We start from the raw sequence: 71,672 nt of genomic DNA, 5'->3' as shown, positions 1-71,672 counted from the left end.
TAGACTCTCACAGCACAGACTCCCGCGTGGGGAGGGGATAGACTCTCACAGCACAGACTCCCACGTGGGGAGGGGAAGACTCTCACAGCACAGACTCCCGCGTGGGGAAGGGATAGACTCTCACAGCACAGACTCCTGGGTGGGGAGGGGAAGACTCTCACAGCACAGACTCCCGCGTGGGGAGGGGATAGACTCTCACAGCACAGACTCCCTCGGGGGGAGGGGATAGACTCTCACAGCACAGACTCCCTCGGGGGGAGGGATAGATTCTCACAGCACAGACTCTCCTGTGGGGAGGGGAAGACTCTCACAGCACAGACTCCTGCGTGGGGAGGGGAAGACTCTCACAGCACAGATTCCCACGTGGGGAGGGGAAGACTCTCACAGCACAGACTCCCAGGAGGGAGGGGGAAGACTCTCACAGCACAGACTCCCACGTGTGGAGGGGAAGACTCTCACAGCACAGACTCCCGCGTGGGGAGGGGAAGACTCTCACAGCACAGATTCCCACGTGGGGAGGGGAAGACTCTCACAGCACAGACTCCCAGGAGGGAGGGGGAAGACTCTCACAGCACAGACTCCCACGTGGGGAGGGGAAGACTCTCACAGCACAGACTCCCATGTGGGGAGGAGAAGACTTGCACAGCACAGACTCCCACGTGGGGAGGGGAAAGACTCTCACAGCACAGACTCCCACGTGGGTAGGGGGATAGACTCTCACAGCACAGACTCCTGCGTGGGGAGGGGAAGACTCTCACAGCACAGACTCCCGCGTGGGGAGGGGATAGACTCTCACAGCACAGACTCCCTCGGGGGGAGGGGATAGACTCTCACAGCACAGACTCCCTCGGGGGGAGGGATAGATTCTCACAGCACAGACTCTCCTGTGGGGAGGGGAAGACTCTCACAGCACAGACTCCTGCGTGGGGAGGGGAAGACTCTCACAGCACAGACTCCCGCGTGGGGAGGGGATAGACTCTCACAGCACAGACTCCCGCGTGGGGAGGGGATAGACTCTCACAGGAAAGACTCCCGCGTGGGGAGGGGAAGACTCTCACAGCACAGACTCCCCTGTGGGGAAGGGAAGACTCTCACAGCACAGACTCCCCTGTGGGGAGGGGAGACTCTCACAGCACAGATTCCCCTGTGGGGAGGGGAAGACTCTCACAGCACAGATTCCCCTGTGGGGAGGGGAAGACTCTCACAGCACAGACTCTTGCGTGGGGAGGGTTAGACTCTCACAGCACAGACTCCCGCGTGGGGAGGGGAAGACTCTCACAGCACAGACTACCACGTGGGGAGGGGATAGACTCTCACAGCACAGACTCCCGCCTGGGGAGGGGAAGACTCTGCAGCACAGACTGCCATGAGGGAGGGGAAGACTCTCACAGCACAGACTCCCATGAGGGAGGGGAAGACTCTCACAGCACAGACTCCCACGTGGGGAGGGGAAAGACTCTCCAGCACAAACTCCCACGTAGGGAGGAGAATACTCTTACAGCACAGACTCCCATGAGGGAGGGGGAAGACTCTCACAGCACAGACTCCCACGTGTGGAGGGGAAGACTCTCACAGCACAGACTCCCGCGTGGGGAGGGGAAGACTCTCACAGCACAGATTCCCACGTAGGGAGGGGAAGACTCTCACAGCACAGACTCCCAGGAGGGAGGGGGAAGACTCTCACAGCACAGACTCCCACGTGGGGAGGGGAAGACTCTCACAGCACAGACTCCCATGTGGGGAGGAGAAGACTTGCACAGCACAGACTCCCCCGTGGGGAGGGGAAAGACTCTCACAGCACAGACTCCCACGTGGGTAGGGGGATAGACTCTCACAGCACAGACTCCTGCGTGGGGAGGGGAAGACTCTCACAGCACAGACTCCCGCGTGGGGAGGGGATAGACTCTCACAGCACAGACTCCCGCGTGGGGAGGGATAGATTCTCACAACACAGACTCTCCTGTGGGGAGGGGAAGACTCTCACAGCACAGACTCCCCCGTGGGGAGGGGAAGACTCTCACAGCACCGACTCCCGCTTGGGGAGGGATAGACTCTCACAGCACAGACTCCCGCGTGGGGAGGGATAGATTCTCACAACACAGACTCTCCTGTGGGGAGGGGAAGACTCTCACAGCACAGACTCCCCCGTGGGGAGGGGAAGACTCTCACAGCACCGACTCCCGCTTGGGGAGGGGAAGACTCTCACAGCACAGACTCACAGGTGGGGAGGGATAGACTCTCACAGCACAGACTCCCACATGGGGAGGAGAAGAGTCTCACAGCACAGACTCCCATGAGGGAGGGGAAGACTCTCACAGCACAGACTCCCACGTGTGGAGGGGAAGACTCTCACAGCACAGACTCCCGCGTGGGGAGGGGAAGACTCTCACAGCACAGATTCCCACGTGGGGAGGGGAAGACTCTCACAGCACAGACTCCCAGGAGGGAGGGGGAAGACTCTCACAGCACAGACTCCCACGTGGGGAGGGGAAGACTCTCACAGCACAGACTCCCATGTGGGGAGGAGAAGACTTGCACAGCACAGACTCCCACGTGAGGAGGGGAAAGACTCTCACAGCACAGACTCTCGCGTGGGGTGGGGGATAGACTCTCACAGCACAGACTCCCGCGTGGGGAGGGGATAGACTCTCACAGCACAGACTCCCACGTGGGGAGGGGATAGACTCTCACAGGACAGACTCCCGCGTGGGGAGGGGAAGACTGTCACAGCACAGACTCCCGCGTGGGGAGGGGATAGACTCTCACAGCACAGACTCCCGCGTGGGGAGGGGATAGACTCTCACAGGACAGACTCCCGCGTGGGGAGGGGAAGACTCTCACAGCACAGACTCCCCTGTGGGGAGGGGAAGACTCTCACAGCACAGACTCCCCTGTGGGGAGGGGAAGACTCTCACAGCACAGACTCTCGCGTGGAGAGGGTTAGACTCTCACAGCACAGACTCCCGCGTGGGGAGGGGAAGACTCTCACAGCACAGACTACCACGTGGGGAGGGGATAGACTCTCACAGCACAGACTCCCGCGTGGGGAGGGGAAGACTCTGCAGCACAGACTCCCATGAGGGAGGGGAAGACTCTCACAGCACAGACTACCACGTGGGGAGGGGAAGACTCTCACAGCACAGACTCCCGTGTGGGGAGGGGAAGACTCTCACAGCACAGACTCCCCTGTGGGGAGGGAAAGACTCTCACAGCACAGACTCACAGGTGGGGAGGGATAGACTCTCACAGCACAGACTCCCACATGGGGAGGAGAAGAGTCTCACAGCACAGACTCCCATGAGGGAGGGGAAGACTCTCACAGCACAGACTCGCACAGACTCCCACGTGGGGAGGGGAAGACTCTCACAGCACAGACACCACATGGGGAGGGGATAGACTCTCACAGCACAGACTCCCATGAGGGAGGGGAAGACTCTCACAGCACAGACTCCCGCGGGGAGAGGGGAAGACTCCCACAGCACAGACTCCCCCGTGGGGAGGGGATAGACTCTCACAGCACAGACTCCCTCGGGGGGAGGGGAAGACTCTCACAGCACAGACTCCCGCGTGGGGAGGGGAAGACTCTCACAGCACAGACTCCCACGTGGGGAGGGGAAGACTCTCACAGCACAGACTCCCGTGTGGGGAGGGGAAGACTCTCACAGCACAGACTCCCCTGTGGGGAGGGAAAGACTCTCACAGCACAGACTCACACGTGGGGAGGGTTAGACTCTCACAGCACAGACTCCCACATGGGGAGGAGAAGAGTCTCACAGCACAGACTCCCATGAGGGAGGGGAAGACTCTCACAGCACAGACTCCCACGTGGGGTGGGGAAAGACTCTCACAGCACAGACTCCCACGTGGGGAGGGGATAGACTCTCACAGCACAGACTCCCGCGTGGGGAGGGAAAGACTCTCACAGCACAGACTCCCCTGTGGGGAGGGGATAGACTCTACAGCACAGACTCCCTTGTGGGGAGGGGAAGACTCTCACAGTACAGACTCCCACGTGTGGAGGAGAAGACTTGCACAGCACAGACTCCCACGTGGGGAGGGGAAGACTCTCACAGCACAGACACCACATGGGGAGGGGATAGACTCTCACAGCACAGACTCCCATGAGGGAGGGGAAGACTCTCACAGCACAGACTCCCGCGGGGAGAGGGGAAGACTCCCACAGCACAGACTCCCACGTGGGGAGGGGATAGACTCTCACAGCACAGACTCCCGCGTGGGGAGGGGATAGACTCTCACAGCACAGACTCCCGCGTGGGGAGGGGAAGACTCTCACAGCACAGACTCCCCTGTGGGGAGGGGAAGACTCTCACAGCACAGACTCCCCTGTGGGGAGGGAAAGACTCTCACATCACAGACTCACACGTGGGGAGGGATAGACTCTCACAGCACAGACTCCCACATGGGGAGGAGAAGAGTCTCACAGCACAGACTCCCATGAAGGAGGGGAAGACTCTCACAGCACAGACTCCCATGTGGGGAGGGGAAAGACTCTCACAGCACAAACTCCCACGTAGGGAGGAGAATACTCTTACAGCACAGACTCCCATGAGGGAGGGGGAAGATTCTCACAGCACAGACTCCCACGTGTGGAGGGGAAGACTCTCACAGCACAGACTCCCGCGTGGGGAGGGGAAGACTCTCACAGCACAGATTCCCACGTGGGGAGGGGAAGACTCTCACAGCACAGACTCCCAGGAGGGAGGGGGAAGACTCTCACAGCACAGACTCCCACGTGGGGAGGGGAAAGACTCTCACAGCACAAACTCCCACGTAGGGAGGAGAATACTCTTACAGCACAGACTCCCATGAGGGAGGGGGAAGACTCTCACAGCACAGACTCCCACGTGTGGAGGGGAAGACTCTCACAGCACAGACTCCCACGTGGGGAGGGGAAGACTCTCACAGCACAGATTCCCACGTGGGGAGGGGAAGACTCTCACAGCACAGACTCCCAGGAGGGAGGGGGAAGACTCTCACAGCACAGACTCCCACGTGGGGAGGGGAAGACTCTCACAGCACAGACTCCCATGTGGGGAGGAGAAGACTTGCACAGCACAGACTCCCACGTGGGGAGGGGAAAGACTCTCACAGCACAGACTCTCGCGTGGGGAGGGGGATAGACTCTCACAGCACAGACTCCCACGTGGGGAGGTATAGATTCTCACAGCACAGACTCCCGGGTGGGGAGGGGATGATTCTCACAGCACAGACTCCCACATGGGGAGGAGAAGAGTCTCACAGCACTGACTCCCATGAGGGAGGGGAAGACTCTCACAGCACAGACTCCCACGTGGGGAGGGGAAAGACTCTCACAGCACAGACTCCAACGTGGGGAGGGGAAGACTCTCACAGCACAGACACCACATGGGGAGGGGATAGACTCTCACAGCACAGACTCCCATGAGGGAGGGGAAGACTCTCACAGCACAGACTCCCGCGGGGAGAGGGGAAGACTCCCACAGCACAGACTCCCACGTGGCGAGGGGATAGACTCTCACAGCACAGACTCCCACGTGTGGAGGGGAAGACTCTCACAGCACAGACTCCCGCGTTGGGAGGGGAAGACTCTCACAGCACAGATTCTCACGTGGGGAGGGGAAGACTCTCACAGCACAGACTCCCCTGTGGGGAGGGGAAGACTCTCACAGCACAGACTCCCCTGTGGGGAGGGAAAGACTCTCACATCACAGACTCACACGTGGGGAGGGATAGACTCTCACAGCACAGACTCCCACATGGGGAGGAGAAGAGTCTCACAGCATAGACTCCCATGAAGGAGGGGAAGACTCTCACAGCACAGACTCCCATGTGGGGAGGGGAAAGACTCTCACAGCACAAACTCCCACGTAGGGAGGAGAATACTCTTACAGCACAGACTCCCATGAGGGAGGGGGAAGACTCTCACAGCACAGACTCCCACGTGTGGAGGGGAAGACTCTCACAGCACAGACTCCCGCCTGGGGAGGGGAAGACTCTCACAGCACAGATTCCCACGTGGGGAGGGGAAGACTCTCACAGCACAGACTCCCAGGAGGGAGGGGGAAGACTCTCACAGCACAGACTCCCGCGTGGGGAGGGGAAGACTCTCACAGCACAGATTCCCATGTGGGGAGGGGAAGACTCTCACAGCACAGACTCCCAGGAGGGAGGGGGAAGACTCTCACAGCACAGACTCCCACGTGGGGAGGGGAAGACTCTCACAGCACAGACTCCCATGTGGGGAGGAGAAGACTTGCACAGCACAGACTCCCACGTGGGGAGGGGAAAGACTCTCACAGCACAGACTCTCGCGTGGGGAGGGGGATAGACTCTCACAGCACAGACTCCCACGTGGGGAGGGATAGATTCTCACAGCACAGACTCCCGGGTGGGGAGGGGATGATTCTCACAGCACAGACTCCCGCGTGGGGAGGAGAAGACTCTCACAGCACAGACTCCCGCGTGGGGAGGGGAAGACTCTCACAGCACAGACTCCCATGAGGAAGGGGAAGACTCTCACAGCACAGACTCCCACGTGGGGAGGGTAAAGACTCTCACAGCACAGACTCCTGGGTGGGGAGGGGAAGAATCTCACAGCACAGACTCCCCTGTGGGGAGGGGAGACTCTCACAGCACAGACTCCCGCCTGGGGAGGGGAAAGACTCTCACAGCACAGACTCTCGCATGGGGAGGGGAAAGCCTCTCACAGCACAGACTCCCGTGTGGGGAGGGGAAGACTCTCACAGCACAGACTCCCACGTGGGGAGGGGAAGACTCTCACAGCACATACTCCCGCGTGGGGAGGGGAAGACTCTCACAGCACAGACTCCCCTGTGGTGGAGGGGAAGAGTTCCACTGACCTCCTTTTCCCTGGGGCCTATAAAGGCTGCAGATCCTGGTGCTTTGATGCCCCCTCCCCCCCCCCACTGGTCACTATAGTAACTTCTGAGCTCAAAGGTCAAACCTCACAGGGGACACCTGAGGTCCTGCCCCCTCCTTCCTTATTGTTTTCCTATTCCCTCTGGACTTCCTTCTCCTCCTTCCGGAAGGGAGGCTTCCTTCTCTGTATTTTGTAAATATAGACCTTCCCGTTCCCAGCTCCTCATTCTATGGAAATGCCCCTGATGCAGCTTTTCAGCTCCCCATTCTATGGAAATTTACCTGCTGCTACTTTGCAGCTGTGTATTTTTGTTACTGTCCCCTTAACTTCTAAAAGTTCTGAAAGTTCCTAAACCTGTCTGTTTTAAGCCTAAAAATCGTCGTTTCAATATTTTCAATAGAGAAGAAAAAGCCCCATGGGATGGAGCCACAGAAACAGGAGTAAACGGGGGACGTGACCCGGGCATCTCCCTGCAGCCCGGCCCTGGCCACTAGTGCTGCACCCGGTCCGCCCGGCAGGTCCTCTCCCCATCACCGCAGTGCAGGCGGCCTCCCTAACCAGTTACAGGCCACCTTGAAACAAACCCGCTTGAACTGAGCAAGTCCACGTATACCCAGCTTTTTATACAATATCTTCTCTTCCTTATGATTCTCTTAACCCTTCGTACGCCATAAGCAGCGTCTACAGACGCAGTGGGGATGGTTTCCGTTTTGGATGCGTGGCAGTTACCTGGTTAATAACATGTTCTCTCTAACTCATTTTTTTAAAAATATATTTTATTAATTTTTTTTTGTTTTTTACAGAGAGGAAGGGAGAGGGATAGAGAGTTAGAAACATCAATGAGAGAGAAACATCGATCAGCTGCCTCCTGCACACCCCCTACTGGGGATGTGCCCGCAACCAAGGTACATGCCCTTGACCCGAATCCACCTGGGACCTTTCAGTCCGCAGGCCGACGCTCTATCCACTGAGCCAAACCGGTTACGACTCTAACTCACTTTATTGGAAGAGCACAGTCTGTAACACACAAATGCGTGCCAGTTGACTGTTTGTTATTGGTAAGGCTCCGGTCACCAGCAGGCGACTGGGAGTTGGCTTGGGGGAATCAGAAGTCAACGCAGGTGGTTGACTGCAAGGGGGTTGGTGCCCCTGACCTTGCGTTGTTTAAGGGTCAACTGTGTTTCTAAAACCTCACAAGGTCACTTCCTTCAGAGGTTCGAGAAGGCCCAGCGACCCTTCAAGACCCAGGGGAGTAATTCTTCAACAGCAAAGCCCAAGGGCGGGGGGGGGGGGCGGGGGGGGGGGCGTAGGGACATTCAGGAGAGAGGGGAGCAGGTCTCCCTCTTATCCCCCTCCCCCCACCTCTAGGGCCAAGTGCTAGGTCTCTTTCTATAACAGTCGCTAGTTAATTCTAAATGAATAAAACATGTCACTCATGCTCTTATAAAGTTAAGAAGCTGTGGCTAATAGCTTGAATTAGAGAAAAAGTCCAAAATAAGAGGAAAAATGTATTTTACTTTGAAGCATCCATTTTTCCCTCCAAGCGGTAGGCTGCTCCAGGTTATCAGGCAGATTCCCTAGAAGCAGAAACTGAGGTAAGGACTCCTGGCACCTCGATGACAGAGGCAGGAGGAAGCATGACCAAGGGCGGGAGGATCACACGGGAGTGTTGTTCAGGGAAACAGCTGGGTGCGGAGGTGGGGTGGGGGCAGGGGCCGCAGAGGCTGTTCTGCCTGGAGCCTGCGGCCCAGTGTGGGGAGCGATGGGGCCTATTTCACTCCCGGGCGGGCGCCCTGAGCAGAGGGGCAGGAGGCTGGGGGCTGAGCCTGAGCTGCGGCACCTGCAGCCGCTGGGCTGGGCCTGCATCCACCAGGAAGCACCCCCAGGGCTTGGGCCGCATCGCACCTGCCAAGACTAGGCGTTTCCAGAGAAACAAAAGGTAAGAAAAACCCGCCAACAGAGAAGGAAAAGTTCATGAGTAAACAGGAAAAGAAACGGGAGGGACGCTCCAAGCTGCCCGGGGCCTAATTCCACCCACAGCAAAGCTTGTGCAGGAGGTGGGCGCTCTGAGACAGGGGTCGGGTTGGGGGGTCAGGTTGGGGGGCAGACCAGCTTGGCGGCTCACGTGGTGTCGCCCGAGATCACAAAGGTGGACGCCCTCACCTTTCCACCATGCGCTGCCTGAACCCTGAGCTGACCGTGATCACCGCGGATTGCAGGAGGCCCTCTCACCTGCAGGAAACTGACCATTGTCCTCCTCCTCAGGTCTCCCACTCAGCCCTCCCTCCGCTCGGGAGAGTCACTCCCGTCTCCTGTGGACACAGCCCCCAGCGCAGTACCTGCACTCACTTCCCAGGACGCACAGCTCCACAGGGAGTTCACGGTCCACATGCGAGGAGCTGGTATCATATTATTGTGATTCAGTAAAAGTTCCAAAGGCACCATGTATAGCAACGGATCCCTACACCCAAAGGACGGCTAATGAGAAGTCCCCAGGGTTGGTCAGAACCCAGGCTGGGCCCAGGAGTCAAGGCAAAAAGAGAAATCGTTTTCACTAACTTTTGAACAAAGGAATTCCAGTCCATTGAGAGAAGTAAAGCTTTTAGGTTCATTTTTGTCTTGCTTTTTCCCCTAATTCTTTTATATTTTGGGAAATCCTCACCCAAGGATATTTTCTGCCCTTGATTTTTAGAGGGTGGAAGGCAGGTGAGAGACAGAGGGAAACACTGACGTGAGAGACACTTCGATTGGTTGCCTCCTGAACTTGCCCTGACCGGGCCGAGGATCGAGCCTGCAATGGAGGAAAGTGCTCTTGGCTGGAGCTGAACCCGAGACCCCTCGGCCTGCAGCCGATGCTCTAACCCCGAGTGAAACGGGAGGGGCCATGTCTGCCTGGTTTGTGTTGCTGTTGTCTGGGATGGAACTCTCAGAGGCCACACACAGGCACTAAGAGAACCTTCTTGCCCGTTTTCCGCCTTCTCACTAGTAGCTTTAGGGGCCATTCTCACAACAGACTGACAACTTCTTTCTGTATTTTTGCTTCAAAGCCCAGGAGAGAACCTGACCAGCCTCACCCAGCTGCTCTCTCTCCAGCCGTCTAGTGGGAGAGGTGCATAGTTCCAGGGCTGGGGAGAGGGGCAGAGAGGGTCCAGGCCCTTTCCCATGGCATCTGGGCCTGTCACCCCCCAGAACATCACGTGCTCACCACCCACTGAAGCTTCAGGGGCCAGAGCTTTCTTGGGGCCTTAGCCAGTCTCCCCTCCCTGCAGGGTGGGGATGGGCCTGAAAAAGTTCCCACCCTCTAGCCATGCGCTTCTTCCTGGTGTGGCCAGCCAGCTCCGCTGGGAGACTATCCCAGGGCCCCCTGGCCCCTCATTAGCATCCACCCAGGTGTGGTGGGGAGGGACTCCTCATGAATAAGCAAGGGCGCTCCAACCACAGGCACTTCCAAAGGTTAGGAGCTCTGTGCCAGGAAGAGAAACAGGAGCAGAGCGATGGCTGTTCTCTTGTATCACAGGACGACCGGGAAGTTGGCTGGTGACCAATCGCACTTAGCAGTTGAAGGGACAATGGAGAGGAACCGGCCTATGGAGAGCTGGTCAGCCAGGAGGAGGGGGCCCCCGAGGGAGGAGGAAAGCGGCTCCCCCAGGAGCCAGGCTGCTCCGGAAACGAGCCCACAGCCGCCTCTGGCGTGAGCCCCCAGAAGGAAGCAGGTGGGGCGAGTCCTAACGCAACCCCCCCCCCCTCACTCCCTTTGCTTTTGAAACAACCTGTTTTAAGAGCCGTGAAGAGACGGAACACTACACGCTCCAGCAGGAAGGAATCTCCTCTCATGAGCCAGTTTGTTTTATTCTTTAAACCCAGAGCGGAGCCTGTCGGTTTCTGGGCCGGGAGGGTCCCATCCGGGACCTCGTGGGTCACAGCCACAGGCCTGCCCTCCGGCCGCCAGGAAGTGGCTCGCTGCTGCCATCTGTCACCCCTGCACTCGGCGTAGACCTCCCAGGAGAGACAGCTAAAGCGCCTGCGCCTTATCCCATGAGCACAGGTGACACGTGAGAGCTGGCCCTGACCCTTGTTGCACTGATGCCGAGGGCAGGGCCAGCAGCACCCAGCGCTCGAATTGGCTAGGCCCGGGGTGTCGCTCCGGATCGGCGGGGCCCGGGGTGCCGCAGTCGGGGGAGGGCCCCAGCGCTCCGGATCCGCGGGGCCCGGTGTGCCGCAGTCGGGGGAGGGCCCCAGCGCTCCGGATCCGCGGGGCCCGGGGTGCCGCAGTCGGGGGAGGGCCCCAGCGCTCCAGATCGGCGGGGCCCAGGGTGCCGCAGTCGGGGGAGGGCCCCAGCGCTCGCATTGGCCGGGCCCGGGGTGCCGCAGTCGGGGGAGGGCCCCAGCGCTCGCATTGGCCGGGCCCGGGGTGCCGCAGTCGGGGGAGGGCCGAGGCCAGGAAGCGCCTGAGTGCGAAGTCCCAAACCACAGGCCGGGCTCGGGGCAGGGCCACCAGGTAGCGGCTTTTCCCTGCCCCGCGCAGGCTCCCAGGAGGCTGCGGTCAGAGGCTGCCTGTAGGGTGTCCGACCACAGCTCTGCGCTGACTGAGAGCCCGCAGTCTGTGGGAATAGCACTCGACTCCCGACACCAGTGGCCTTGAGCAGAATGGAGCTGAAATGGGATGGGACAGAGCGCATGACTGTGGACTATGTGAAGGGAATCCTGCAACCCACGCCCACCTGCGACAGCTGGGACCAGATCTGGGACTTCCAGGCCAGGCCCGAGGACCTGCTCATCTGCACCTACCCTGAAGCAGGTGGGGCGGGCAGGGAGCAGGGGAGGGGGCGGGAAATGCCTTAATAGTGAAATAAAGAGATGACCGGGTTTCAGAGAAGGCTGCTGGCTGGGCAGAGTGAGGCCACAGCAAATCGCCGTGGAAACTGAAACTAAAATGACCTACAAGTTTTAAGCGTTTAATTCTTCCAGCGACGCACATTTCGTTTTACTTCCTCAGAAGAGCGTGAATAAAACAGCAAAGAACAAAAGGGCTCTAGACTTGGTGACTGATTCGTTTCCCGCAGGCCTTCCTGTGGGCCTGGTACAAAGCCGCTCTGTGTGGGTGAGCAGGAAAGGGACCCAGGCTGATTTGGGGACGAGTAGGGGAGCTGTGGTTCTGCACTGCTGACCCGCTCAGCAGCCCTCAAATCTGCAGGTCAGGAGCGGAGAGCTGTTCTTCCTAAGTGTCCCAGTTATGCCCCAATTAATTAATGATCTGTCTAGATTTAGTGGGACATACGCAGGTGACCAGGGGTCAACAATAACGGCCTACCCCCTGGTACTTCAAACCTAGACAGTTGAGCCGAGCCGGAACACATGAGCACACAGACAGAATTAGTATGCAATCACACCTATTCCTAGTGGGTCCTAGGCTCCAGCAAATGCGCCTGGCGATGCGCACCGAAAGACGGACGATGAAGACAGAGACAGACGGGCGGCCGCAGTTGGGTCAGGCTCACACAGCACAGCAGTCAATCAGGGGCTCGTCTCACGGAGTGACGTGGAGTCCGCCTCTCATCAGGCAGGAGACGTCCACTGAAGAAAATCTGGTCTTATACAGCCAGTAGTAAACAACTTGTGTCTTATCCGTGTGGGCCAGACGGTGGTCCTTGTGCTAGGAGCAGGGTGTTTACACTTTAAGGGCTTAGGGCATTCACATCAAGATAGTGGGGCGTTCACCACATTTTGGAAGTTACAGAGTATTGGGGTCTTCACACAGCAAACATTTCACACAGTAATTATTTCCACACATTAGAGGGGTTTCCTTATGACCATAACATTATTATAACATTCCACCTGGTGGTCCCCGAGGGACATATGGGGAGGGGGACCACAGGGAGCCAAAAATTAATTTTATTTTTTCTGCAGCGTAGGAATCTAATGAAGAGGGAGAGGAGGTAGATAATGGCTAAGACAAATAAAATGGTTTTAGCTGTTTGCCAAGCAGAGGTGACAGAGTTCCATCCTTTTTGGATGTAATAGAGGGGGTTAAAGAGATTCCAGTGTGGGGTGCAAGGTACAGTCCTCCAGAGAGAAGCGATGGTGGTCCTGAAGTCGCAGTGTTTGTCAAGGTCGGCCAGGTCTGCAGCTGTGTTGAGGGTCATGCTGTTGGGTGTCAGGAGTAGGTGGTCGATGGCTTTCAATGTTGCTCCAAGTTTCTTGATGGTGTCATCAGAGTGTTTCTGGAGTTCTTTTAACTTAGAAATGGTGTTATTAATGGAAACGGGTTGGTGTAATGCTTCAGGGAGATAGAGAATTGGATAGGTACAGAGGGATGAAAATATAGGGAAGTTCTTTCAATAAAGGAGGAATATTGGGTGTCATTAAGATATGTAATATTCATAGGGTGAGAAAGAAGGGTGCAGTTATTAGAAGAATCAAGAGGAAGGTCAGATTAGAGGTATAATCATAATATGTAATATTCACAAAGCAGGTAAGGAAATAAAAATGGCCGAAGTTATATATAAGGGGTTCTGGGGTATGGGGGTTCATGGGGACTGAGAAGAGGGACAGTTGAAGTGGGTTGGCAGCAATGTAGATATTAGGTGTGAATTCAACAAGGGAGTTTCGGGGGGAGAAGTAAGGTTCAGCATAAAGTAGGTCAGAATCGGGTTTAGCCCAGGTACCGTCAGGTAAGAGTGCAGGGAGATTTAGGGCAGAATATCCGACCAGGTGTTCGCCACCTATTGTAGGAAGAATAGTTAGTTGGCAAGAGAATAAATCGCAGCCAACAGGTTTAGAGAAATCAACCATAGCGGTTGAATCACTCCAGGTTGGGTTGAAGCCATGTCCCAGAAGCATAGGGTATGAATGTCTTTAAGAGCACAGTGAGGAAGTTTTGGGTTTGTTGGCAGGAATAAAGTAGTTGGAAGTCTGAGAACCTGGTATTGAGATCCTGAAGGTCTATGTGAAGCTGGCGGATGTTGTCATCCATGGTTTTTGCTCCGGCTGAGAGTAGTTTCAGTTGCTGTTGGGTTTGGATTGCTAATTCATAGGCTGAGTGGAAATTTCTAGATATAAGGTGTAAGCGTTCATTATATCTAGAGTTTTGAAGTTTGGTGTATTTTTGTAGGTCTAAAGATATTTCAGCAATTTTGACAGTGTTAGCTAAAGAGACCGTGAGAGAAAGAGCTGCAACAGCGAGTCCAAGTTGAAGCAAGTGTCTGCGGTTGGTTTGTCCAATAGATGGCAGTGATGGAAGGTTAACTTGGAGTTTATTTCTGAGGGGTGCGCATTGGGGAATGATAGTAGTTACTAGAAAATCTTGTTTTGTAAAAATAATAGTTGTAGAGTGGATTATAGGTCTGTAGATAATTCTCATTGGGTTGTTTGTTTGGGTTATAATTGGTGGTGGTGGAGATGTAGAAGGTTGAGGGTTGGTGATGCCATAAGAGAATAGTGGTTGGTAGAGGTATGTTCTAAGGCATACTGTGCTGTTATAACATCCTCTATGAATAACGCAAGGTTGAAGAGGGTTTTTTGTAAAGCAATCCGCAAAAGAGAGTTGTGTGTAATACAGTGTGGTTTGTAATGGGTGAGTAAGAGTGTAGGTATAATTTGTTCCATGCACCATCCATATAGTGGAGCATGTATTGTTGGTATCTTTGTGATAGGGTTCCTGAAAGTCTGTGTGTGTTTGTTGGATTAATGTTTGCTCCAAAATTGTAGAACCATGCAATAGGTTTCAGACCATATGAGATGTTATATGTAAGGTTTACAAGGTCGTCCTGAATATTTAAACATGAATGGTGTCTTAGGTCAGGATTAGAGATGATATTAGGTCTGATTACAGTTTTAGGGTATTGATAAATGTATGTGGTGGAGTCGCTGGGTGAATTGGCGGTGTCTACGCTATTGCCAGTAGTGAATTTGAAAGGAATAGAAAAGTTAGTCCAGGAGGTAATAGGGAATGGGCCATAAGAATATGGATTTGTGTGAAGAGAATTGAAGGAAGAAGCATAGGTTTGATGTGTCTGGAGTAGGTAGGGTAGTTTGAATCCCACGAATTGGAGGTGAGAGACACAGCCACCTGTAAGGCTATACATGGGCGTAGTCCTTTTAAGTAGGAAGACTGGGAATTTGTAGTTTCCTTTCGACCATGAAACATTTGTCCATGTGTAAGGGTCTCCATCAAGGGTGTAGTAGAGAGTGTTTCTGAGGGTATTGTAGATATTGCTGTGTGTTATATTAGGAAGTTTCACAATGGGGAGTTTAGGGTATGTTGCATGAAAGTTGGGAGATAGGGGTATGTTAGTGAGATTTGCAAGAATGCATGCTCTGTGTCTGGTTGCTGTAGTGTTACAGAGGTGAGATCCATTAAAGGAGTAAACAGGTTTGTCTTCAAGTGATGTGTGTGTGTTGGATATGACTCCTGGGAAATGTGGTGTTGTGAAGTTTGTTTTCCAAAATCCCCAAAATTCGGGTTGGGATACTTTCCATTTAACGGATTCGTGTTGTCTGACAGTGTGTGCCTGGAGAAGCCATAAGACTTGAGGAGAGACTTTCTCCATGGCATTGAAGCAATTGAGAACCGTAAGAAGTTCAATGTATGCTCCAAGAACTAAATCAGAGTCATCATTTTTTTCTGTTTAAAGAAATTTTCTATGTTGGACTGGGTGTCATTCGGGATAAATGCAATGAAGCATATGCAAGCTATTTTACCAAGTTTAGGATTGTTATTAATTTGGAGTAAAGGATTGTTGAAATTTTTAAATACAAGTGGTGTAATGAGATCTGTAAGAACTTGTGGAATATGTATGGCCAGAAATTTTAGTCTGAGGTTAAAAATTCCTGAGGGGTTATGACGTCCTCTAGTGGTGTTGTAAGAGGTGATATAAGTGTTGGTGACATGAGTCAATGCAGAAGTTGCCGAAGATTGGAAAGTTAGGAAAGCCTATGAGGTAGTATTGATAATATGTAATACTGTTTTCTGTGATTATATGAGTCATATTAAAATGTTCCATTTCATTGAATCCTAGTGGGAGAGTTGGGTTTAGTAGGTGGTGAAAAGAATGGATGTCTGTTAAAGATAGGTATTCCTGTAGGTGTTGTTGTAGGTGTAGATGTTGTAATTGTGTCATTTGTGTATTCATCATAACCCAAATTCTCATAATCCTCAAAATTGTCTCCCTCTTCACCCATGTACCAGAAATGCATTAGTCTTTCCATAAAGGGAATGATATTGAGATTTGCTCTTTGTATACATGAGTAACAAAGGGATCTATGTTTTGGATGGGTTGAGAATAAGAGGATTTGTTAATGGTTTTATAAGTTGTAGTTGATGGTTCACAATGCTGTGTGTCTATGATTGATATTGATCTAGTGGTGAGTGCATCTTGAAACCATTGAAGTGGTGTGCAGTTTTTCAGTTGGGTGTAGTAATGAGCTCTAAGAGTCGTTTGCTCAGAATTTAGTGCAAGGGTTTGGCAAGAGTGTGCAGGAAGGTATGCAGGGCAGAGTTTATAGGTGCTATGGTAGTAGATCAAGGTATTAAAATCAAAGTGTCCTATAGAGTATGAGAATAAGGAAGTATTATTTGTCACTATGTGTACAGTTGGGTACACATAGTGTTTTCCCAATTTTTTTCAGTTTAGGTATATGGGTAGGATGTGTAAGAAAGATAAGTGAAGGGATTGTTGTTGTGGTAGTAGAGGGAGCAGTGGTAGGGTTCGAGATAGAAGTAGTGATTATAGAAGTATGGGTTGTGGCATTGGAGGTATCAATAGTAGTGGTAGCATTAGCAGAGGTGGCAGTAATAAGGGAGAGCATAAAGACTAGCGGTAACAGAAAATATCTAATTGCATGTCTCCCTGTTCTAAATCCTGAATGATGTCTTGTGCTAAAGTGCATGGTGATTTCTTCCTGAGTGATACTGGGTATGCATTCCCATATTGGCAGCGTGAGGGGAAATGGTGGGGATTGATAGTGGAGCATAAGAAGCAATGAAGGAGGTTGCTAATGAGAGTAGTTGGGATAGGATCTGGGTCTCTATTAGGAGAGTAGATGGCTGCCTCCACCAAACGAGTGTAGTGCTGTAAGAGGTGGAGGTAATTAATAGTAATTTGCTCTGGGAGATATTCAGCAAATGCTTGAATATCTGCCGAAACCAGTTTGGCTCAGTGGATAGAGCGTCGGCCTGCGGACTGAAAGGTCCCAGGTTCGATTCCGGTCAAGGGCATGTACCTGGGTTGTGGGCACATCCCCAGTAGGGGGTGTGCAGGAGGCAGCTGATCGATGTTTCTCTCTCATTGATGTTTCTAACTCTCTATCTCTCTCCCTTCCTCTCTGTAAAAAATCAATAAAATATATTTTAAAAAATGCTTGAATATCATCCAGCAGGTTATGGAGACTTTGTCTCACTGGGCCTGTGAGGCTAGTCTGTAGGTTTGCTGGGTTTTCAGAATAAGAGTTGGGTATCCAGCAGTACCAAGAATCATTACATATCAGGGGGTGAAGTCGTATGCGATAATTGTCAAGAGCAATACCAGGGTAAGGAGGAATTGTTGGGTATGGGGCTCGTTCTGAAGGAGGGTTAATTGGAAGTGGGGTAGAGAGAACAGTAGGGTAAGTGGGGGATTGGTTTGGTGTGGATTGTGGGGGTACTGGGACTGCTGAGATTTCTTCTAGAAATTCATCTAGTTGTTCCGGGTTTCCAGTGCCTGATCACTGAAAAAGAGAGGGGTACTATTTGTTTAGGATGCAGAGGGTATAGTTATAAAGAGCGGAGCAGGGGTTTTTTAAGGTCTCTAGGGTCGCGTGGACGGTGATGGCGGGCTCGGTGGTGGTGGTATTGTCACATGAACGATACGGACACCACATCCAATGGAGTGTCAGTGGGGTTGCTAAGAGTGCTATAAGGAGGAGGAATCCAAAGAGGGAGATGCAGACAGTCCTTAAGCACATCGTTAAGGAGGCATTTGAGGGTCAACACTAGAACTAGTGTGGGAAGGATTGAGAAGGGGAGTGAGAGGAGTGTGTAGAGATCAATATGGAAGTTTTTGGGTGAGCAGTTGGGTCATGCCAGAGGGTAGAGTTCTGTAGTTTGGTTTGTTGTAGGTGTCCTAGACTGTTTACAGTCCAGAAGAGCGATGATCCAGAGTGGGCGATTATTTCCTGTGGGGATAAGGAGCCAGGCTTAGCGGATTTGGTTAAGATTTTATAGGGTAATTTTTTGGTGATATTGAGGGGTGGTTCATGATCTGCAATGGAATTATTTACAACTAGAGGCCCGGTGCACAAAAATTTGTGCACTGGGGCGGGGGGTGTCCCTCAGCCCGGCCTGTGCCCTCTTGCGGTCTGGGACCCCTCAGGAGATAACGACCTGCTGGCTTAGGCCTGCTCCTGGGTGGTAGAGGGCAGGCCCAATCCCTAGGTGCAGCCCCTGGTCAGGCTCAGAGCAGGGCTGATTGGGGAGTTGGGGCGCCACCCCCTGTCATGCACAGAGCAGAGCGGATTGGGAGGTTGCGATGCCACCCTCAGTCACGCTCAGGGTGGGGCCGATTAGGGGGTTGGGGCAACACCCCCTGTCACACTCAAGGCAGGGTCGATGAGGAGGTTGCGGCGCCACCCCCTGTCACGCACAGAGCGGGACCAATCAGGGGGTTGGGGCGCCGCCACTGTCACACTCAGGGCAGGGCCGATGGGGAGGTTATGGCTCTACCCTGTCACACACAGAGCAGGGCAGATAGGGAGGTTGTGGCCCCGTCCCCTGTCACACACAGAGCTGCATGGCGATCAGGGGGTTTGGGCGCTGCCCTCTGTCACACTGATTCGGTGCCAGGAGGCCTCGAGGCTCCGCTGATCCCAGTGCTGGGAGGCATATTACCCTTTTACTATATAGGATAGAGGCCTGGAGGCCAGCTGGTTTGCCCTGAAGGGTGTCCTGGATCAGGGTGGGGGTCCCCACTGGGGTGCCTGGCCAGCCTGGATGAGGGGATGATGGCTATTTGCAGCTGGTCACACACCCTTCAGGGTGGGGGTCCCCACTGGGGTGCCTGGCCAGTCTGGGTGAGGGGCTGAGGGCTGCTTTCAGGATGGCAGTTGTTGACTGAAGCTCCCAACCGCTCCTTTTTTTTCTCTTTTTTTAAATTTTATTCTGGTCCAGATTTAGCTCTGGCTCTAGCTCTGAGGCTCCCTATCTGGTTTGTTTGCCGTTCTATAATCGAAACAATGTATAACTTCAGCTCTGAGATCCCGGCAGGCTGAAAGCTGGTTTCTGGGGTTTTGTTTAGCTTCTTATTTGCAACATAGTACATAGTTGCTTAGAGTTGCAACTCAGAGGCCGGCAAGTCAGGCGGGGAACGTTGGAGTCTGCAGTCACTGGAGCAAGCAAGCCTCATATTCGCTTCCAGCTGCCTGGCTGCCAGCCGCCATCTTGGCTGACAGTTAATTTGCATATACTCACTGATTAGCCAATGGGAAAGGTAGCGGTCGTACGCTAATTACCATGTTTCTCTTTTATTAGTGTAGATGTGTGGTTGGAGTAATTCTTCTATTGGGGAAAATCTATTTGCCTTAGGTGTGTTTAGTTGTAGACATGCTTTGTCTAGTAATTCTTGTAGTGTCTTGAATGACCTGTCCATGAGTAGTGTTTGCCATTTGTGTTTGAGGAGGCCATTGTGTCTATGTGTCCAGCTGCTTGTGGGTTATAAGGCAGGTGGAAATTCCAATCGATGGCTAAGTCTTGTGCTTCTTGTTGGACTGATGATGCTGTGAAGTGTGTGCCTTGGTCTGATTGAAAGATTTGCAGTGGTCCATAGAATGAGAACCATGTTGAGAGTGCTTGAATAGTGGTTTTTGCATTTGGATGTCTTGAGGCATAAGCATAAAGTATTCCAGTTGCTGTATCAACAATAGTGCATGCATATTTGTCTGCAAAGGGTACCTGAAGTGGTCCAATAAAATCAATTTGTAAGGCTTGATTAGGCAAGCCTAATCAAGTCTTAGGCACAAATGCATTAGTCAGTCTGGGTGTTATAAGAGATTTAAACGTGTGAGTGCCTTTGCATTGTTCACAGGAATTGATTGCTTGCTTGATGAGTTTAATGGGTGCCTTTAGGTTCCTCTTAGCAGGGGTCCTCAAACTACAGCCCACGGGCCACATGCAATACAAATACTGTATTTGTTCCCGTTTTGTTTTTTTACTTCAAAATAAGATATGTGCAGTGTGCATAGGAATTTGTTCATAGTTTTTTTTAAACTATAGTCCGGCCCTCCAACAATCTGAGGGACAGTGAACTGGACCCCTGTTTAAAAAGTTTGAGGACCCCTGCATCTTAAGGAACCAAGGGGCAAGAGAAGAATGTCTGAGGTATCCTAATGTTGTACGTATCTGTTGTATAGATTGTGATGCAAAGGTGAGTTCTGACGTAGATGGGAGCAATTTGTATTTGCCATTTTCTTTCCTAAATTTAAGTTTAGGAAGAAGGGTGATGGACTAGTCATTATTTTCATTTCTTACTAATTTTAGATTAATTGCTAATGATTTTGATTTGTCCACGATAGTGATGTTGTCTTCAGGTGTGATGCCTTCTGCTAATGTATCTGCTATTGGGTTGTGGAGCATGTGGATGTTTTGTCTGTGGCGTGAGCGTTGACATGTGTCATTGTATATTTTATTTTATTTTAAACTTAAAGAATGTTTATTGAAAGATACACAAAGGGAGTCAAAGACATTTGGAAGAAGATACATGCATCACATATAACAGGCAAAGGGCCACCCACCCAATGGGCAAAAACATGGCCAATAAACATGAAAATATGCTATGCTTTGCTAGTAATTGAACAAATGAACATGTAAACCCCATGAGAAAACATTTTATACCAACCAGACTGGCAATCAAAAACAATATTGTAATAGCAATGATTAGCAAAGGGTATAGAACACCAATGTATTTCTGGTGACAATGTAAACTGGTATAATTCTCTTTAGAAACCAAATTCAGTTTACCATTATTTAATAACTTTGAAGGTATATCCAATGAACCAGCAATTCCACACCAAGAAATACACCCTGGAAAAATTGTTGCATAGGTGTACTTAGGGAAATATACAAAAGAGCTCCTAGCAGCATTATTTCTAATAGCAAAATAAATAGAAATAACCCAGATGCTAATCAATAGCTAAATGGATTAATTAATACCAGTTACACAGAACCACACAAGTGAGTCTCAGAAATATAATGTTGAACAAAAAAAAGTGCCTTGTAAAAGAATGCATGAAAATGATTCCTTTTATATTATGAGAAAAAAAAACCATGCAAAATTGTTCAAGATGTTTTTGGGACAAAGCCTAGGTGATAAATCTATGAAGAAATACAAAGGAATAATAAACAAAAAGCTCTCAATGGGGGTTATCTCTGAGAGGGGTGGGGGGGAGGATTTAAGGGATAGTCCTGTTGCCCATCATAAATGTAAGGTCTGGGGCTGGGAAAATAGGGTCTTTCCTGATCCCACCAGCTGAGTTGAACAAAACAACCCAGAATTGCCAAGCCACATCCTGCTGGATAATAGCTGCCATCCTGGGACCCACCAGAGCATCCTGTTGTGCTGATGGCCAATAAATAACCACCGGAGACTTCTCAAGATGGCCAGGGTGCAGCTGTACAACTTTCCGCTCATCAATCACCCGCCACAAGCTACCTCAGATAAACCTGATTGGTCCAACAGCAGCATAAAAAATCTCTGCCAGGCATAGGGGGGTGTGACTCCCCCGGCCTGCACCCCCAGACCGTGGGACCTCACCCGAGAGCTTCCAATAAACGCGATATTTTGCTCTTACCCTGCTTGTCTTGGTCAATTTATTGGCTTTGGTCAGATTAAATCTTAAATCTCAGATTAAACCTTACATTAAACCTAACAATAAACTGGGAGGTGGGTTCATAGGTGTTCATTTTATCATAAGTCTTTATGCCTTAGATTCATTTTCCTTTTTCTTTTTTTTAAAATTAAATCTTTATTGTTCAGATTATTACAGTTGTTCCTCTTTTTTCCCCCCATAGCTCTCCTCCACCCAGGTCCCACCCCACCCTCTGCCCTTAACCCTCCCACTGTCCTCATCCATAGGTGTACGATTTTTGTCCAGTTTCTTCCTGCACTCCCACACCCCTTTTTCCCCAAGAATTATCAGTCCACTCCCTTTCCATGCCCCTGGTTCTATTATATTCACCAGTTTACTCTGTTCATCAGATTTTTTATTCACTTGATTTTTAGATTCACTTGTTGATAGATATGTATTTGCTGTACATAATTTTTATCTTTACCTTTTTCTTCTTCTTCCTCTTCTTAAAGGATACCTTTCAGCATTTCATATAATTCTGGTTTGGTGGTGATGAACTCCTTTAGCTTTTTCTTATCTGTGAAGCTCTTTATCTGACCTTCAATTCTGAATGATAGCTTTGCTGGATAAAGTAATCTTGGTTGTGGGTTCTTGCTATTCATCACTTTGAATATTTCTTGCCACTCTCTTCTGGCCTGCATAGTTTCTGTTGAGAAATCAGCTGACAGTCATATGGGTACTCCCTTGTGGGTAACTGACTTTCTTTCTCTTGCTGCTTTTAAGATTCTCCCTTTGTCTTTTGCTCTTGGCATTTTAATTATGATGTGTCTTGGTGTGGTCCTCTTTGGATTCCTTTTGTTTGGGGTTCTCTGCACTTCCTGGACCTGTAAGTCTATTTCTTTCACCAGGTATAGGAAGTTTTCTGTCATTATTTCTTCAAATAGGTTTTCAATATCTTGCCCTCTTTCTTCTTCTGGCACCCCTATCATTCAGATGTTGGTACACTTGAAGTCCCAGAGGCTCCTTACACTATCTTCATATTTTTGGATTCTTTTTTCTTTTTTTTTTTTTTAATTAAATCTTTATTGTTCAGATTACATTTGTTCCTCCCCCCCCCCATAACTCCCCTCCTAGTTCCCGCCCCACCCTCCGCCCTCACTCCTCACCCACTGTCCTCATCCATAGGTGCACGATTTTTGTCCAGTCTCTTCCCGCATCTCCCATTCCCCTTCCCCCCCCCCGCCCCCAAGAATAGTCTGCCCATTCCCTTTCTATGTCCCTGATTCATTATAATCACCAGTTCATTCTGTACATCAGATTATTTATTCACTTGATTCTTAGATTCACTTGTTGATAGATGCATGTTTGTTGTACACAATTTGTATCTTTACCTTTTTCTTCTTCCTCTTCTTAAAGGATACCTTTCAGCATTTCGTATAATACTGGTTTAGTGGTGATGAACTCCTTTAGCTTTTCCTTATCTGTGAAGCTCTTTATCTGACCTTCAATTCTGAATGATAGCTTTGCTGGATAAAGTACTCTTGGTTGTAGGTTCTTGGTATTCAGCACTTTGAATATTTCTTGCCATTCCCTTCTGGCCAGCAAAGTTTCTGTTGAGAAATCAGCTGACAGTCGTATGGGTATTCCCTTGTAGGTAATTGAGTCTCTTTCTCTTGCTGCTTTTAAGATTCTCTCTTTGTCTTTTGCTTTTGGCATTTTAATTATGATGTGTCTTGGTGTGGTCCTCTTTGGATTCCTTTTGTTTGGGGTTCTCTGCGCTTCTTGGACCTGTAAGTCCATTTCTTTCACCAGGTGGGGGAAGTTTTCTGCCATTATTTCTTCAAATAGGTTTTCAATATCTTGCTGTCTCTCATCTTCTGGCACCCCAATAATTCTGACATTAGTGTGCTTGAAGCTGTCCCAGAGGCTCCTTACACTATCTTCGTATTTTCGGATTCTTTTTTCATTTTGCTTTTCCAGTTGGGTGTTTTTTGCTTCGAATTTCAAATCTTTGGCTTGATTCTTGCACTCCTCTGGTCTGCTATTGGGTATAATATTCTTTATTTCAGTCCTTGTATGCTTAATTTCTAGTTTCTTTATCGTAGCATCAAGGGTCTCATTAGTTTTTGTGAGGCTCTCCACAAGTTTATTGCAAGCCCTCAAAATTGCGTTTTTTAGCTCCATATCCTCCATTTCTGTCATGTTTTTTTGTCTCCGCATTTTTTATGCTTTCTTGGTGCACCCCCTTGTGGTCTTTGTGCGCAGTCTTGTTCTAGTTAAGCCTTGATTTTTTTAGTTAATACTGAGGGATTTGACCACCAGGCTGATTGGCTGTGAGAATCAGCTGTGTGGAAAACTTCTGTCCTCTGGGGAGGTGCTAATCTAGCCTTTGCCTGAGGCAATCCAGCAAATAGCTCTGTGCAGGGCTTGGGCGGGGCGGGATCAACAGGGCGGGTGGAGGGAGCAGTTATGGCTGCTCTCAGTCCCTTCCCAGAGGCTCTGCTTCTCAGAACCCCGGCAGCCGCTGCAAACCTCGGAGAGAAAGCTGCCCTCAGATTCCAACTGATGCCGGACAATCCCGCTTCTCCCGTCTGAGTCTGAGTCCCTAGAGATTCGCCCGGATCTGGAGCTCAGAGTCTGAGACTCCCTCCCGACTGAAAACGACAACGGCGCCCTCAGCCACCAGCCCGCTTTGCGCGCGCACCTCGGTACCTTTGTATTTTCCACACTGCGCCTCCTCTGAGCCTCGGTTTGCTGTTGTCTTTCCTTCTAGTTGAAGAGTCTCTCCTCAGCCAGCTTTCCTGTGGTTCTGGGTGATGTCTGTTCCGTCTTTTAGTTGTATTTTTGAAGTGGTTGTTTGCGGCGGCAGTCTCCGGTGTTTACCTATGCCGCCATCTTGGTTCTCCTGGATTCTTTTTTGTTTTTGCTTTTCCGGTTGGGTATTTTAAATCTTTGACTTGATTCTTGGGATCCTCTTGTCTGCTGTTGGATCTCTGTATATTATTCTTTATTTCAGTCAGTGTATGCTTAATTTCTAGTTGGTCTTTTTTCATATCCTCCAGGGTCTCACTAAATTTATCAGCTGTTTCCAGAAAATTCTTGAAAAACCTTATAACCGTGGTTTTGAACTCTATATCCAGTAGTTTGCTTTCCTCCATTTCTGTCATTTGTGACCTGTTTCCTTTGTCTCCACATTTTTTATGCTTCCCTGAGTGGCTTTGTGCACTAGGTGTCCTATAGGGCCCAGTGGCTCAGCCTCTCCAATTACCTGAGGTGGACACTCTTGGTGCACCCCTTTGTGGGCTTTGTGCACAGTCTTGTGTAGTTAAGCCTTGATTGTTGTAGGTATCACTGAGAGGAATTGACCTCCAGGCCAATTGGCTGTGAGAATCAGCTGTGTCTGCAGTGGGAGAACTTCTGTGCTGAAGACACCCTTCTGGGGCAAGACTTGCTTCAGTGGGGCTTTGGTGCTCACTGAGTCTGCCCCCTGAGTGTGTCCCTTATGGATCTGAGGAGTTGTAATCTGGATGGTCCCACTCTGACCACTGGGTACACTGGGTCTTGGATCTAAGGAGTTGCTAATTTAGCCTCTTCCTGAGGCTACCCAGCAGGAGCTACAAAGAAATCTGCAGATTCCCCTTTCTTTCTTGGGGTTTGGAGGTGCCCAGATGAGGCCCAGCTGTGAAGCAATGTAAGCCGCTGTGGGGCCTGGGGACTTCTCTTGGAATTTCTGGGTCTGTCTGGCCCAGTTGCAATTTGTTAGGTAATTTTCAGATTGCGAAGGGCCAGGGCATTCCTATGCAAAAGCCTCTGCTGCAGCCTGGGTGGGGTGGGGTCTCAGGGAATCAGCAGGGCAGGGCAAGCAGCTATGGCTGATCCTTAGCCCTGCCCTAAGGGCCCCACGTCTCAGTGTCCTGGTAATCTCTGCAAGCACCTTTGAGAGAAAGCAGCCCTTGAGTTCAGAGTTCTGCCTTTGCCAGACAGTCCAGTTTCTCCCCGTATGAGTCTGGGTCCCCAGAGACTTCCCACAACTAGAGTTCAGAGCAGTCGGGAGCTTGAGACTCCCTCCCGATTAAAAAAGACAGCAGCATCCTCAGGTGCCAGCCCCTTTCTGAGCGCTCAAGCCTCTGTACCTCTGCACTCCACCTCCGCAGCTCCTCTGAGTCTCGGTATGCTTTTCTCTTCCCTTCTAGTTGTAGAATTTCCACTCAGCCAGCCTTCCTGTAGTTCTGGATGATGTCTGTTTTGTCTTTTCGTTGTACTTTTGAAGTTGTTGTGGGAGGCAGCAATTTCTGGTGTTTACCTATGCCGCCATTTTGGTTTCTCGTGTCATGTATATTTTAATTTGCTTGGAGAGGCCGTAGAGTTTTATCCAATAGTCTTGTGACCATAAAGGTTTGCGATTAATTAACCAGCCTTTTGACCATTCAGTGATTCCTTTACAGACTGCCCATGAGTCGGAAAAGACGTAAATTTTGAGCTTATGATTGTCAATTGAGTCCTTAAAGGCTAAATATGTAGCTATGAGTTCAGCATGTTAAGCAGATTTGGACCTACCAGTCGTCGTTAGCACTTGTGATGTCGCTGGATTGAAGGCTGCTGCTCTCCATTCGCATGGGTCACCGGTTACGGAAACTGATCTGTCTGTAAACCAGGCGTTGTTAAGTTCAGGGCTATATTGTGGCCCTTTCACACTGATCGGATTGGGTGGTCTTACAAACTTGTTGGCACGGGTAGGTGGTTCCACCTCAAGTTTGTTGACCTTGGTGAGGAGGGCTGGTTCACTGGAGCCAGAGGTTTCTCGTGTGTTAATGTACCACTTCCCCGAGAGAACCTTTTCATCCATTTGGGAACCTGCCAATTCTTCAGCTGACATTTTGAGCCATGCCTTAAGGGGCAATGTGCTGTGCATGGTTATTGGGTTAAGTCCAGTCAGGGGCTCCATGTGCAAAATGCCACATATAGTGTCCAGGTTAGTTTCTGAAAATGAGAGAATTTGTGGTAAGAGTCAGGGAATCTCTGAGTCCAGAATCCTACAGGCATTAGTTTTTCGTCTTCTGTTCCTCTTTTGTCTAGTCCCCAGCTAGTTTCATGTTCTGCCATGAAACTAATGCCTAGTATTATTTTGTCTCCTGGTCTGATACTTTGTAGGGATTGAAAGTGGTGTATGTAATCCTTTAACTGTTTAAATGCTTGTTCCTGTTCTTGGGTTCATATGAAAGATACTGCTTTCCTGGTGACTTTGTATATGGGTTTTGCAATGTCTGCCAGATATGGTATGTGTTGTCTCCAGTACATGAAAAGTCCCATTAATTGTTGTGTTTCTTTTTTGTTGGTTGGGCCTTTTAGGTTTAGCAATTTCTCTATTACTTTGTTCAGTATGTTTCCGCCTGCAGAACTCCAGTGGATGCCTAAAAATGTTGTTTTGGTGTCTGGGGGCTGGATTTTGTCAGGATTAATTATCCAGCCTAGTGATCTCAAATGAGATACTAGTGCGTCTAAGTCAGTTTGAAGGGTATCCTTGTCATTGTTATAGAGTAGGATGTCGTCTATGTATTGTATAATTGTAGATTTACATTTGGTGGGGTCGATATTATTGGCAAGTAAATTGTGTGCAACTGTAGGTGAATTTTTGTATCCTTGTGGAAGTCTTTTGAATTGCGATTGCTTACCTTGCCATGTAGATGTGGTAATAGGTCTGGATTCCTTAGCTATTGGGATGGCGGAAAACATGTCTGATGGGTCAATTGCTGCCATGCGTTTTGGGTCGGCTTTTTGGGTCATATTGATTACATCTTGTGCGTCAGGCAGGCAGCCATCTCTCTTTGGTGAGGCCTTATTCAGGTTGCGATAGTCTATTGTGATCCTGTAGGTGCCGTTAGGCTTTTTTACAGGCCAGATTGAGCTGTTATAAATGTGTGACCTGCCTGGTTCTATTTTAGCCTCTTCCAGAAGTTTTTTAAGTGCTTGGGTTCCATCATCATGTCCTCCTTTTAGAGGGCTTTGAGGTGTGAATGAATGTGTATTTGGTTCTGGTAATGTTAAGGGAGGTATTTGTAGTGCTGTTAAGAATGTCTGTATGTTATGTAATGTAGGTTTATGTATGATGTGACTAAAGAGTTGTGGGATTAAGTCCATACCTATAATGTTTTGAATTTCTGGTGCTATCAAAAAGGTTGCTGGGATTTTCTTTCCTTTATATGCGTCCAGGAGTGGGTGCTGTTCAGATTACGTTGCCCATTACTCCTTCTGTGACTACTTTGTTGTGTGTTACTGTGCCTTTTAGTAAAGAGACTTGTGTTCCTGTATCTACTAAAAATGAGTGGTTTTGAAAATGACTTCCATGTAGTGATACTTGTAGTGTTATGTATGGTCTATTGTCATGTTCCATGAGAAATGTTTCTGTAATATTTATGTTGGGGAGGGTTCCAAGGGGTAGGGGTGGGTAAATTTATTTGTGCCCCCTACTGCTGAACTTTCTGTGGTCAGTGGGAGCCCTACCAGTTTCCCTGATTTGATTTGAGTTTTGTTTAAAGGGGTTAGTGCCTTGTCCATTTTGGAAGGGGTTGGGATTTCGTTTAAAGTTTCGATTTCTAAATAAGTTATTGTTTCCAAAAGGGTCATTTTGTCTGAATGGGTTTTGTGGCTGGGTGGGTTGATTATTCCTGAATGGATTATTATTTCTAAATGGATTACTATTGTCTCTGACTGAGTTGTTATTATTACTTCTGAATGGATTATTGTTCTTGAAGAATGGATTGTTCCTTCTCCAGTAATTAGCTTGTCCTTGTCTGTACTGGTCATTCTGCCTCTTTTGATTGGTTTGGCGTGTTTGTAAGGGCTTTGGAGGTCCCCTATACTGTTGCATGGGGAATGAATATTTCTTTGATTCCTCTGCTGTGAAGGCGAATTTCTTTTCTGCTAACAGGTCTTGGTGCAGTTGGATTTTCTTTTTAATATCCTCTGCAGTGCTGGACCCTGCGATAAGGTTCTGAGGCTGCATTTTGTAGTGTAACGCCCTGGACGCAAGCCGCTGTCACAAAGAACCAAGAGACGCTTCTCATGCAAAAAGCAAAGGGTTTATTGTTTCCAGCATGCTGGGGCTCACAGCTTACTCTGAGCACAGAGCAGCGGCTGCAAGCCCCGACCAAGAGTTTAAGCACATTTTATATACTTTCTAGCAAATGGGGGAAGTAATCTGGGGTCATTCTACAAGAGATCTGGCACCGTGTGAGTTAATGCCTATCTGGTTTCTTATCAGGCTGTCTGTTCTTCAGTTCCCTCCCGGGCTGCAGCCATCTCCCGTAACCTCCCTGGCTGCAGCTGTCTCCCATAAAAGTTGTTTGTTCCATCTGCCCCTTCTGACCTTCCTGATTACCCTGGTGCCGTTTGTTCCATCTGCCTTTTCTGACCCTCCTGATTATATTGGCGCCTCTCATTCCCCCCTTTTTCTGTGGACGGTTTCTAATCTTAGAGACCTTCAGGCTCAGCTAAGGCTGAGTATTGTTGCCTGATAATAAGGAGTTTAATGTCCCCTACCCTCTGTTGTATGAATTCCATAATTTTATTTATAATGCAGGGTCCTATAGAGAGGATTAACAGCAGGATTATGAGCGGTCTTGCGATTGCTGACAACAGGGTTGTTAACCATGGCGACTGTGTAAACCAAGATTCAAACCAACTTTTCTGCGCCTCCCTTTCCTTTTGTCGCTCGGCCAGCCGCTGCCGAAGTTTGGTCATGGACTCCTCTACTACCCCTGTATGATCGGCATAAAAACAGCATTCTTCTTGAAATTCCTTCATGGCTATCAAAAAGCCAAATTAAGATTAATTTATCTACTGTCCTGATGTTTGCATAAACACAACAAGAATGGTAACTGACTACCTTTGCTGGAATCTCATGGTTGAATCTTAATGTGCCCCGTAGGGCCAGGAAGCCAAGCCATCCAGCTGCCATCAGGCCCGCCTGCAGTATCTGCTAAGTTAGGTGAATTCTTCACCTGTAGCAATTCCACCTGAGCCCACGCTCCAGGCTTTAAGCCCATTTCAGTAGCCCTCCTACTTGTTGCGGCCCAGAGCGTGTGGGGGTTCTGCAGGAACGTAGAGGCATCCCTACTGCTCCCCTTTTACTCTTACCAACCGCCAGTGATGGTAGGGCATCGGCCTGACACTCCAGCGCCAGCCATCTTCAGGGCTTCCAAGCAGAATACCAGGCTTCCTTCGTGGCATTTTTACTGGCTTCAAGTCTTTAGAGCTTAGACAGGGCTCTTTAAAACATGATACTCCAGTCAAAGTTTTCCGTTAATAAAACCACTATTAGGAACCGGTCTTATTGAATCTATGCAAAGAAACGTATTGCCATGTTAGCATCGCCAAATTTCGGAGGAATTATATAAGAAGAAAGACATACTGATCTACTCTAAGATTTTCTGCCTTTTCTTGCCAATTCTTTTTAATTGTTGGCATTAAACTTTCTTTCTATGTATAACTATGTCTCAGACTTTTCACTCTAAACAGGCTTTTTTTTTTTTCAGACTACCCCTGACATGGGCATGGTCATAAAGGCCTGCAAGCAGTACACAGGCTGCCAACTGTTAGCTGTCTCTCAACAGAGACCAAAACCTGATGGGCACTGTTCCCTGCCCAGGTGGGCACCTGCCCTCTTGGCAGCTAGGCACCCTTTACTTTTTGGGGTTCACCCCACATAGTACCCTTCTAGGATAGCCAACATATATTCAAACCTGCAAGAGAATTAAAGGTTAATGTGACATATTAATACAATGAAACATAATATAGGCATCATGGCCGCTTTAGGCAGCCACATCTTCTGCTACTAAACATGTGATCCTATAAATTGTCCTTGTCTCTTTGGAGCCATGTCCATGAAGATGCAGGCATTATCTAAGTCTATTCAATGTTACCAGCATCAGGCAGGTCGAGCACGCCGTAGCTTGACGAAGTCTTTCCGGATCATGGATGGGTCCGCTGACCGGACGTGGGTGTGATGGACCCAGGTCACGACGCCGTCTATCTTGAGAGCGGTGGGGGTCGTCAGCACCACGGAGTTGGGTGTAGGGACCTTTCCATCGAGGCTCCAGGAGGTGCCTTTTGCCTGGGTGGCGCCAAGGCGCAGCCAAATGTCCTTGTGCGCCCTCTGGAGCCCTCTCAAGAAAAGAGACAATTCTTGCAGCAAGAAAGTCAGGAATGATAGGGGGTGGGGCCTGACCAGCTTCATTCTCGCCTATCTTTACAGATTTCAAGGCCCATTGTCTTCCTTCACAGGCAGGGGGAAAGGCCCATTAAGTTTCTGCCTTGAGGAACTGTGAGCCCCATCCTTAAATGTCCCAATCAGACTAGGATTCCAAAATCCCAACCCAGCACAGAATATCACATAGAAAATCAAAGTTCCCAGTAAACAAACAGACAGAGGAGCCCCCAAACATACTTACACCTTTTCAGTGAACAAGTATCTTTACAGTCTTGGACTCTTGAGCAGATAACAGGAACATCATCCAAGTCCCCTGATGGGGGCCTGACAGGAAAGATGTGGGGGCCTTTGGCTGGGGGGGTATAAAGTCTCCATTCTTCCTCCCTCGGCACTGCTAAGGGCAGGATTATTGGAGAGGTCTCTTCACCTAGGCAGGGCTGTGCTGAGCCATCTGGGGCAAAAGTGGTTTCTGCTTTCATTTTGGCTAAAAGGTCTTTGCCCATTAGAGGGACCAGGCAATTTGGCAAATACAGGAATTCATGAACCACCTGATGGCCGCCTAACTGACATCGGCGGGGGCGGCAGAACAGTCTGCAGCTGTGGTCCCGGTAGCTCCAATAATGGTGACTTCCTGTCCTGAGAGGGGAGCTACCTTCTGAGTAACTACCGAGTGCTCTGCCGCTGTATCAACCATAAAGTTCACAGTCTGGCCCCCGATTTTCATTTCGACCATCGGTTCATGGGGGCCCAGTTGGAAAGAGCCCAGCCTGTCCTAGTCAGAGTCAGCTGTTGCCAGTCCGAGGAGGTCTGCCTCAGGCGGCTCTGGCCAATAGCGGCCGGGTGGTTTGGATGGCCTTGCCAGCTTCTTTTGGCCTGCTCCTGCCCTGCCTGCCTCTCCACTCCTGCTACTAAACCTTACTCTGTCCCTTCTTACACACGCAGAACTGGACCCAAGGCAGCAAGTTTTGAGCAACTTTAAAATTTCTTAACATACATTTTATCATTCATGTTGCAGGGAGGGACCGGGTTAGCTCCTCCTGAATGAAAGAACTAATCAAAATAAGGCTTATTTTCTAACTTCATTTGTCCCTGGGCGTGGACAACAAATGACACTAATCAGATTGACATAAACGATTTAACCTTTGTTTAGGGAGGCAAATGCAAAGCATTTACTCCAAATGTCTTTGGTTTAGGGAAGACAGGATTTTTGCTTAGTTTCCCTATTCTACTTGTTCCAGCTTACTGGTCTATCATGCATTCAACTTTCTTTCAACATTTATCTTTTTCTTCTTATTACATACACAACCTTCACAAATTTTATTCTTTCAGGTTAGCTTTCAAACCTTCTTTCTATGTCCTTCAAAAATGCATAACCATGCCTCAGACCTTCCATTAAGTATTTCTTTACCTTCCTCCATCACACCAAAGCTGTACATTCCAGTTAGTTAGAACTCTGAGCCTTAATTAATTTTTAAGGTGACATGTAAGTAATTAACATTCCTCAGATTAGCAATACATTCATCATTTTTTTTTTTTTAGAGACACAAACAAAAATTTCACTAGCTAAACAATTTTAAACAACAAAGACATATACTTAAACAATAAAGACAGATAACATTCTCCATTAAAACTTTGAATCACCAGAGCTAGCAATTATCAGTTTGTGAGTATACAGGCCTTGTTGACGTCATCTTGGGATAGCTGTCTGTCTCTCTGTGGTCAGCGACTTCTCGTAAACTTCAAAAATACAAGACACAATTAACCAACAGATTCAATCCTACCCTCTAGATTTCGTACGAGGCACATTCAGATTAATATTGTATATTATGTCACTTCAAAATACCTAGACGAACGTTTTTTTTTTTTTTTTTTTTTTTATTGTTTGACTCAGTAAACTTTAAGGTCTCAAGTTCCCAGCAGCTATGGAAGACCACACCTGAGGCTGGCAAACAGGCCTGGCCCAGCCCTTGACTTTAAAACCACCATTTTTCTCTGGGGAAAGTCAAGAAGCAAATTTGTAGCTACATAATTTCTTGAGATTCAAATCCAAATATTATTATTAAGGCATTTACTTTGGCAAATTTTGTAACAGAGGCAATTTTACTGAATTTTCTTTTGGAGGCTTGTTGCTAGAACAAGCCTGCATTGCTTCCCTGGGTAAAATTAGCCATTTTCCTTAGGAAATAATCAGTCTTGGGTTTTATTCTGTACATGTGTGAAGAGACTCTAGTTCAAAACTCTATCTAAATGTCCAAAAACAGGACAATTGCGCGCATTAGTTTTAAACCAGCTTTTCTCTTCACACGTGAACAGAAATACCAGACACATTTTAAAACTTTTCAATTACAAGAAGGACTTTTTGTCATCTAGCTGGCGCGATCTCCATGGGAAGAGCCCTGCTCCCGTCCAGAGTAGCCGCGCCGCCCCCAGGTGTCCGGCCCGTGGGCTCCGCGCGGGACCTTTCCCAGACCTTCCCCCGGACCCGACGCCGACGGGGGCCTCGCTGCTCCCGCCTCCCGTGAGCGACGCGCCGGCCCCGCCCCCCCGCGCTCCACCTGGCTCCACTCACTCGCCACAAGCCCGGGGCCAACGCCCGGCCACCGCCGGCCACCGCCGGCTGCTGCTGCCGCCGCCGCCGCCAGGCTCCGCGAACGAGTCCGCGCCCGGCCCGAGCCCCCAGGGCCGCCCCCCGAAGGCGCACCGCTGCCCATCATGCCGGGCGCAGGCCCAAGCTGCGGGGCTCAGGCTGTCTGGGCTGCCGCTGCCCCTCCCGGCCTCCGGCCTCTTCCAGGCTGCGCCGCTCGGGCTCCAGCTCCAGCCCAGCGCCCGCCGCCGACCGGGCCGGAGGCCGAGCTCCCGGGGCCGCCGCTGCAGCCGAGCTGCCTGGGCCCGCGGCGCGGCCGGGCTCTGGGGCGAGGGCTGCGGTCACCGCGCACCGCACTCCCGCACGCTTGCCCCCCCCTCCCCCCCCCCCGTCTTTACACTCACATACTTTCACCAGACATTCATTCAGAGTTTAAACAATCCATTCAATTCCTAACAACTTCCCAATTTCTGAGGGAGCTCTAAAGCCTCCCGCAATCTCCCCGAACCGACCAATCACAACACCCAAAGGAGCAGTCCGAGTCCATTCCACAACGTCCGTCCAGGAGGAGCAGAGGGTGGAGGGGAGGGAGCAGAGGGTGGAGGAGAGAACACACACACCAACACACCAAGGACAAGAAACAAAGAACAAAAGACAAGGACAGACACAACGCGTTGAGACAAAAATCGAAGGATCCAAAAAGAAGGTTTTTCAAAGCCAATTGACCCAGCTGGCAACAAAGTTTCAGAACAAACGAGAGGAATCCAGGCGCCCCTGGTCCTCTCCAGACTCCACCAGGGCGTCCCCCGGGGATGTGGCCTGCGACCTCCCGACACATCTGTCAGCCGCAGTCGGGGGAGGCTCACGCCCCTCCCCGACAGCCACCAAACGAACAGAGCTCTGACCGAACAGATTTGCTAGCACTGACCAAACAGATTTGCGGCTTCAGACAAAATTCGAGCTCTCAATATCTAAGCGATCGCTATTCTTATCCAAAAAGGCGCCGTCACTTACCCCAAGAAGCGTCTGTTGGAAAGTTGATACCCGAAGGCGGCTGCGGTTAATCTCGGTGGAACCTCCAAATGTAACGCCCTGGACGCAAGCCGCTGTCACAAAGAACCAAGAGACGCTTCTCATGCAAAAAGCAAAGGGTTTATTGTTTCCAGCATGCTGGGGCTCACAGCTTACTCTGAGCACAGAGCAGCGGCTGCAAGCCCCGACCAAGAGTTTAAGCACATTTTATATACTTTCTAGCAAATGGGGGAAGTAATCTGGGGTCATTCTACAAGAGATCTGGCGCCGTGTGAGTTAATGCCTATCTGGTTTCTTATCAGGCTGTCTGTTCTTCAGTTCCCTCCCTGGCTGCAGCTGTCTCCCATAAAAGTTGTTTGTTCCATCTGCCCCTTCTGACCTTCCTGATTACCCTGGTGCCGTTTGTTCCATCTGCCTTTTCTGACCCTCCTGATTATATTGGCGCCTCTCAGTAGCCATCTGGGCGTTTCTTATTAGTACCTTGACTATCCCTTCTACCTCTGAATTTTCCCATGGTGGTTTAGAGAGGCTTGTTAGGATCACCCATTTCCTTAACTGGGTCTGTAATTGTGTAAGAGACCCCAATGTTCTGACAACTGTCCTGAAGACAGGTCCACTGCTGGGAATGCTCTTCTCCACACATCTCCTATCCAGCTCCATAATGATCTTACTGTATTTGAATGTTGTTCTGCAATTTCCTTTAGTGCTGTTTTTAATTTGGCTAATTGTATTGCATCTATTACTACTGTGAGTTCATCTGCACTTAACATAGATGTGTCGCCTCCAAGTTCATACTATGTCCGTTAATTCTCCTTTAATCAATCGTTTTCTGAGTTCTGCTAATTCCTGCCTTGAAAAGGAGGTGCATTCTACTGATTGCTTCATTTTCCAATCTGATTACCTTCTTTTTTACTACTACTGGCTTGCTGGAGTATTTTGCAACGACCTTCTGTGCTAGTGATCTTCCCTTGTCAGTGTCCTCCTGCAGGTGATGGATTGTCTGTAGTAATATTCTTACTACCTCCTGTGGCCTTCTTTCTATTATTGCAGTGGTTCTCAACCTTCTGGCCCTTTAAATACAATTCCTCAAGTTGTGACCCCAACCATAAAATTATTTTTGTTGCTACTTCATAACTGTAATTTTGCTACTGTTATGAATCGTAATGTAAATATCTGATATGCAGGATGGTCTTAGGCAACCCCTGTGAAAGTCGTTCAACCGCCAAAGGGGTCGCGACCCACAGGTTGAGAACCACTGTATTATTTGACTCAGATTGTTAGGATCTACTATGTTTTTGCTGAGGCCGGGGGCTGTCTGGATTTTATATTTGGCCCTCAGGGCGTCCTCTACCGTCTCCATTTGCTTTCTGATGGTATGTTAGGCTCAGCAGGGTTGTTTCTTTTGAAAGCTTGTTGAAGAAGTCTTTAACCTTCTGCATGGTGTTGAGTGAGGCGGAGTCTTGGTGCGTACCCACCAAACCAATAGAATCCTTGTGTATGTGGTGTGTTCCTATTGCAGTACGTGGTTTCTAGATGGAGCGTTGTTAGTTTTCTTAGAAAATTAGGGAGAGTTGTAACTAGTTTCTTCAAAATTCTGTTCATAAGTTCTGCTCTGCTGTAAATTTATTCTTCAAAAAAAATTCATTTTCCTTTTACTTTCAGTTTCCTTTAATTTAAATCTCTTAATTTGAAGGGGAGTTTTGATTTTGGACTGAACCCAGTTACGCTCCGGTGTCAAGTCTCCGGATTGGGAACAGGTTGGTTGCTGTAATCCGCCAACTCGGCTCCACTAGGACAGAGAGGCTGCTGCGACCCTCAGGCCTCAGCCAGTCGGGAGTCAGACTCTCCTGGGCAGGCCCTGGCGGTGGACGACCACTGACCCGTGTCCTTAGAGACTAGTTCGCTTTCAGTTGGTGCCAGATTAATCCCCTTTACACTCGGTGGCTGTTTCCTTAATACTCTGACTGAAACTTGAGTGTTTTTTTGTTGTTGTTGTTTTGTTTTTTTGAGCAGTGGTTCTCAACCATCTGGCCCTTTATTTTATTTATTTCCTTTAATTTTGTTTTATTGTTTAAAGTATTACAAAGATTATTACATATGTCTCCTTTTTTTTCCCTGCTTGACATTCCCCCTGCCTCCCCTACCCCCCAGTTTCTTGTGTCCATTGGTTATGCTTATATGTATGCATACTAAGTCCTTCGGTTGATCTCTTACCCCCCCTTCCACCCCCCAACCCTCCCCAGCCTTCCCGCTGTAGTTTGACAGTCTGTTCGATGCTGCTCTGCCTCTGTATCTATTTTTGTTCATCAGTTCATAATGGTCTTTATTATCCATAAATGAGTGAGATCATGTGGTATTTTTCTTTCATTGCCTGGCTTATTTCACTAAGCATAATGCTCTCCAGTTCCATCCATGCTGTTGCAAATGGGTAAGAGTTCCTTCTTTTTTTACAGCAGCATAGTATTCCATTGTGTAGATGTACCACAGTTTTCTAATCCATTCATCTGCTGATGGGCACTTGGGCTGTTTCTAGATCTTCGCTATGGTAAATTGTGCTGCTATGAACATAGGGGTACATATAGCCTTTCTGATTGGTGTTTCTGGTTTCTTGGGATATATTCCTAGAAGTGGGATCACTGGGTCAAATCACTGGGAGTTCCATTTTTAACTTTTTGAGGAAATTCCATATTGTCTTCCACAGTGGCTGCACCAGTCTGCATTCCCACCAGCAGTGCACGAGTGTTCCTTTTTCTCCACATCCTCTCCAGCACTTGTTGTTTGTTGATGTGTTGATGATAGCCATTCTGACAGGTGTGAGATGGTACCTCATTGTTGTTTTGATTTGCATTTCTCCGATGATTAGTGACTTTGAGCATGTTTTCATATGTCTCTTGCCTTTCTGAATGTCCTCTTTTGAAAAATGTCTATTTAGGTCCTTTGCCCATTTTTTGATTGGGCTGTTTATCTTCCTTTTGTTAAGTTGTGTGAGTGCCCTATATATGTTGGAGATTAAACCCTTATTGGTGATAACATTGGCAAATACGTTCTCCAATGCAGTGGACTTTCTTGTTGTTTTGTTGATGGTTTCTTTTGCTGTGTAGAAGCTTTTTATTTTGATGTAGTCTCATTTGTTTTATCTTTAGTTTCCAATGCCCTAGGAGCTGTATCAGTGAAGAAATTGCTTCGGCATATGTATGAGATTTTGTTGCGTTTGGATTCCTCTAATATTTTTATGGTTTCCCATCTTACACTTAAGTCCTTTATTCATTTTGAGTTTATTTTTGTGTATGGTGTAAGTTGGTGGTCTAGTTCCATCTTTTTGCATGTATCTGTCCAATTTTCCCAACACCATTTATTGAAGAGACTGTCTTGACTCCATTGTATGTTCTTGCCTCCTTTGTCAAATATTAATTGAGCATATTGGTTCTGGTCGATTTCTGGGTTCTCTATTCTATTCCATTGATCTATATGTCTGTTCTTGTGCCAGTACCAGGCAGTTTTGAAAACAGTGGCTTTGTAATACAGTTTGATATCTGGTATTGAGATCCCACCTACTTTGTTCTTCTTTCTCAAGATCGCTGTAGCTATTCGGGGTCTTTTTTTATTCCAGATGAATTTTTGGAGAGTTCATTCTAGGTCTGTGAAGTATGCCCATTGGTATTTTAATGGGTAGTGCGTTGAATTTATAGATTGCTTTGGGTAATATGGACATTTTGATGATGTTGATTATACCAATCCATGAACATGGTATGTTCTTCCATCTGTTTATGTGTTCCTCTATCTCTTTTTTCAATGTCCTGTAGTTTTCCGCATATAAGTCTGTTACCTCTTTAGTTAAGTTTATTCCTAGGTATCTTAATTTTTTTGATGATATGGTAAATGGGATTGCTTTTTTAGTCTCTCTTTCTGTAAGTTCACTATTGGTGGATAGAAATGCCATACATTTCTTGGCATTAATTCTGTATCCTGCTACATTGCTGAATTCATTTATTAAGTCTAATAGTTTTTTGATGGAGTCTTTTGGGTTTTCTATGTACAATATCATGTCATCTGAGAATAAGGACAGTTTTATTTCTTCTTTTTCAATTTGGATGCCTTTTATTTCTTCTTCTTGTCTAATTGCAATGGCTAGTACTTCCAGTACTATGTCAAACAGGAGTGGTGAGAGTGGGCATTCCTGTCTTGTTCCTGTTCTTAAGGGAAATGGTTTTAGTTTTTGCCCATTGAGTATGATGTTGGCTGTGGGCTTGTCATCTATGGCTTTTATTATGTTGAGGTATGATCCTTCTATTCCCACCTTTCTGAGAGTTTTTATCAAAAATGGGTGTTGGATTTTGTCAAATGTTTTTTCTGCATCAATTGAAATGACTATGTGGTCTTTTTCTCTCAATTTGTTTATGTGATGTATCACGTTTATTGATTGGCAGATATTGTACCATCCTTGCACCCCTGGGGTAAATCCTACTTGGTCATAGTGTATGATCTTTCTGATGTACTGCTGGATCCGATTTGCTAGGATTTTGTTGAGGATTTTGGCATCTATGTTCATGAGGGATATTGGCCTGTAATTCTCTTTCATTGTGTTGTCTTTATCTGGTTTTGGTGTTAGGGTGATGCTGGCTTCATAGAATGAGCTTGGAAGTGTTCCTTCCTCTTGAATTTTTTGGAATAGTCTGAGGAGGATAGGTTTTAGTTCTTCCTTGAATGTTTGGTAAAACTCCCCTGTGAAGCAGTCTGGCCCTGGGCTTTTGTTTGCTGGAAGCTTTTTGATGACTGCTTCAATTTCTTCCATAGCTATTGGCCTATTGAGATTTTTAGATTCTTCCTGATTGAGTTTTGGAAGGTTGTATTTTTCTAGGAATATGTCCATTTCCTCCAGGTTGTCTAGTTTGTTGGAGTAGAGTTGTTCATAGTATTTTTTAACAATAATTTGTATTTCTGTGGGGTCTGTTGTTATTTCACCTCTATCATTTCTGATTTTGTTTATTTGGGTCCTCTCTCTTTGCTTCTTGGTGAGCCTGGCTAGAGGTTCATCAAACTTGTTTATCCTTTCAAAGAACCAGCTCTTGGTTTCATTGATCTTATGTATTGTTTTTTTGGTCTCTAGGTCATTTATTTCTGCTCTGATCTTTATTATCTTCTTCCTTCTGCTCACTCTGGGCTTATCTTGTTGCTCTCTTTTTAGTTCTTTGAGTTGTAGAGTTAGATGATTTACTACCATTTTTTCTTGTTTTTTGAGGTAGGCCTGTAGAGCTATAAACTTCCCTCTGAGGACTGCTTTCATTGTGTCCCATAGGTTTTGGATTGTTGTGTTTTCATTGTCATTAGTTTCCAGGATGTTTTTAATTTCTTCTTTGATCTCATTGGTAACTTGAGTGTTTTTGACAATTTTAAATAATTATCCGCCTGCGCTGCAGAGAAATTTGTTTTGGAATCCTGCTGGCTACGCCAATTATCCCAATTATGCCCCAATTAATTAGTTATCTGTCTAGATTTAGTGGGACATATGCAGATGACCAGGGGTCAACAATAACGGCCTATCCCTGGTACTTCAAACCTAGACAGTTGAGCCAAACCAGAACACATGAACACACAAGACAGAATTAGTATGCAATCACACAGGGTTTATTTACTTATTCCTAGTGGGTCCTAGGCTCCAGCAAAGGCCACCAGGCAATGCACACCGAAAGACAGACGACGAAGATGGAGACAGACAGGTGGCCACAGTTGGGTCAGGCTCATACAGCACAGCAGTCAGTCAGGGGCTCGTCTCATGGAGTGAAAGTCCACGGAGTCTCATGTGGAGTCCACCTCTCATCAGGCAGGAAACGTTCACTGAAGAAAAATCTGGTGCTTATATAGCCAGTAGTAAACAACTTGTGTCTTATCAGTGTGGGCCAGACGGTGTGTCTTATGCTAGGAGCAGGGTGTTTACACTTTAAGGGCTTAGGGCATTCACATGAAGATAGTGGGGCATTCACCACATTTTGGAAGTTACAGAGTATTGGGGTCTTCACACAGCTAACATTTCACACATTAATTATTTCCACACCTTAGAGGGGCTTTCTTATGACCATAACATATTATAACACTAAGGAACAGTGCAGCTCAGTCAACAGGACAGCAGCCCAGTGAATAGCTGTGGCAGGAAACAATGAACTGCACATAAGTCTACTTCACATTGGAGCTTTTTCATAAAAATCATACTATGGTAAAACAAGGTATAAAGAATGACGTTTTCTTAATTCCATCACAAACCCGGCTTCACAATGCACACAGATGTCTAACAAACACTTGGCCATCTTTAAGGATACAGTATCCTAATGGTCTCCTCATTTCTACCTCCCTGTGGAACAAGGGACCATGTGGACTCAGGAGATGGTGTACTTAATACAAAATGAAGGTGATGTTGACCCAACTCAACGAGCACCTACTCACATGAGTTTTCCTTTCATCGAATGGATAATCCCGTCCATAGGATCGGGTGAGTGTGGAATAACTTCACTTGATTATACTCCTAAATGCAGACTCAGAATGCTGACTATCAAATAGCCTCCCAAAACTCTAGACATTCACACAAGTATATCAATATACTTGTGACTTTGTCTTTTTAAAAAACTGTATCTGGCCCATGCTGTTCTCCAGCCATCTCTTCTAATGGAGTCACTGTTCATATGGAAGGAAGTTAAATGTTGATCCTCTAATTAGACATTAATTGTACTCTACAAGGAGGAGCCTAAGTGATTTTCTGGTCAACAGGTTGGGATTTGGGTTCTTATTTATTTGGTTTGCTGTTTGTTATGGTTAGACATTGTTCAAGCCAGAACATTAATTCGTCGGTTGGACACATCCTCGTGGGTCAGACCACAGAGCTGCCTGACATTGTCCAGTTGGCCCTCAGGTGGTGACAGTGAAAGCAGTATATTGTGAAGCACAGCGAACAATAGTGGGAAATGATTAGAATCATTTTACATGCTTGGAACAAGATAATGCGATGCCCTCACCACGGACCCTGAAAACACACCTTCCCTTCTAACTGCTGCCTCCGTCTTTCCTGGAGAAAAACTGACAGGTAAAGAGCAACAGGAGTTCTGAGTGACACTCTGGTCTTCAATCTACTTCCTTGGAAAGCTCTTCACTTATTAAAGGAAAACCCTTCTCTTCTTCCCAACAACCACGTGCACGCGGCTCTGAGCCTTTCACCTCCCAACACCCACATCCGGGATCCTCATCCGAAAGACGGACAGACGGACGGATGGATAGATGGATGGACAGACGGAGCTTGTGGGCACTAACCAGCGCGAAGCGGCCTCACGGGCTATTTCTCTCCCCCCTCTCCCCGCAGATAATCTATGTGGCAAGAAACCCCAAGGACAACCTGGTGTCTTACTATCATTTCCACAGGATGAATAAAGCGCTTCTGGCCCCCGGGACCTGGGAGGAGTATTTTGAGAGCTTTCTGACTGGGAAAGGTATGAGCATTCAGCTCTGAACCCCTTTCTAAGCCTCCAACACCATCAAAAGGGTCATTTCCTGAGGACCCATGGGACCTGCCTTCTTGGATGTGAGGGGATCACCACCTGACACTGGGAGCTCTCTCCTTGGTGGAGTGTCAGCTGGTGAGTGGGACTCACCCTGTTCCCCGTCCCATTCGCCTGGCCCTGTTCCCATCCCATTCCCCTGTCCCTGTCCCTGTCCCCATCCCATTCCCCTGGCCCTGTCCCCATCCCATTCCCCTGGCCCTGTCCCCCGTCCCATTCCCCTGTCCCCCGTCCCATTCCCCTGTCCCCCATCCCATTCCCCTGGCCCTATCCCATTCCACGGGCCCTGTCCCTGTCCCCATCCCATTCCCCTGGCCCTGTCCCCATCCCATTCCCCTGGCCCTGTCCCCCGTCCCATTCCCCTGTCCCCCATCCCATTCCCCTGGCCCTATCCCATTCCCCTGGCCCTGTTCCCCGTCCCATTCCCCTGTCCCCCATCCCATTCCCCTGGCCCTATCCCATTCCACTGGCCCTGTTCCCCGTCCCATTCCCCTGTCCCTGTCCCATTCCCCTGGCCCTGTTCCCCGTCCCATTCCCCTGTCCCCATCCCATTCCCCTGTCCCTGTCCCCATCCCATTCCCCTGGCCCTGCTCCCCGTCCCATTCCCCTGGCCTCCATCCTATTTCCCTGGCCCCATCCCCACCTTGTCTTGCAGTGTGCTGGGGCTCTGGGAAGCCAGAGACCAACACCACATCCTCTACCTCTTCTAAGAGGACCTGAAGATGGTGAGGGGCGGTACGTTCCTATTTGACCATGAAATATTACATCATAGCGTAGCGGCTGCATCAGGGAACAGGGAACAGAGAACGGCTGCATTTCACTGGCGACAGCTGTCCCTGTGCGCAATGCACTGGGCTGTCCTGGCTCCTGCATCGCGTCTCCCGCAGCCCCCGGCTGCTGGTCCCTCACCTCGCCTTCCAGCACATGTATTTTAAATTCTGCTTAGGAGGGAAACGTTTTTATAACAGATTTTTTCCATTGAGGAACATCAATTTCAAGAAACAGTTTAAGAAATGATGGTATAATGGGAAAATACTGATTTAGAGTCAGAATTATTGAATTCAAATTCTAGCTTTACTGCCAGATATAAAATATTGAGAGTGAAAAAACACAGAATCGTTTTCTATGTTTTGAATCGAGATAATTGAGGTGTAATATAGTGTTAGTTTCAGGTATACAACAGGATGACTTGATATTTGTACACCTTGCAAAATGAGCACCACAATAAGTCTACTTAACATCTGCACCAAATATAGTTATAATTATTCCTTATAGTGCAGCTCCTCTCAGGTATGCAACGCAGTATCATTAACCACAGTTGCCTGCTACACATAGGACTGACTGAGCGGACAGCTGGGCGTCTGTCCCTCTGACCCCTCACCCACTCCGCGCAGCCCCGTCCTGCCCCTGCACCCCCAGTCTGTTCCCCACGTCTATGAGTTCTTCTTTTGTTTTAAATTGCACTCTATGGTTTTTCAAAATAAATAACTTATTACATTTCTAATATTCTAATACACAGGCAGTCTAACCTCAGAGTCCCTAAACCCTTTTACATGTTCTGTGGTCTTATTGTGGAATATTCCCTGAACGTAGTCACACAAAGCTCAGTTTTCCTCACTCTTGCTGATTCCTACTCTGTAGGCCAATTAAATTAAGCACTTTCTGTTGTCATTAATCTTCACCCAAGTGTATGTTTTTTCCCATTGGCTTTCTGAGAGGGTGGGAGGGAGGGGGAGAGAGAGAAACATAGATGTGAGAGACACATGGATTAGCTGCTTTCCCCACGTGGCTTGACTGGGGCCGGGGATCCAGCCTGCAATTGAGGTACGTGCCCCTGAGCAGAATCGAACCTGTGGCCCTTCAGATCACAGGCAGGGGCTCTAACCACTGAGCCCCCAGCCTGGGCAAATTAAACATCCAACCTTTTAAAGCAGAAGCTCATCATAAAGCAAAAGATACAGTCTTGGGGTAAACTCCTCCACTTGCCCTCCCCCCACTCCTTCTAGAAACAGGTACGTCCCACGGCCACAATCTCCCAGGGCTCTGCCTCCCTCTGACGAGAGAACACTGCTCCCTAGGCACTGAGACACCTACGCACTGGTCAGACGGGCTGGGCCTGGAGTCGTCAGCCATGAGCGCCTCTCAGTCGCCTCCTGAGTGCAACAGGTCCTCTCCATCCTCTGCCGCACAGCACTGTCTGGGCGCGTTTCTGTCAAAGTCAGAGCCAGCAGCAGCCTCCCCCGTCAGGCCTCCATCGCCTGCCCTGTGCCTCCGTGGTATCTTCATTCTCATCACCAGGCTACAGACTCTCCCTGCTGCACACGTGGCCGACCAAGACCTTCCAGGAACGGCCCGAGCAGGACATTTGGAAATAAATTTAGGGCAGCATTCCCACACACTGCATCATACTCAGCAGTGCTTCCATCTCAGAACAGGAAAAGCTTAATAATTATGGTCAATTTTTCTTTTTCTTTTTTTTAAAATTTTTTAAAAATTGGTTTCAGAGAGGAAGGGAGAAGGAGAGAGAGAGAAACATCAATGATGAGAGAGAATCATTGATTGGCTGCCTCCTGCATGCCCCCAACTGGGGATCGAGCCCGCAACCTGGCCATATGCCCTTGACTGGAATCAAACCTGAGCCCTTCAGTCCTCAGGCTAACACTGTATCCATTGAGCCAAACCGGCTAGGGCATGGTTAATTTTTTAAAAAATAAATCTTTATTCTTCAGATTATTACAGATGTCCATCTTTTTTCCGCCCATAGCTCCCCTCCACTTGGTTCCCACCCCACCCAATGCCCTTACCTCCAGCCACTGTCCTCACCCATAGGTGTAAGATTTTTTTTTTTTTTTCATAGGTGTAAGATTTTTGTCCAATCTCTTCCCGCACCTCCCACACCCCCTTCCCCCTGAGAATTGTCAGTCCACTCCCTTCCTATGCCCCTGCTTCTATTATATTCACCAGTTTACTCTGTTCATCAGGTTTTTTATTCACTTAATTTTTAGATTCACTTGTATGTATAGATATGTATTTTTTTAAATTTTGTTTTATTGCTTAAAGTATTACAAAGAGTATTACATAGGTCTCCTCCCCCCAACCCCCCTTGAGAGTCCCCTGGTCTCCCCTACCCCCCAGTGTCTTGTGTCCATTTGTTATGCTTATATGCATGCATACAAGTCCTTCGGTTGATCTCTTACCCGCCCCCCCCAGATATGTATTTGTTGTTTATAATTTTTATCTTTACCTTTTTCTTCTTCCTCTTCTTAAAGAATACCCTTCAGCATTTTATAAATCCTGGTTTGGTGGTGATGAACTTCTTTAGCTTTTTCTTGTCTGTGAAGCTCTTTATCTGACCTTCAATTCTACATGATAGCTTTGCTGGGTAGAGTAATCTTGGTTGTAGGTCCTTCCTATTCATCACTTTGAATATTTCTTGCCACTCCCTTCTGGTCTGCATGGTTTCTGTTGAGAAATCAGCTGACAGTCGCATGGGTACTCCCTTGTAGGTACCTAACTGTTTTTCTCTTGCTGTTTTTAAGATTCTCTCTTTGTCTTTTGCCCTTGGCATTTTAATTATGATGTGTCTTGGTGTGGTCCTCTTTGAATTCCTCTAATTTGGAGTTCTCTTTGCTTCCTGGACTTGTAAGTCTATTTCTTTCATCAGGTAGGGGAAGTTTTCTGTTATTATTTCTTCTAATAGGCTTTCAATATCTTTTTTAAAAAATATATACTTTATTGATTTTTTACAGAGAGGGAGGGAGAGGAATAGAGAGTTAGAAACATCGATGAGAGAGAAACATCGATCAGCTGCCTCTTGCACACCCCCCACTGGGGATGTGCCCACAACCAAGGTATATGTCCTTGACCGGAATCAAACCTGGGACCATTGAGTCCGCAGGCTGACGCTCTATCCACTGAGCCAAATCGGTCAGGGCAAGCTTTCAATATTTTGCTCTCTCTCTTCTTCTGGCACTCCCATAATTTGGATGTTAGTATGTTTGAAGTTGTCCCAGAGGCTCCTTACACTATCTTCATATTTTTGGATTCTTTTTTCTTTTCTGGATGGGTGTTTTTTGCTTCCTCGTATTTCAAATCTTTGACTTGATTCTTGTGACCCTCTAGTCTGCTGTTGGATCTCTGTATAATATTCTTTATTTCAGTCAGTGTATGCTTAATTTCTGACTGGTCCTTTTCCATTTTTTTTTTTTTTTTTGGCATTCTCATTAAGATCCTTAAAGGTCTCACTAAGTTCCTCCTCGGAAGTTTGTAGAAGATTCTTGAGTAACCTTATAACTGTGGTTTTGAACTCAAAATCCAGTAATTTGCTTTCCTCCATTTCTTTAATTTGTGACATGTTTGTCTCCGTATTTTAGTTGCTTCCCTGTGTTGATAGTGGCTTTGTGTGGTAGGTGTCCTATTGGGCCCAGTGGCTCAGCCTCCCCAATCACCTGAGGTGGACACCCTTAGTGCACCCCTTTGTGGGCTGGGTGCACAGTCTTGTTGTAGTTAAGCCTTGATTGCTGTTGGTATGCCTGGGAGGAAATGACCTCCAGGCCAATTGACTGCAAGGACCCACTGTGTCTATAGTGGAAGAACTGCTGTGCTGGAGACACCCTTATGGGGCAGGACTTGCTTCAATGGGTCTTTGGTGCTCACTGAGTCTGCCTCTTGAGTGTGTCACTTATGGTATCTGACCACTGGGTACACACACTGCCTCCTGGATCTCCAAGGAGGTGCAAATTCAACCAATGTGTGAGTCCACCTAGCAGGAGCTACCGTGAGATCTGCAGATTTCTCCTCTTTGTTTGGGGTTTGGAAATTTTGGAGCTCTCTGACCCAGCTGCAGTTTGTTAGGTTAGGCTGCAAAAGGACAGGCAATTCATTTGCATCGCTGCACACAGCTTGGGTGGGGTTATAAATTGGGTGGGGCGGGGTCTCAGAGAATCACCAGGGTGGATCAAACAGCGATGCCTGTCCGTCAGCCATCTCCAGGTCCCCACGTCGCCGAGTCCCCAAGTCCTGTGCCCCCCCAGTAACAATGATCCCTGCGAGCAGTTCTGCAATAAAGCCACCCTCGCTTTCCGACCCGATGCCAGACCCTCCAGTTTCTCCCCGTAGGAGTCTGGGTCCCCAGAGTCTCGCCGGAAATGAGCTCAGTGCAGTCCGGAGCTTATATCTCTCTTCCAGTTGAAAAAAACCGCATACCCAGGTGCATCCTAGTTTGCGTGCCTCCGTACCTCTGCTCTTGGCGCCTCCGCACCTCCTACCCAGCCTCAGTGCGCTTTTTTCTTTTCTTCTAGTTGTAGAACTTCCACTCAGCCAGCTTTCCCGTGATTCTGGATGATAGCCCTTTTGTCTTTTAGTTGTAGTTTTAATGTGGTTATGGGGGGTGGCAGGTACAGGTATATACCTTATGCTGCCATCTTGGTTGTCTATGGTTAATTTTTAAAAATCTGTGTCACTGTATTAAAATGAGTCATTTCTGGAAAGTTGAGCATTTGGGAGGCAGTATTGTTTTTTATTTTATGTTATTTATCACCATTATTAATTTAATGCAATATTTTTTAAACTGTTTTATATCAAATCTTCACTTTTCTTTTCACTCTGATCACAGAACCCAAAGCATGAAATCTGGAAGCTGGGAGAATTTATTGGGAAAAAGCTGGATGACAGCATCCTGGGTAAAATTGTCCATCACACTTCGTTTGATGTTATGAAGCAAAATCCCATGGCGAACTACTCGGCAGTCCCCTCGGAGGTCATGGACTGCTCGGTGTCTCCGTTCATGAGGAAAGGTGGTTCTCTCTGTGCGTCACGACCTTGAAAGAACTGTCGAGGACCCCAGAGCCTGTGGGGAGGTTTCTGTGGATAAGACAAGGTCCATAATAAATGATACTGGGGAAGGAGTATTTAAGAGACCACAGACGAAATGAAACCAATGTGTAGCCACAACTAGAGAGTACGGTTTAGTGCCTAAACCCACCGCCTTATCTCACTCCCCTCCAGAGTTCTCAATAATAAGGTGGAAATACACTTAGGTCCGATGGAGCAAAGCATCTATGGTATAGATGGCTCTATGCTATCTGACATGCAAGAGGACAGGGAAAGACAGGAGAGCCCCCAGGCCTGCGGTTTTAACGTGGTGTCCCCCCCTTTTACCCCCGCCATAATGTGGCTCAGGGGCAGCAGGCTCTCCTGGCCTCACAATCAGACAGATGTCCTCTTCCCTTCAGATGGAAAGGGATGGGCTGGCAGGAAGAATGCCGAGCCCAGCCCTGCCCTCCTGCAGGGTGAGTGGACACCGCATACAAGAGCAGGACAGAGGGCACACAGTCCTCCAGTAGCTCTGACTTCCACGTCTTTTCAGGGGCAGTTGGAGACTGGAAGAATCACTTCACTGTGGCTCAGAACGAGAGGTTTGACTAAGACTACCAGTGGAGAATGGCTGGGACAAGTCTAATTTTCCACTTCCAGTTCTAGAGAGAGAAAGTGTTCAGTTTATTACCCAACTCACTGGGCAGCAACCCATAGCAGCTTCCTTCCCAGACCACACAGCATTGGGCCCAGGTTCTCAGACCAGTTCTTTGTCATGTTAGCTTTTGTTCACTCGACAAAGAAAAGATTAGAGTTAGCAGTGAGGGGGAAGGTGGGGAGTGGGAACTGTGGGGAGAAGGTTCAATAAACTACTAGTTACAAACATGGCATTGGTACTAATGATCATTCTGCTAAATCTTACAGATCATGTGCTTGTTAACATTAACAATGCTCCAGTCCTCACATAAAAACACACTCGAGTTTTCAGATTAAGTCTTGGTTAAAGGTAGCATCTTTTTATTGATTGATTTTAGAAGAGGGGGGGGTTGAGATAAACATCAATTTGCTGTTCTACTTATGTATCCATTGGTCGCTTCTTGCATGTGCCCTGACTGGGGATCAAACCTGCAACCTTTGCGTAATGAAGACACTCCTTCTCTCTTCCCTGCACATGGGCAGCGTGCCCAGCCCCCGCGCCTCCTGCTCCTGAAGAGACTCCTGTCCCTCTGACTCCTCTACACTTGGTATAATATGCCTTTTTATTAATATTAAAGCATATTGTGCTGTCACTGGTCTGTCTATGTTGTCTTTCCTGTGCTTGTTTAAACTTCCTCTGTGTATTTTTCTCCAAGATAGGGACGACATACCTCATTGCACACTAAACAGCATGCACCCTGCACAGAAATAAGGAACTGGAAGAACATATCACTCAAGAAAATTCTAAAAAGCTAACTGTTTATATCCTAAGGAGCCCTAAAATGGCTCCTCTGTAGCTAGCTGTGCAGCACCGCGGGAGTAACCACGCGTGGCTGTGTGATCAGCATTTACACTCCAGCTCCTCACTCTCACCAGCCAGGTTTCCAGGGCTCAAGAGCATGTAACTGGGCCTATCATTTGGACAGCGCGTTTTTTAAATATATACTTTATTGATTTTTTTACAGAGAGGAAGGAGAGGGGATAGAGAGTTAGAAACATCGATGAGAGAGAGAAACATCGATCAGCTGCCTCCTGCACACCCCCTACCGAGGATGTGCCCACAACCAAGGTACATGCCCCCTTGACTGGAATCAAACCTGGGACCCTTCAGTATGCAGGTCGATGCTCTATCCACTGAGCCAACTGGTTAGGGCCACCATTTCTTCTTTTCAGTAGGGTCAAGTTTCTAAGCTTTCTAAATCTCCATTTTCTGGTTAATGAAAAGAAAATAGGATTCCACTGAGTCTCCTATCTACTTACTCCAAGACTTCCATGAGGATCAAAAGATGAGGCACGGGAAAACACTTCACAGATATTTGGTTCAAGTGTGAAAAGTTTCCATCTGTGTTCCTGGAACTCCAAGGAGGCTAGTCACTAGGGACAGGAAGCTGGGCGTTGCTACCTGACATCATTACTTGGCAGCCACAGCCACCGTTTCCAGGATGGGCTGGGCTATGGGCTGCATTTTGTGCCACGGGGTCTTGGCAGCGTCGACTGTGATTTGGTGGGGTGTCACTCTGGGGTGGTGGTGGGCCCTGTGTCCCACTTGGGGGAAGCCACGCGTTGCTTTCTGGGTGCCAGGTACATGGTGTCATTTCTCTGTGCACTTCACGGCAGCTCCTGCATTGAGCATCTGCCCCCTGGTGGTCAGTGTGGGTCATATTGACCGGTTGGAAGGTGGGAAGGACACTTAGCATATTAGCCTTTTATATAGATAGACTAGAGGCCCGGTGCATGAATTTGTGCATGGGTGGGGTCCCTCGGCCTGGCTGGCGATTGAAGTCCTGGGGTGGGGGGGACCTGCTGGCCAGTGGCAGCAACCCCGGAAAGTTGGCCAGCCGGCCCCCCAATCATGGCCTATGGGGGGCGGTGCCAGCCGGCAGGGGTGGGTGCGGGAAGTTGTCTGTGGGAGCGCACTGACCACCAGAGGGCAGCTCCTGCATTGAGCGTCTGGCCCCTGGTGATCAGTGCGCGTCAGAGCGACTGGTCGACCAGTCATTCCAGTCATTCGGTTGTAACGGTCACTTAGCTTTTATATATATATAGACTAGAGGTCTGGTGCACAAGAATTTGTGCACTCGGGGGAGGGGGTGTCCCGCAGCCTGGCCTGCGCCCATTCACAGTCCAGGACCCCTTGGGGGATGTCCACCTGTCAACTTAGGCCCACTCCCCAGGGGATCAAGCCTAAGCTTGCAGTCAGACATCCTTCTGGCAGCCAGGGAGCCCTTGGGGGATGTCCAACTAAAGGCTTAGGCCCCCAAGGGATCGGGTCTAAATCGTTAGTTGGACATTCTTAGTGCTGCCACAAAGGTGGGAGAGGCTCCTGCCACTACCACTGCGCTGGCCAGCCATGAGCCAGCTTCTGGCTGAGTGGCACTCCCCATATGGAAGTGCACTGACCACCAGGGGGCAGCTCCTGCATTGAGCGTCTGCTCCCTGATGGCCAGTGCGCATCATAGCAACCGGCCATTCTGCCGTTCAGTCAATGTGCATATTAGCCTTTTATTATTATATAGGATGTCCCTATTTCCCCTTTTTTGCCCCCTCTACCCAGCTCTTGTCCCCCACTTCTCTCTGGCCATCACCATACTGTTGTCTGTGTCCATGGGTTGTGCGTATATTTTCTTTGGCTAATCCCTTCTTTAAATTCACTTCTTTAAATTTTTATTTTCAGATAAGTGCTTATAACTGCCCTATTATATATTTTCTATTATATCATTTAGAATTAAGATATTTTTTAATTGAACCCTTGTGAATTTTAGCACAATTTAATAAATTATGCTAGAACCAATTAGGATATTTTTCATGTAATGCAGATACATTTCAATTAATATTTTATTAATTTTTAATTTTTTAATATTTTAATTTGAAATAATCTCATTCATGTAAAAAAAACCTATAAAATACTACAGCATATTATATGTACCCTTCACCCAATTTCTTAGGTGTTAATAATTTAAACATAACCATTATACAACTAACAAAATTTGGAATATATTTTTCTTATAATCTCTTTAATGTTACTTAATCCATTTACTTTGTTTTTATTAATCTTCACCCAAGGATATTTTTCCATTGAATTTTAGAGAGAGTGAAGGGGAAGGGAGAGACACATTGATTGGTTGCCTCCTGCATATGCTCTGATAGGGACTGGGGATCCAGCAAGCAACTAAGGTACATGCCCTTGACTGGAATTGAACCTGGGACCCTTCAGTCCATGGGCTAATGCTCTATCCACTGAGCAAAACAGGCTGCAGCTTAATTCATTTACTTTTAATCTATATGTGTCTTTATATTTAAAGTGAGTTTTTTTTTAATTCACCCTCATAATCTGTCTTTTAATTGGTGCATGTATGCCACTGACTTTCAGAGTGCTTACTGATAGAGTTACTACCATATCGGGCGGAAGACTGAGGGAGGGGGAAGGAGTCAGGGGAAAGGAGACAGAGGGAGGAGAAGGGAGAGAGGGGGAAGGAGAGGGAGGGAGGAAGACGGAGGGAGTGGGAGGCTCTGGATATGGAACTTTGATATTTAGATGTTTGAATGTGAAAAAGTTGATTGTCATTGTTCTCATCATGATGTCACCGCAAACACGGAGTTGTCTCAGACATGTTCTGTCTGATACATGTGATTGATGGTTAAGGCTGCGCTCGCTGCCAGCAGCCCTATAACTGGCAAACCTCTCATGTGTTCCCTGTTATGCCCAGAGTTCGGGGTCCCCAATAATTCACCACCAGGGAGCCTCTTCCCATGCAAAAGCAAAGAGTCGTTTATTCAAACCCAGGTTTGGCTCCCGGTCTCTGTCCGACGCAGCCGTGAAAGGAGAGAGCGTGTCCCGGGAGAACAAAGGTTATATAGGGCAAGTTATTTGGGTGGGCTGACGTGAGTTACAGAGATTGGTCATTTAGGTCAGAAGGGTTAGGGAGTGAGGTGACCAACACATTCTGAAGGTTAGAGCCGTCCTCCTCTACAGCCTTATTAGGACCTGAGCTGCATTTCTGGAGCTTCATTGGTCCATTCAGGTAGTGATTGGGGGAGTTAGGACAATACCAGCATTCTTGCAGTCACTCTCAGAAAAGGGGGGGGGGGGGGCTTGGGCTGAGGGCCCAGCCTTTGCAAGACAAGATAGAGGAGAGGGAGGAGAGTGTGTCTCTGCTCTGTCCTTGAAAAGGGAGGAGGGCATGTTCCTGCTTTGTTCTTTCATTCCCCTCAGGCTGTCCCAGGGCCTTGAGCCAGGACCCTGGGCAGACCTCCACACCTGGGAGCATGTCCACAGCAAACCCACCAGCAGCAGCACAGACGTGGGGAAGGCAGGGCACCGTGGGGGGAGGGGGCCCTGTGGGGTGAGTGCTTGGGTCCAATCCCAGCAGGTCCAGGGGTCCCCAAAGGTGTGGACGGAGTCGGCGAAGAAGGAATGACATGGAGACTGGGTTCAGTTCATCAGCATAGCGAGGTTCTCCCTCCAGGATCTCCAGCCAAGTTTTGTCCAGCGAAGTTCTGGCCAGGATGTCCAGCGAAGTTCTGGTTAGGTTCTCCAGCCAGGTTCTGTCTTGGATCTCCAGCCAGGTTCTGTCTAGGTTCTCCAGCCAAGTTCTAGCCAGGTTCGGTCGTCAGGTTCTGTCCAGGTCCTCCTGCCATGTTCTGCCTCTAGGTTCTCTAGCCAAGTTCTGTAGCCATGTTCTGTTCTGTCCAGGATCTTTTGCCATGTTCTCTTGCTATGTTCTGTCTCTAGGTTCTGTCTCTAGGTTCTTCAGCCAGGTTCTCTCGCTAGGTTCTGTGTTCTGTTGTCTTGTTACATCTGTATTTATACCAGTTGATTTTAATCCTTTCAACTTCCATTCCAAAGGTTAGGGTGTTTCTTATCTCCATTCCAGGGAGTAAAGATTATGTAGCTTAAGCGTGATTGTTCGTAGTTAAAGTGATTAACTACCTGCCTGGCACTTAGTTAAGGGGTTTTATTCCCTCCCTAACTTCAGGGAAAAATCCTTAGCTGGGGAAACAACCTTTCTTGGAGAGGTGACCTTGGTTAAAACACATAGCGCCAAGTGGAGCAAACATATTAAGAACAGTCTGCCATATACGCCAGGTCCCTTGAAATATATGTTGTGCAGATGTTTTTTCTCTGCAGCGACTGTGTCAAGCAGCAAGGATGGACCGGCTCCCGGCAGGTGAGAGCTGTGGACCGAGGGCAGGTGCCCCTGTGCAGCCCCCGAGGGACATCCAGGGCAGCGTCTGCCACTTTCCCAGGGAGCCTGCCCGGGAGGCCAGGGGCCGGGGCTGGTGCGGGCGAGGGCTGCACCCCAGGGAGCAGGGCCGGGGAGCCTGCGATCGGAAAGGAGAGGCCGCTGCTCAGACGCAGGCCTGTCCTGCAGTAGCGGGGTTGGGGGGGTAGAGGGCGGCGGGGGGGCCTGCTGCCAGCAGCCACTTCCAGGCTCTGTGGCCACTGCAGTGCGATGGCCAAAGGCAGACCTCCGCCGGGGCCTTGTGTGCCGGGGAGGGGGCGGCCCGCGGGGCTCCCCTGCTCACACCTGGTGTGTCCCTGCCTGTGCAGGGCGAGCATCCCTCCCGGCGACCCGCCTCCGCCCGGTCCCACCGCCCAGACCCCATCTCCCTCCAGGTCCCGGGCGCCCAGGAAAAGCGCATCAGACCCACAGACGCTCAGCTGAAGCGCTAAACACTGGGAACCCCAGAGGCAGAGCCGCGCTCTGGGAGTGTTATGGGTTGGCTCAACGAGATAGACCACCGACTCAGAATTTAAATTTGAAAGCCGTTTATTAAGCTGGCCAGCTGACCACAGCCCGTACCTTCCCCCTCTGGGAAGCCTCGCGGCATGTGGCAAAGAGCAAGTGTGCATTATGATTTTTATAACAAAACAGTGTTACCTTAGAAGCTCACAGAAAGTTCATAAGCACAAAGGGGGGTAAACAGAGTCACACCTGGCTGGTCTAAGACAATCTAGCAATTTTTCTTCCATGGTTCCTAACCCTGCAACTCCCCTCCATTCATCAGTCCCTCCTCCCAGCACATACACAATCCTCATATCCTGGCAACACAATCCTTCTCCATACGTCAGTCCCCCCTCCCAGCACATTCTGTAACATTCTGTAACCCTTCCATGGCGCAGTCCCTCACCCTAGCACATTCCCTACTGGTCTTATGCCCGAATCAAATCTTTGATTCAGCGCCCTCCTCTACGTTATGAAATTGAGGAGGCATTTGGCAATGTAGGGGTCAAGCCGCCGGGGAAGAGTCTGGCATTTGATGGTGAAGAATTGGCCAGGGTCTCGGCCACTGACATAGAGTCTTAGTTCCCATGTCTTTCTCCTTCCCATTGGTCAGTTCACCAGGCGAGAGGCATGAGGAGGACGGGGTTACAATTTCCAGTGCCTCTTTCCTGTGACTTTGATGGCGGTTGGAGTGCTCAGCACCACCTGGTAGGGTCCATCGCATCTAGGTTCCAGGCTGCCAGGGTCGTGACGTTTCACCCAGACGAGGTCACCCGGAGAGAAGGCAGGCTGCGTTGGACTGGTTCTCAGTGCGTCCTCCTCTGGTAGGGCTCTCACCACCCGTTGTGCTGACGTGGCGCTGCTCTGCAAAGCCTGTAAGGACTTAAGCAAACTTTGGGTAGACGGCTGGGCAATTTCTTCCTCCCTTAGGCGGGGAAGAAGAGGTGGCGGCCTACCAAACATAATTTCAAAAGGGGTGAGTCCTTTTACATACGGGGTGCACCTAGCTCTGAGGAGGGCAAAAGGAAGGAGACTTACCCAGTTTTCGCCAGTCTCTAATTTTAACTTAGTTAATGTTTTCTTTAAGATCCAATTTATTCTCTCTACCTGTATGCAATTTAACTCTTAGGGACTTAACTATGGATTGTAACATTGGCGATAAACGCCAGGCCATCGTCGGACCCCATGTATAGTGGCAGGCTAAACCAGGGGACAATTTCAGTGAGGAGTTTTCTAACTACTACCTGTGCTGTCTCTGCCTTGGTTGGGTATGCCTCAGGCCAGCCAGAGAAGGTATCAATGAAAACCAGCAGGTACTTATACCCTCCTTGTCCTCCTGGTATCTCGGTGAAGTTCACTTCCCAGTGTTCTCCGGGTTTCTGACCTCGGATTCGCTGTCCCGGAGCGGCCACAACAGGGGCCCTTGGTTCACCTGGGCACACACTTGGCATCTTCTAGCCAACTCTTGAGATATTTTCTGGAGGGATGTAAAATTCTCTTCCCAGTAGTTCTGATAGCTTCATTCCCCCAGGTGGGTGCTCTGGTGGGTCCGGGAAGCACTGGTCCGCCCCAGGGCTTCTGGCATTATAGGCCTCCCATCTGGCAGAATTAGCCATTCAGCCTCTCCTTCCCGGGCCCTTAGTTTCTCAGCTAGCCTCTGCTTCTCTGGCAGATGAGTAGGCTTCTCTGGGAGCCTTTGTGCTGGCAGGGCTATGAGAACTTCTAGGGGCCCTACTGGTCTTTTAGTCAATTCCCTGGCCCCTATATGGCTGCCAGGTGGTTAAGTATCTCAGCAGCCTTTTCCTTTCCTCCTGAGGTCAGGAGACTTCTTTAAGGTGGCTCCCGTGTCCTCCTGTAAGGGCAGTGTGAGGAGATATATCCCTGTAGTCCCTGGGTAGGACTGGCAGGGCCAGTGCTGGGGCGCTTACCAGGGCTTCTTAGATCTCTCCTGGCTCCTCCTCATGTGCCCCCCGCTACCGGGTACCTTCCTCTATGAAGCTGCTCCCGTAGTCCGTGTAGAGAGTCTCATCCGGATCCTGCAGGGCTGCCACAAGGTCCTCACAGAGGGAAGTGAGGGTAGTCAGTGTCTCCTCGCAGTCAGGCAAAGGGGCCTCTGCCTTCTCGTCAGGGAGGAGTGTGGCAGGGTTCAAGGCAGCTGTTTTCAGGAAGCTGAAATGTTTACTCTTTTTCTCTTTCTCTACCAGAGGGCCTAAGTGAGTGCTATGAGTTCCACAAGGAAGTCCACCTTTTGGCCCCCCACTGTCAGGGTTATTCTGGGCTCTTGGGGGCCAGCTGAGCCCCAACAACCCCAATCCACCTCCTCCACCAGCATGGGAGGGAGTCGGTTCCCCCGCACGTTCAGGGCACTCCCTTTTCCAATGTCCTTCCTTTCTGCAAAATGCACATTGATTTTTCCCAAGCCTAGGTTGAACTCCTTTTCTTCCGCGAGGCTTTTCTTTGCCCTTGTTGTCTCTCCGGCCCCTTGGGCCTTTTTCCTCATTTAGGGCCAGGAGGACCTTGGCCATCCGGGTGTTTAAACCTGCTGTCGGGTCCTCCTGATTGTCAAAAACCTTCTGGGCCACCTCAACCAACTTAGAGGTTGATTTCCCCTCAAAGCCTTTTAACTTTTGTCATTTTTTCCTAATATTTGGGGCCGACTGGGAAACAAATGCAACATTGACAGCCCTCCGACTTTCCAGGGCATCAGGGTTAGGCCCCTGGACTGTCTCTGTCACCTTAGAGAGGTTTGTGGGTCTCCAAGCAGCAGCTCGGATGCCCCCTAATAGAGTCTGGCGATACCGATCGAGAGCCTCCTTTCCCCTGTCACTATAGGGGTTCCAGTTTGGTTGCCTGGAGGGAAACACAGCCTTCAATCTGTCTTTTATTTATTCTTTCAGAATGGACTAAAGGAGCTTTATTTCCCTACAGGGTCTTATATGTCACAGGACCTCACAGGGTCTGTAATTCCTGGAACAGAGGGCTAGTATTCACCACTTTATTAACCCCCTCTGTTCTAGACAGGCCTTCCCCAGTTTCCTACAGTTGAGGTTTTGTGCCACCCCTGACATGGGCATGGTCACACAGGCCTGTAAGACAGTATACAGGTTGCTAACTGTCAACTGTCTCTCAATAGAGACCAAAATTTAATGGGTATTCTTCTTTGCCCACCTGGGCAACTGCCCTCTCGGCAGCTAGACACCTTTTACTTTTTGGGTTCATTCCACATAGCCTTTTTCCAGGACAGTTTACACATAGGCCAGTTCTTTCTAGCCACAAATACAGTTTGTCCAATTTCCTTAAAATGTATTCTGGCACAGGAGAAAGTTGTTTTGCTGTACATAGGTAGCTTAATCCCTATACAACTGGGCTTGGACCTCTGCCTAGCAAATTGCAGTCTATAAGTTCAATATGCAGCCTCCGGTCCTCCTAACCCAACGATTTTTCGGCCAGTCTCTGAGTCAGACTTCTCCTCTCTTGGAGAATTTCAAAGTCCTGATGGCTCCCAGGTCTAGGGAGAGTGCCCTTCTCTGTTTATTAGTTACAGGGCCCTGCTTTCCTTGTCTTCCCACCAGTCCCCTTTATGGCAGAACAGTGACCAGGCCTCTTTGAAGGGAATGTACTGGAAGGGGATATCAGCCCCTCCTCTTCCAGCAGCAACAGGTACTAAACCCTTTCAGTACATTTGCAAGCAGGGAACTTTTACTAACTCTATCTGCAGCTTTCATAGATCTCAGGCTTGCTGCTCTATTCCTGGGGCTGTAGGAAGGCTAGTACCAGTCACTGGCTTACGGCTTAACTGCTGTAGCCTGCAAGCCAAAAGCCCAAGTACTTTCTCGCTGCTACTGCTGCTGCTGCTTCTTTTTTTTCTTTTTTTAGGGCCACTGCAGGCAGCTCAGGCATCCAGCCTCCCTTCTTTGTTCATTCACTCCCCAATCTGGTCTGGAGCTGGGAATAACGCCTTGGTCTGCCTTGCTTCCCCAGAGGGCTGCCTGTCTAGCCCCAGATCTAGAGGGCCGGCCTGCTGTAGGAACTGCAGGACTGGCAGATGTCGCAAGGTCCTGGAGGTTCTCCCCCTCTCTCCCTGAAGGACCGGGGGAGCTTTTCCCTTCTGGGGCCCGGCCAAAAGAATTGTCTGTCTCTGTCCCAATTTTTCCTCGGGAGGCAAGCCCTCATTTGCCGGGGTTTCTTGGACAATATGTCAACCTAAACTTGAATATAAGGAATTTGATTAGGATGCCCCGGGCGGCCGTGTATGACGTAATGGACCCGGTAGGCAGTGGTCAGATCAAAAGACCCTGCATCCGGCCACCCTTCCTGGAAAGTGGGCCACTCCCATTCACAGAATCGCTGTAAATCAAAAGCATTAATATTATAACCTTTAAATTTACCCTAGAACTTCAGTTTAATACAGTAAATTACAACCTAGGTAAGAGCAGCTGATAGACAGAAATCTTTATTAACTAAGTGGGCTGATTCTCCTTAACAGTGAGCAAAAGACTCTGAGAAAAATAATTCTCGCAGCTGCCGAGAGACTTTGCAGACTGCCAAGGGGCCAGCCCAAACGTTCAGCCAAGCGTATCAACAGAAAGCAGGATAAATCAAAGTAGCTCTTACTTCACACAGACCAGTAATGATTTACACTTTCTTAATAGACCAGCCCAGGCTGGAGCTGTATCCAGTCTCCCTTCTCTGTAGTAATTTGGCCAGTCCCACACAAACAAACTTTGCACCGACCCCATGATGACCGGTGGCGAGAGACAGACAAGGGAAGGGGTGACCTGTTTTCACAGATCCTCACGCAGGTGCCCGCCTGGCCGCGTCCCTTGGGAGCTTAGATTCGTCGTAGCTAAGGTGCACCCGTATAAACCCCGGGCCTGGTCACCTCCACATGGGGGTGAGTCACCGTTATGCCATATGACGAATCGCGGAACCGCAGGTTGGGGCCCACTCGGACTCCGTAACCGAAGTCGTGGAGCCACATAAAGGAGAGGAGAGGGCAGGCCCCCTCCCTCCACACTCACACACTTTCACCAGACATTCACTCAGAGTTTAAACAATCCACCCAATTCCTAACCATTTCCTGATTCCTGAGGGAGCTCTATAGCTTCCCGGGAGGTGATCAAGCTCCCCTTCCACTCACCCGGAGTGGGCCTGACTGATAGGGGGTCGACAAAGATGACTGACCCTATCCCATTTGACAAAGACAAAGACAACAAATAACAAAGACAAAATAAATCAGCCAAATGCAACCTAAGGTTGCCCAGAACCTGCAGCTTGCTCCTTGGAGTCCTGAAAATTTTCAAAAAACATTGCAGCAGGGTGTGCACAGAAGCAGACAACTTCTTGACAACAAATACCAAGACAAACAAATACCAGACAGACAAACCCAGTGCAGCCTACAGCCGCACGAACCAGGGACCCTGGCCACCGTCGTGGCCGCGGGTCAGGACCAGGAGTACCGCTGCGTCCAGCCCTCCGTATAGGTCCTTCCGTGGGACGTCCCAATTCCTGTTTAACGACCGGTCCCTTACCTCTCTCGAGAGTCCAGGTGGCTCAGTTTCCGAATTGAAAGTTTTGGGTGGACTGGAGGCCTCCTTGGTAGTCATTCTCCACAGGTGTGGGGTATCTCGCTGAGTGCCCGGCGACAAGCGGGGGAGAGCCTCCTGCCCTGAATAGGGGGTCCCTCTCCTCCCTTCCGGGGGAGAGCCTCCTGCCTTGAATAGGGGGTCCCTCTCACCCCTGCCAGGGGAGAGCCTCCAGCCCTAAACAAGGGGTCCCTCTCCTCTCTGCCGGGTATCTCTCTGGGGCCTCCAAATGTTATGGGTTGGCTCAACGAGATAGACCACCGACTCAGAATTTAAATTTGAAAGCCGTTTATTAAGCTGGCCAGCTGACCACAGCCCGTACCTTCCCCCTCTGGGAAGCCTCGCGGCATGTGGCAAAGAGCAAGTGTGCATTATGATTTTTATAACAAAACAGTGTTACCTTAGAAGCTCACAGAAAGTTCATAAGCACAAAGCGGGGTAAACAGAGTCACACCTGGCTGGTCTAAGACAATCTAGCAATTTTTCTTCCATGGTTCCTAACCCTGCAACTCCCCTCCATTCATCAGTCCCTCCTCCCAGCACATACACAATCCTCATATCCTGGCAACACAATCCTTCTCCATACGTCAGTCCCCCCTCCCAGCACATTCTGTAACATTCTGTAACCCTTCCATGGCGCAGTCCCTCACCCTAGCACAGGAGCAGAGGGCACAGGCCCCCGCAGGACCACGTGACGCGGGGGGGGGGGGGGGCCGAGCTGAGGGGGGCTGGGGAAAGACGGCTTAGGAGGGGCGGGGTGAGGAGGGGCCCCAGGCGGAGGGAGGGACAGGGGCGATGGCAGGAGCGGCTCAGAGCAGAGGAGAGGGAGTGGCAGAGGCCACACACCGTGCGCGGCCTGTGCAGCAGCAGAGAACCCGGGACAGGCCCGCAATCCACGCAGGACAGCGCCTCGGCCTTGCTCCTCCCTCTGCTCTCTCTCGCCCTCCCTCCTGGTCACGCTTTTTATTTGCTGTTTAATGTCCGGCTGCGGGGCTTGGGGAGACTCTATCAGTGGTTCTCAACCTCCCTAATGCCGGGGCCCTTTAATACAGTGACCCCCAACCATAAAATTATTTTTGTTGCTACTTCATCACTGTAATGTTGCTACTGTTATGAATCCTAATGTAAATATCTGATCTGCTGTATGTGTTTTCTGATGGTCGTGACCCACAGGTTGAGAACCGCTGCGTGGATGCAGACCTTCATAGGCATGGCGGGGGGGGGGGGGGGGGGGGGCTGCCTTCGAGTGAACCCCCACCCCCACCCACAGTCCCACTGGCTGCCTCCCAAGGCGCCAGTCCCAACTGAGGCCAGGAAGGCAAGCCCGCACCCCCTTCCTGCAGCTGCCCCCCCAGGGCAGGGCCCCTCTGAGCCGAGACTCCTGGTCAAGGCGGGAGGCTCCCCCCGAGTCGCTATTCAGTCCATGGTGGGGCGGGAATCTTGTCCCCAGACCTGCGTCCTGCCCTGCCCACCCCTGCTCTCCAGGTCCTGGCTGTGGGGGACCCTGTGGTCAGGTGACCCTGCCTTTCCTTCCTGTGGGACATCCGTTGGCCCTGTCTTAACCGGGGCTGTAGTTTTCCACAACCTTTCACAGGGGGACACGGTCATAGACTAAGAGGTGTGCCAGGGAGTCCCCCACGTTCGGGATACAGTCCTGCCTGCCCCACTGCGGAGCAGCAGCCCGACCCCCACCGGAGACCTGTTGTTCCAGCCACTAGCGCCATCCTCCCCGTCAGAGCGGCTCAGCGGTGCCAGGAGCCCCACTATCCAGGGGCCCAATTCCACGGCCGGTTCATTGCGACGCAGGACCATGTGACTCGTCCCCACGGGGACAGGCAGGTCATGGCTGTCTGACTGGTCCTCACAGGGACAGGGAGGTCATGGCCGTGCGACTCGTCCCCACGGGGACAGGTGAGTCCGGCACCTCCACGCCTGCAGAGGCCGCTGCAGAGACATAAAGAAGGAGGTACTTGCGGTTTGGGCAGGAGAGTGATGGGCGCTCCCCCGGACCTGTGCATCCCGGCAATGCAGGAGCGGCCCCGCATCCTGGCTGCTGGCTTGTGGTCCGCGCTCCATCCTGGAGGCAGCACCCGCTTCCCGCCTCCCAGCTGCACGCGGCTGAGCGGCGAGGACGCAGGCGCTGGTCTAGGGAGCCCGCTGTTTCTCTGATGAAGCCGGGACTCCATGGCTTGAGCCCCTGGGGCAGCGCCCTCGCCGGGAAGCGAGCTGTCTGTGTGCAGCGCTGAGGAGCCCCCTGGGAGCTCTGAGTGGTGGTGCTGGTACCTGAGCTGTGGGCAGGGCGGCCCCCAGTCCAGAATCAGTGCCTGTCCCTGGGAGGAGTGGCTGCCCCTTCAAGACAGTGAATGTCGGCTGCGTTCAGTCTCCACGGTGACCCACGGCTCCCTCGCAGGTGGAAGGGCCATCCTCGGGGTCAGCTGACCTCAGTGTGGCTCTCTGCCCTGGGAGGGAAGACCATGATTAAGCCCGTGCACAGCTGCCACTGTGCTAGGGGCAGGGACCATGGGGGAGAAAAATTGCTAATTATCTCGCTAGAAAAGCAATATGTTATGATTAAACCCAGCCAGGTGTGACCTTGCTCATAAATTTTATGTAAACTTTTTACCCTGCCAGTACCAGGAACGGCTAATGAACCACTTTGCAGTTTGTTTTTCCTTTTTTAAAAAAATACTTTGAAGTATTTACAGATAAAAGGTCTTGCTGTACTCTCCGACGGCACTGCAAGCTGTGAGGCTCTTACGGGAGGGACACAGCTGGTAGTCAGCTGGCCAGCTTAATAAAGGCTCTTAAAATTTAAATTCTGAGTCGGTGGTCTATCTCGCTGAGCTAACCCATAACACCACCATGTCCCCGTGGCCCCTGTGCAGCCCCCGGGAGGGAGACTGAAGGGAGGGTCCGGCCTCCCCCACAGGCGGCCTTGGTGGTGGGTGGCTGAGACTTCCTGTGCCACAGAGCCCTCTAGTGGGCGTGCCGTGCAGATGCACCCACAGCCAGGCCTGTGGCTTTTCCTGCTCTGCCAGCGGGTCCCAGGGAACCTCCCACCCCAGGAGCTCAGAAGGGTGGACAGGGGGAGGCTGCAGAGGGGAGCGGCCCATTGGAGTGTGAGGCGTGAATTCACGCAGCTCAGTGCCTTTCACTCATGCCCGGCTGGCCTTCCATTTAACACCTTCTCATTTCATCATGAAATGCACTGCTGACCTCCAATTCTCACCCTCAGGTAACAGCTACTTCGAAACGTTCATTCGGCTGCAAAGTGAGAGCACTTGCCCAGCTGTCAGTCTCCCAGGACCGAACCCCCAGGCAAACTGCTTTCCAGACCAGCCTGTGGTGTGGTGGGGAGGGGCTGTCCTCCCGCAGTTCTCCCGCTCACCAGGGGCTCCCACATCTCCATCAGCGTCAGCGCAGCACTGCCCTGGGCTGGCTTGGCGACAGAGCCCCGCATCAGGGCAGCTGGCCATGCAGACCATCTGTTTAAGGGCTACCTGGTTGGAGCAGCACAGCCAAACCCCAACGTGCAAAGAGACTCGCCACTCATTTAAATGTACCCTTGAGTCAGGAATCAGAAATCTTAAGTTTTTTAAAGGAATTTGTGGAAATTTTATAGCATTTAACAAGGTGCCTGGAGCTGAAGACACATATTATTCCTCTCCCTGACCATGTTAAGGTGCCATGACATCGTGAATTGGTTGTCGGGTTCCCAGGGAGGGAGGGGCTGCGGGCTCCCCCAGGGGCTGGGGCTGGGCTCCTCCTGGGAAGCTGCCAGCAGAGGCTGGCCCTTAGGAGGCAGGTCGGTCTCCTCTTCCAGTTGCCATGAGGGCCTGAGGTCGGTGATGTCACCTGCGCTCCACGCCTGGAAGAGTGTTGGAAGATTTGTTTTCTTTCTTCAAGGCCTGATCTTCCCCTTCCTTCTAGGGACCTTAAAATGAAGGCCCCAGAACGTCATTGTCTTCAAAAGTGGGTGATGGCGTTTCTCATAGAAACAGCTGACTTGGGGAGGCCCCTGCAGACCGGCTTGGGAGACTTGCTTTCCCTCTGCCGCTCAGACTGGGCTGGGAACGGTCTGAGGGAGCATCAGCCCCCCCCCCCCCTCCCCCCGCCCAGGAGGGAACGCCCTGAAGTCGCCAGAGGCCTCCTCTGTCCCAGGGCCAGCGCTGCCCGCGGTTCCCAGGAGGCCGAGGCTGCGCCCACAACTGGCCCAGCGCCAAGTGTGGCGATGTGACAGGTCACCTGGGCTTTTGTAAAAAAGAAAAAGCAGGAACAAAGCCTTTGGTGTTTATAATTATGTGTCAGATCTCATGTATCTCAGAAATAGTCATTGCTGGGAACCCTATTTCTTGCAACTCTTTTTAAATGAACATTTTCTTAAAAAATAAACACCAGCTGTTGGGATGGCAAACATCTGTTTTCCTCACTATACTTTAAGGAGCTGTAAACTTTTCACTATTTATTCTCAGAAAACTATATAAAAAGGCATATGGCACTTTCAAAAATATTGTAAACAAATCAATGGAAAAATGCTAACTAAGCTTGATAGGAAAAAAATCTTAGTATTTATCCTATTTAGAAGAAATAGGCAATGACTTTTACAAAACAAACACTGTCTTTATTAAAGCAATAAATGAAAGATGTCAATTTACTGCCATTTTGGGTTAATACTTTTCCAGTTAGAATAATTTTTCTGTCTGACAGTGGAAATCAGCTAATCTCATTCCTGCAAAAGGCTCCCTTAAATGTTGTCTTGGGAACAAACACATAAGCACACACACAGACAAGCTGACCTCCGCCAACCAGTAAAAAACACACCAAGATGTTTTTCTGACCAGAATCCTCTTCCATTTATCACTTCTTATCAAGTCAACCTCAGAGAAATTAGGGGAAATGTTAGTCCCTAATGCAGGGTGTCCCCAAAAGATGCCCACACACTGACCAGCTGAGAGCTCAGTTCTGAAAGGACACGTGTTCACAGACGCTGCATCTATAGTCACTCAGGCCCTGACTGGTTTGGCTCAGTGGATAGAGCGTCGGCCTGCGTACTGAAGGGTCCCGGGTTTGATTCTGGTCAAGGGCATATATACCTTGGTTGTGGGCACATCCCCAGTAGGGAGTGTGCAGGAGGCAGCTGATCGATGTTTCTTTCTCATCAATGTTTCTAACCCTCTATCCCTTTCCCTTACTCTCTGTAAAAAATCAATAAAACATATTTATAGTCACTCAGTGCGTGCGTGCCCTTCCGGGACGCCCTGCATTGTGCTGGATGATGTAGTGTTTAGTGCTGGTGTGAACCTTACAGATATGAACCAAGGAGGGCCCGGCGTGCCTTCGCACCGTACTGTACAATTTACTTTTGCCGTAATTCAAAGAATGGCAGGCAATGCGACCGTTTTATCTGTCAGAGCGTCTGTCGGTGAATATGTGATTTTCTCCGCAGTGAGAGCCCGCGCTGTGACAGATGCTGCTCCGTGTCCCTTCTAGGCAGAGAGGGAGCTTTGTGAGACTGTCGCTGGGGGTGGGGGCTGTCCCTGGGGCCTGGGCCCACGGGGTTGGAGGAGGCCTGGTCGGTGCTGCCGCTGGACACCGGGTCCGGGGGCTTTGCTTCCTAGACTGTCCGGGGTCGGTGACACTGCAGTGACCTGAGGAGGGGACACGGAGGCCGAGCAGGTCTCCTAAGAGCTGCACGCATGGCTCCAGAGGAGAGACTGTGCTGGGACGTGGGGCGGGCGCCCAGGGTGAAGGGTGGGTGGTGCCCAGGCAGAGGGAGCCTGTGTCTCCACCTCTGGAACTCCTGGGTGTGGAAACTGCCTCAGAATCTCGCCTCCAGGCTGGACCAAGGACCTTTGTGTGAGCTCAGCACCAGCTCAGGTGCTGGACTCGGCTCATGAGCCCGGCCCCCCAGCCCCGGCCGGCGCTGATAGTCCTGCCAACGACACTCATGTGAAGAGAGAGACCAGCTGGGACCATACACCCTGAAGGCGCTGTCTCCTCTAGAGAGAGAGAGAGAGCACCTCTGTCCTCAACTCGTGCGGGACTCAGCCCCTGGCCTGCAGGCGCCTGCGGGTTAGTGATCTGATCGGGCGTCTCTCCCACAGGATTCACTGGAACCCCCGCTGTGCCGCCGGGGACCTGGGATGGGACTGAGGTGAGGCAACTGGGGCCTAAGCACTGAGGCATCTGATTCCTCGGCAGAGAAGCCTGTGCCAGGGAAAGGGCAGGCGTGTGCCAGGAGCCCGTCCTCCGGGGCGGGGGTGGGGGGGAACTGGGGGGTGAGGGGAGGGGTTAACAGCAAGAGCCCGGGGCCCTTTCTCCAGTGACTGGGCAGAAGCGTCCAGAAGGGAGCGGGAGGCGCCGGCAGACGAGTGCCCCCTCCGCCCCCCCCCCCCCCCCCCCGCCGCCATGAGACCTGGTTAGCCTCACTCGGGGGCGCAGACACCCCCAGCGGCCCCCCCCATCGGGCACCTCAGAACAGTCCACTGGACAGACAGGCCCCTCCCGAGAAAGGGAAAGGGGCGCAGGAGCGCCCTAAAGGGCTTGTCCGTATCCTCCGCCTGCAGCGCCCGCTCTCCTGTGATCACCGCCCCCCGCGCCCGTGCTGCTCAGTGTGACGCGGAGGCGCTGTGGCCTCGCCAGGACCCTGTTCCCACCGACGCGCTGTGGTCCTGCTCGCAGACCAGCTGCCGCGTGGACACTGCCTTTGGACAGCGGCTTTCACCAGGCGCTCTCCTGCTGCCAATTCCCACCCAGAGGGACCGCCCGCCCTCTGCGCCCCCAGGACGCCCCTGGCTCCCAGACTCCCCACCCCGCGCTCCAGGACGCCCCGGCTCCCGGACGCCCTGCCCCGCGCCCCCAGGACGCCCCTGGCTCCCGGACGCCCCGCCCCGCGCCCCCAGGACGCCCCCGGCTCTCGGACTCCCCGCCCCGCGCGGGCCGCAGCCTCGCGGCCTGTTTCCTCCGCCTCTGAGGGCGCGCCTGCTCCGGGAGCCCCAGGCCTCCCTCCGGGCCGCTGACCCTCTTCGCTCCCAGATTCTTCAGGACTTTGTTCCAGGAAATCACCGCGTCAGCCTCCCGGACGCCCTGCCGGAGACTGCCGCTCGGGCCAACACTCACGATCCCCCAGAGCCGCGGCAGTAGCGGGAGCAGCTCCCAGGCCCTGTGGCTTGATGGGTTTTCTATCCCAAAGTAACTTCCATGGCAGCCACGTCCTGGGTGCTGCTGACCCATCACATGCGGGCAGGTGTCGTGGTGACTCGGAATGAAGCCGCTGCGGAAGTTTGCGCAGGTTGTTGTGTGGACGTGAGCTTCACAGCAGCTGGTGCGCTAGTGAGGAGCGTGACTTCTGGGTCAGAGGGCTCGGTCCCAGCCCCAGGGCCGAGCTCCGAGGGCCAGAGGGCGGGCAGCGGTGCGCGGGCGTCTGGGCAGAGGCTTCCTCCCTCTGCTTTCTGGAGGCAGCGTCCCCGTGTCGGCCCACCTGGCAGAGCAGGAGAAGGCGGTTCCTGATGATTCAGTCCGCGCGGAGGAGACTAGACGGGAGAGTGAAAGGAAGCACAGGGGGGACACAGGCACCCACAGGAGAGGGCAGCAGCCCGGAAGGTGGTCCGTCACAGGGGAGAACAGTTTTAACAATCTCGCCCTCCGACCCAGAAGTCACGCTCCTCACTAGCGCACCAGCTGCTGTGAAGCTCACATCCACACAACCTGCGCGAACGTCTGCAGCGGCTTCATTCCGAATCACCAAGACACCTGCCCGCACGTGATGGATCAGCAGAGCGTGGGCGTGGCTGCCATGGAACGTTCTTCTGGGATAGAAAACCCATCAAGCCACAAAAAACATGGACACTAAGTGAAACAGGCCAGTCTAAAAAGTCTGTACATTATTCTCATCAATTACGTGGCAACATGGAGAAGGCAGAACTATGGAAATGTTACAGCGATCAGTGTTGCCCAAGGGTGGAGGGTGGGAGGGCTGAGTACGCAGTGCACACGGGGATTTAGGGCAGCAAACTGCTCTGAAGGAGACAGCACTGGTGGAGATGGGACCCTCCCCGGGGTCTGCAGGGCGTGGGGGGCTCCCTGCCGGTGAGATGGCAGCCTGATCACAGTAGCTGCCTGGCCAACAGCAACAGGCACCCCGGCCTCAAGGTGTTAGGACCTAGGGGAGAGCCCAGCTGGCCTAACTCAGTGGTTGAGCATTGACCTATGAATCGGGAAGTCAGGGTTTGATGTCGGGTCAGGGTACATGCCTGTTGCGGGCTCGATTCCCAGTGTGGGGCGTTCAGGAGGCAGCTGATAGTGATTCTCTCTCATTGTTAATGTTTCTCTCTCCCTCTCCCTTCCTCTTTGAAATCAATACAAAATGTATTAAAAAGGAACCAGGGGTGAGATTCAAGAAGACTGCAGGGTACCCTGAGGCTGCTGCCCTCACTCCCAGCCAGGACCTGCATTTACAACTAAAACATTGTGCAGGCAACTTTAAAAGCAAAGCAGCAGGATACAAAGTTAACATCCACACATTGATGGCATTTTTATCTCCCAGGAATAAACTCTCAGAAAGAGAAACCAGTAGAACAATTTCATTTACCATGGCAACAGCAACAAGATGCCTAGGAATAAAGTGAACCCAGGAGGTAAAAGGCCTGGAGACTAGAACATTGAAAAAGAGACAGTGAAAGATACAAACAAGTGGAAGCATACACCGAGTTCACGTTTGGAAGAATCAACTTCATTAAAATGTCCATACTACCCAAGGCAATCTACAGATTCAGTGCAATTCCTATTAAAATACCATTGCATATTCCACAGATCTAGAACAAATATTCCTAAAACTTATATGGAACTGGAAAAGACCTTGAATAGCTGCAGCAATCTTGAGAAAGAACAAAACTGAAGTGATCACAATACCTGATAGCAAACTATATTACAAAGCCACTGTAATCAAAACAGCCTGGCCGAAACCGGTTTGGCTCAATGGATAGAGCGTCAGCCTGCAGACTGAAAGATCCCAGGTTCGATTCCGGTCAAGGGCATGTACCTGGGTTGCGGGCACATCCCCAGCCTCCTGCAGCTGGTCGATGTTTCTCTCTCATCGATGTTTCTAACTCTCTATCTCTCTCCCTTCCTCTCTGTAAAAAATCAATAAAATATATTAAAAAAAACCCCACAACAACAACAGCCTGGTACTGGCACCAGAACAGGCATATAGAACAATGGAACACAGCAGAGACCACAGAATTCAATCGAAGTCATTACGGTCAATTAATATTTGACAAAGAAGCCAAGAGCATACAATGGAGTCAAGACAGTCTCTTCAATAAATGGTGTTGGGAAAATTGGACATGCAAAAAAATGAAACTAGACCACCAACTAACACCATACACAAAAATAAACTCAAAATGGATAAAAGACTTAAATGTAAGTCACAAAACCATAAAAATCCAGAAGAAAATATAGGCAGTGATATCTCAGACATCACATGCAACAGAATTTTTGCCGATACATCTCCTAGGGCAGTGGTCAGCAAACTCATTAGTCAACAGAGCCACATATCAACAGTACAACGATTGAAATTTCTTTTGAGAGCCAAATTTTTTAAACTATATAGGTAGGTACATTGTTGTTAACTTAATTAGGGCACTCCTAAGCTGGCCTTTGCTAAAAACGTCCTCTTCCAACTCTCCCATCCACACTCTTCTATCTGAAACAAGTATACAAGGCGAGTGTGGATGGGAACGTTGGAAGGGGTCGACCTCAGCGAAAGTACCTCAATCAGATTGAGGACGTTTTTAGCAAAGGCCAGTTTAGGAGTGCCCTAATTAAGTTAATAACAATGTACCTACCCCACAGACTCCGTCCCAGCCCCTCCCCCCACCGGGCACCGCGTTCCCTGTCCTTTTAGTCTGAACCCCCGCTCTCCCCGCACCCCACTCCCATGGGACACCCCCTTCCAGAGCGCAGGCCTGATGGGCCGGGGCAGAGGGGGCAGGAAGGGCAGGGGGGGCAGGAGGGGCAGGTGGGCGGGGGGGGGGGGCAGGAGGGGCAGGGGGGCTGGAGGGGCAGGGGGGCAGGCGGGGCAGGGGGGGCAGGAGGGGCAGGTGGGCAGGGGGGCAGGAGGGGCAGGGGGGCAGGGGGAGCAGGAGGGGGCAGTCGGGCTGCGGTGCTGCTGGGGGTTCTTTCCTCTGTGCTCTCCAGGGCCTGGGGCGCTGCATCCAGTGCAATGGCTGCGCAGCCGCTGTAAGGACCAAGGAGCCAGCGCTGAGCTCAGGGGAGCTCCTGAAAGGACAGAACAGGACTGATAGCTGTGTCCTTAATCCCTCTTCCAAGAAAAAGCCACAGAATGTATCAGTTACTCAGCCTGCCCTTATCTCGGCCAATGGGAAAGTGGGGAAAACTAGCCCAAGGCCAAGAGTATGCTAGCCACCCCCCTGTCTTTGTGTAACCAGACCCTAGCTGCACCCTGCCCTTGCGTCACTAGCCCCCCCGGCCCTCACTCAACCAACCGGAATCGACCAAATCAGTGGTCAGAGTGTGCCCCCACCCCCCAACCCCAAGCCCTATAAATCTTTGTTCTCTTGGAACTCGGGGCTCTCTTTTGCATCCAGTAATGGAGGCAGGGTGGGGGGGGTTCGGGGGTGGGGGTGGGGTGGAGACCAAGTCCCGGGCTTGAATAAAAGACCCTTTGCTTTTGCATCGGAAAAGGCTCCCTGGTGGTGGATTATTGGGGACCCCGAACTCTGGGCATAACATTTGGGGGCGCGTCTGGGATCCCCAAAATCTACGAGGGACCCCAATCCGGGGAGTCTGCCTGACCGCAGTAAGTGTCTGTGTGTTGTCTATTCTGTCCTGTGTGAGCTCACTTTTGAAATCTGTAATGCCCAAAACGGCCTCAGTGGACACACAGGGGGACCACGGGTGGGAGGAGTCAGGGGACGCCCCAATCCCCCATCTGGAGGGGTGCAGAAACCCCTCAATCTGAGTTGGCGCATGGCCATCGTCTAATCTGTAGTTTTGCTTCCGCGGAGTCGGAAGGTTGTTTTGGTTTTGCTTCCATAGAGTTGGAAGACTGTATTTGTCTGTGTGTGTGTGTTTTTTCTTTCTGTTTTCTGTGGACTTACTGGACGGACGTTATGGGACAGACTCAAACTACTCCTTTAAGCATTATAGTCATTTTAAAATCAAGAGCTGGGCCAAACCTGCTTGCCAGCCTCAGGTGTGGTTTTCCAGAACTGCTGGGAACTTGGGACCTTGAAGGTTACTGAATTCGAATGATAAAAAACTTATGTCTTGCATTTTTGAAGTTTATTCTTAAAAATGTTACTGCTTAAGAAATGCTGAATATTTGACTTGCCAGCTAAAAGTTTAAGGTTCGGATTGAATTGGGAAAAACTGTGTGTTGTGGTAGCTAAATGCCTTTGCTGAATGAATGTCTGGTGAAAGTGTGTGAGTGTGGAGGGAGGGGGCCTGCCCTCTCCTCTCCTTTGTGTGGCTTCACAACTTTGGTCAGGCGGGCATCTGAGAGAGGATCTGTGAAAACGGGTCACCCCCTCCCTTGTCTGTCTCTCGTCACCGATCATCATGGGTTCGGGACAAAGTTTGTTTGTGTGGGACTAGCCAATTTACTACAGAGAAGGGGGACTGGACCTGGTCTGTGTAAAGCAAAAGCTACTCTGTGCTATCTGTCTGTACACATAAGGAAAAACCCTGCTTTAAGGGGAAGACAGTAGAGAACTTTTAATTGCTTTACTCTGAGGTATAATCTTGCTGCATCAGGTTAAAATTTTAAAAAT

The 71,672-nt window shown here is 49.9% G+C and overlaps 1 pseudogene; it reads left to right on the top strand.

Moving 5' to 3' along the window:
* The first annotated feature begins 11,378 nt into the window (after positions 1-11,378).
* Positions 11,379-48,674, top strand: LOC139000948 (sulfotransferase 1C4-like; annotated as a pseudogene).
* The last annotated feature ends 22,998 nt before the right edge of the window (positions 48,675-71,672 follow it).

The sequence above is a fragment of the Myotis yumanensis genome, unplaced genomic scaffold, assembly GCF_028538775.1.
Source record: "Myotis yumanensis isolate MYYU_CA2020_CCGP unplaced genomic scaffold, mMyoYum1.0.hap1 SCAF_48, whole genome shotgun sequence".
NCBI classification, from domain to species: domain Eukaryota; kingdom Metazoa; phylum Chordata; class Mammalia; order Chiroptera; family Vespertilionidae; genus Myotis; species Myotis yumanensis.
Note: the sequence above shows the minus strand (reverse complement) of the source record. Positions and strands in the feature narration are given on the sequence as shown.